At 39.8% G+C, this 64,037-nt stretch overlaps 7 protein-coding genes and 1 pseudogene across 7 annotated transcripts in view; 5 read left to right on the top strand and 3 right to left on the bottom strand.

Moving 5' to 3' along the window:
- The first annotated feature begins 8,497 nt into the window (after positions 1–8,497).
- Positions 8,498–13,683, top strand: LOC111336136 (uncharacterized). The gene is made up of 2 exons (XM_022942171.2): positions 8,498–8,629; positions 12,949–13,683. The coding sequence occupies exons 1-2, from the start codon at positions 8,578–8,580 to the stop codon at positions 13,296–13,298; spliced, it is 402 nt and encodes a 133-aa protein (XP_022797906.1). The 5' UTR covers positions 8,498–8,577; the 3' UTR covers positions 13,299–13,683.
- Positions 13,684–16,063: 2,380 nt separating this feature from the next.
- LOC148741412 (zinc finger MYM-type protein 1-like) lies at positions 16,064–17,140 on the bottom strand (annotated as a pseudogene).
- A 13,546-nt stretch (positions 17,141–30,686) lies between these two features.
- On the bottom strand, positions 30,687–33,626 carry LOC148741411 (uncharacterized). Its single transcript, XM_088740572.1, has one exon. It carries the CDS (start codon positions 33,314–33,316, stop codon positions 30,851–30,853), a length of 2,466 nt encoding a protein of 821 aa, XP_088596698.1. The 5' UTR covers positions 33,317–33,626; the 3' UTR covers positions 30,687–30,850.
- Positions 33,627–38,163: 4,537 nt separating this feature from the next.
- On the top strand, positions 38,164–44,756 carry LOC111336100 (ATP-binding cassette sub-family C member 4-like). The gene is made up of 4 exons (XM_088731492.1): positions 38,164–38,733; positions 40,483–40,544; positions 42,357–43,696; positions 44,140–44,756. Exons 1-4 carry the CDS (start codon positions 38,164–38,166, stop codon positions 44,754–44,756), a joined length of 2,589 nt encoding a protein of 862 aa, XP_088587618.1.
- Positions 44,757–44,941: 185 nt separating this feature from the next.
- On the top strand, positions 44,942–47,166 carry LOC148741410 (uncharacterized). The gene is made up of 2 exons (XM_088731448.1): positions 44,942–47,043; positions 47,151–47,166. The coding sequence occupies exons 1-2, from the start codon at positions 44,942–44,944 to the stop codon at positions 47,164–47,166; spliced, it is 2,118 nt and encodes a 705-aa protein (XP_088587574.1).
- A 2,589-nt stretch (positions 47,167–49,755) lies between these two features.
- Positions 49,756–54,920, top strand: LOC111336108 (ATP-binding cassette sub-family C member 4-like). The gene is made up of 3 exons (XM_088740448.1): positions 49,756–50,354; positions 52,440–52,502; positions 53,459–54,920. Exons 1-3 carry the CDS (start codon positions 49,820–49,822, stop codon positions 53,641–53,643), a joined length of 783 nt encoding a protein of 260 aa, XP_088596574.1. The 5' UTR covers positions 49,756–49,819; the 3' UTR covers positions 53,644–54,920.
- Positions 54,921–55,657: 737 nt separating this feature from the next.
- Positions 55,658–58,225, bottom strand: LOC111336129 (trypsin-3). The gene is made up of 4 exons (XM_022942163.2): positions 58,068–58,225; positions 57,554–57,610; positions 56,879–57,131; positions 55,658–56,328 (listed from the first exon to the last, which is right to left on the bottom strand). The coding sequence occupies exons 1-4, from the start codon at positions 58,117–58,119 to the stop codon at positions 55,785–55,787; spliced, it is 906 nt and encodes a 301-aa protein (XP_022797898.1). The 5' UTR covers positions 58,120–58,225; the 3' UTR covers positions 55,658–55,784.
- Positions 58,226–63,305: 5,080 nt separating this feature from the next.
- LOC111336099 (ornithine decarboxylase antizyme 1) overlaps positions 63,306–64,037 on the top strand; it is a 3,411-nt gene continuing 2,679 nt past the window's right edge. The window contains exons 1-2 of the mRNA XM_088731391.1: positions 63,306–63,327; positions 63,482–63,630. Coding sequence (XP_088587517.1) covers positions 63,306–63,327; positions 63,482–63,630 — 171 coding nt within the window. The remainder of the gene's footprint in view (positions 63,328–63,481; positions 63,631–64,037) is intronic.

The following is a 64,037-nucleotide window of genomic DNA, read 5'->3' as shown; positions in this document are numbered from 1 at the left end:
GAGCGTTAGCCCTTTGTCAGAGCGATCTAGTCGATCTTGACACGACAGCTACAAGTTCAGAAGACATCACTCATAGTACTAACATTAGCGATTGATATGGCATATTTCAAGGATTTAAATTTTGGATTTAGAATTAAGACTTTTTGTGTACTCTCAATTGGTGAATCGCTCAAAGAGAGCCCAGGACATCCCACTTTGAACATGGTTTCTGGCAGAAAAATATGGAACTGTAATTGCTTCCCATTGCTATTGCATAGCAGGGTTGTGTGAAGGGTTGTCTCATGCTGGGGCAGAGTCTTTTGCTGTGGAGCTGGTGTTAGAATTAGAGATTCTACCACATGCACACAGGAAAAGAACACATGGCTTCTCTCTAGTCATATGAAAGAAATCCCCATTATCTATAATTGAGATGGATTTTACCTCTGCCTGAAGGAAGCATGAATTGATGGTGGAGAAACACTGGTTAGTCCTATGGCTACTAGATCTAACCCTGGGATCTGAACAACCAGGACACCTGCCCCAACCCCAGAAGAGCAGAAAACTATTTTTAGAAGTATTTCTGGCTGTACAGTAAGTCCCGCAGTCTTGTCCCTTGTTGCACCTTTAAATGAGTAGTATACTTCTAAAAGAAATTGGTAATGTACCCAAGCCCTTGCCCAATAGCATTTTTTTCAGAGAAGAGTGTTTGCAGTTAGATTACCAGTACATAGAGTTGTTGCAGCAATGTCACCAAATATTGCTTGAGATTACACCTGATGAGTGTGGAGCAATAGAAGCTTCAACTAGAAAGCAGTCACAATATAAAGTTTGGTACCAAATGGCAGGCAGGCAGGTCGTATTACTGCTTACAATCTAAAAACTGCTTGCAAAACAAATACAGCTAAGCCTGCTAAGAGTCTTGTTAAGTCCATATGCTACCCTGATGCCCATAAGTTTTCAACTGCGCCCACGAGGTGGGGTTGTGAAAATGAGGGTAGGGCTCACAAAGCTTACCAGTCTGACAATTTCTGACCATGAGTCTTTGACAATTTCTGACAGTGGTCTCAATATTGATCTAAGGTGACCATACTTGGGAGCTTCTCCTGATGGGATTATTAACTGCAAATGCTGTGGGATGGGTGTGTGTGAATAAAATGTCCATATACACACAAGGATTCCACAATCACTGAGGCTGCTGGCCAAACCAACTTTTGTTTAAAGAAAGATGAGTTTGGTAAAGTTCATCTTGACAAAAGTGATGCCTACTACCAAGTTCAGGCCCAGATCTTTATCTGTGAAGTTGAATATTGTGATTTTGTGGTGTGAACAACAATAGATCTCTTTGTGCAGAAATTCTTCCTGACCAAGAGTTTTGGGAAAATGCACGCTCCGTTTCCTCTGATTTCTTATGCAAGTGCATTTTGCCTGAAATTGTAGGGAAGTAATATACATGCCCAGGGTGTGAAGCTCTAGTCATTCCATCTTCATCAACATCATCTGGTGATGAAGAAGAGGAAGGGCTGTGGTGCTACTGTCAACAAGATTTTGAGGGCAGCACATTAATTGGCTGTGACAATGATTTGTGCAAGATGATATGGTATCATATGTCATGTTTGAAGTTGAAAGAAGAGCCTTTAAGAAACTAGATCTGTCCAACTTTTTATAGAAAAAATTAACTGAGCAATCATGATTGAAATTTCAAGGTTATTCAATTGTACCACAACCACCAAAATATTACTTCGAAGGTGCTCCTTTCTTTGTCAAAATGCTAACTGAACTTTATGGTTGTTTGTCGTATAGGTATCTATTAACGACTAGCATCTGTGACACAAACTAAACAAATGTTCCTTGTCAGTGGTGTACCTTAAAGCTGTGTTTTTGTCAACTTGAGTATTACTGAAGTTCTTTAATGACAGATTGTGGCTAGCCTTAACTACAGCCTTTATATGAAAAATTGTACATGAAGTACCTGGAATCAAACTGGATGTAAGTTCACCTCGATCAAATGGTACAATGCATGGACTCTGATAAATTGGTGAGTGCATAACACACTATGGCAGCTTTGTCAATAGGAGCCAGAGACTTACCTGGTTTTGCCTTTACCAACGAAACAATACCGGCTTCCGCAAAGTATGTGCGTGGTTATACCCCAGCTTGTGTTGTTATTATTACTATTTAGAAAACACAGCATCAATCCCACAAGTATCAGTAATTAGCTGAATCTCAAACTAAACTATATGCGTATGTGCCAAGTTTGGAAAATTTTTATTACAAAAGAAACAAAGCTTAAACAATAATCAATTTTCAATTGCTTGCTTGTTCATACCTGTAACACAACCAAATTCAAAACAACCAAAGACAACACAGAGTTGTGGCATGATAAGAGGGGAAATTAAAACAGTACCGTAAAACGATCATACCGGCTTCCGCAAAGCACGTGGGCGGTGTAGTATCCAACAAAAAAAATTTACCGTTCACACAAAATAAAGGTATTACAATCCAAACTACAGCACAAGTCTTAAAATAGTCTACATTGGCATACCTAATTGCAAGTATTGACAGCTATTTAGAATGCATGACATTGACAAGTATTTGAGTAACACCTTCCACTTACACTTCAGACAGCTATGTCACAGGGATTGTAACCCGTGGTTATCCCCCAACATGGCTGACCCCGGTTTTTTAATTTATGCCGACGTCACGTGCAAACAAAGAATTTATTAATGTTTTCTTGTAATAGACCCATGTGTCTTTATAAGGATCAGACGTATCAAACTATTGTAAATTTCAACTGAGTTCAGATATAAAGAAAAACCCTGATCCTACTCCAATGTACATTGACCCCAGCAAAACAATAACGGCACCACATAGCCAAGCTAATGAGTTGGTATTTGGACAATATTCAGGACAACAATGTATTTCAATGAGTTTATGGTCTTTCATGTCATAGAGTTTCATAGAGTTGTAAAGTTGGTTTCTGAAGTAGCGTAGACAAACTCGAGGTATTAGAATCAAGCGTTAGTTCGTGCGCTTGATTCTTAAGTTTAACTAAGCATGGGATCATGAATCGTAAATTAATTTTGCTGTTTGTTTAGGCACGTACGTATTTTGAACGAGCTCTACGAGCTCCTTGACGCTACGTGGGTAAATAAAGTGTTGATTGATTGATGTACAATAACAAACAAGGAATTAATTCTGCTAATGATCTCTTGTCAATGATGAATATTGGAAATCCTTTGTATTCAAGTTTGTCTCAGTTAACCAGACAATCATTTTTAATCAGAGAAAATTACCCACACTTTTAAATGTGTTCGAGACTGACTAAGAACTTCAATACAGTGAGAGCTACACTGGTACTATTCATCACGAAGCTACAATAGAAGGGTATCAGTACTTTACCTCCTTAGATAGAGCCTTTCAATCACTTACATCAGAAAATTTAAACAATCTTGTCTTGACAATAGGATGTACTTCAGTTGGTAACTATTGTAAAGGTAATGTTTGCTTAAAAATATTTGATTCTCATGCAAGGGATATTTATGATAGAAGCCATCCTCAAGGTACATGTGTGCTGCTTGAAGTATCATCACTGAATAGCTTAGTACATTATTTTCAGAGTATACATAACAATGATATATTTGAGTTGAAAGGGGTTAAAATTAATAAAGTTCAAAATGCTCGGATGACTTATTCGCCCCAAGTGATGTTTTAAATGCAAGCATAAGAAAGGCAAATGTTGTCCGTCCAAATATTTTTTATGCAGAGATATATCCGTTGATAAGAGAAAAAAAAAGAGTAAATGCTGTGTACTGTGGGAATTCAGCTCACAACCTCTCGCTTTATGGGCTACCAGCTAGTTTTACAGTCAGGGGTCTTAAAATCAGGGGTTCTTACAGTCAGGGGTTCTTACAATCAGGGGTCTTACAGTCAGGGGTTCTTACAAACAGGGGCTCTTACAATCAGGGGTTCTTACAATCAGGGGTTCTTACAATCAGGGGTCTTACAATCAGGGGTCTTACAATCAGGGGTTCTTACAAACAGGGGTTCTTACAATCAGGGGTTCTTACAATCAGGGGTTCTTACAATCAGGGGTTCTTACAATCAGGGGTTCTTACAATCAGGGGTTCTTACAAACAGGGGTTCTTACAATCAGGGGTTCTTAAAATCAGGGGTTCTTACAATCAGGGGTTGTTACAATCAGGGGTTCTTAAAATCAGGGGTTCTTACAATCAGGGGTTCTTACAATCAGGGGTTGTTACAAACGGTTGTTACAATCAGGGGTTCTTAAAATCAGGGGTTCTTACAATCAGGGGTTCTTAAAATCAGGGGTTCTTACAATCAGGGGTTCTTACAAACAGGGGTTCTTACAATCAGGGGTTCTTACAATCAGGGGTTCTTGCAATCAGGGGTTCTTACAATCAGGGGTTCTTACAATCAGGGGTTCTTACAATCAGGGGTTCTTAAAATCAGGGGTTCTTACAATCAGGGGTTCTTAAAATCAGGGGTTCTTACAGTCAGGGGTTCTTACAATCAGGGGTTCTTACAATCAGGGGTTCCTCCAATCAGGGGTTCTTACAATCAGGGGTTCTTACAATCAGGAGTTCTTACAATCAGGGGTTCTTACATTCAGGGGTTCATATCAGTGTGTTTCATATGAAAGAATGTGCCCAGATGTTGATATTGATCGTTGCTCCTTACGTTCAGGGGTTTATCTCAATGTGTCTTATACGACGGGGCTGTGCCCAGACGTTGATAATGATCGTTGGTCCTTACGTTCAGGGGTTTATATCAGTGTGTCTTACACGTGGGAGCTGTGCCCAGATGTTGATATTGTTTGTTGTTTCTTACATCCATGGGTTTTAATCAATATGTCTAACATGATGGGCTGTAGGCAGATGTTGCTACTTGTCTTAGTATCTTACGGTTAGGGGTCTGTGTTGATCGTAACTCTTTACATACAGTGCGTATTCTCTGCCCAGATGTTGATATTGATTAATTGGCAAGTAATTCATGGCAGTCTCCATATAGACTCCCTGTTACCCAGTCTCCATATAGACTCCCTGTTACCCATTCTCCCTGTGTACCCTGTGTACCCTGTGTACTCTGTGTACCCTGTGTACCCTGTGCACCCTGTGTACCCGTGTGTACCCTATGTACCCTGTGTACCCTGTGTACCCGTGTGTACCCTGTATACCCGTGTGTACCCGTGTGTACCCTGTGTACCCTGTGTATCCTGTGTACCCTGTGTACCCTGTGTACACACGGGTACACACGGGTACACAGGGTACACAGAGTACACAGGGTACACACGGGTACACACGGGTACACAGGGTACACAGGGTACACAGGGTACACACGGGTACACACGGGTGCACAGGGTACACAGGGTACACACGGGTACACAGGGTACACAGGGTACACACGGGTACACAGGGTACACAGGGTACACACGGGTACACAGGGTACACACGGGTACACAGGGTACATAGGGTACACAGGGTACACATGGTACACAGGGAGAATGGGTAACGGGGAGTCTATATGGAGATTGGGTAACAGGGAGTCTACATGGAGACTGCCATGAATTACTTGCCGATTAATTGAACTTAAACTGTCACATCCATGTTAAACGTGTGTCCAGTTGTTTATTGCGATGGTAAAATGTTACATCTAGGGGTCTGCGCGCAGATGTTGATATCCATCGTCGATCGTCGATCATGAAGGTCAGAACCGTTCTTGACATCCAGGGGTTTTATATTTGCACCTCTATATTGTCGCTGTGTAACGATAATGATTTACAAAAGGGGGTTTTGAATAAAATGTCATGGTAGTTTTATATAAGGGTCTTTTCCCAGCTATTGATAATGATCCAAAAATTTTCTGTTCTGTGTCTCTTAAAGGCTCGAAATAATGAAGTGACAGGAACTATATCGCCGCTGGTAACATTTATCTAAGAAGCGCTAGATTTGTTTATGATCTGAGTCAGAGGCTTCTTACGCAGGAAGGCCATATGTCAAAATTGGTAAAACTTACAATAGATCGAAAGACATGGTCTATTTCTCGCTGACTATAACGTTCTTTCCTTAGACTTCGAAGAATGTGTAGACATTTGATTGTTTTTATTAGCTTCACCTTTGCGTGAATGCTAAATTTACGGCCACTCTGGAGCCGGGTGAGACCCAGCGAAAAAAGTTTATTACATTGAGTGATGTTGTGTACTGGCTGATAGTCTTGATTGTCGTTTGTATTATTAAAAACAAGCTATATACATTTGCTTGGGTTGCGCGGCATATTGTTGTTTTGTGACCACGTCAAAAACTGATCCACTAACAAAAGTAAAATTACAATGAATATATGAAAGTTCATATATTTTGAACTGCGGTTATAGATACGTATGTGCCCGATCCTTGCAGTAGAGAGCGCTATTTATGCAATAGCGAAAATCAGACCTGAAAAAAATCAGGCCTGTACGGGAATCGAACCACTGACCTCTGCGATACTAATGCAGCGCTCTACCAATTGAGCTAACAAGCCAACTGGGAGCAGGCCGTTAAGTTGATTCGTAATAAACCCGTGAAAGTGATAAATCAGATACAATGAAATATATGAAGTTCATATATTTTGAACTGCGGTATTAGATACATATGATGCACGATCCTCGCAGTGGATAGCGCTATTTAAGCAATAGCGAAAATCAGACCTGAAAAAAATCAGGCCTGTACGGGATTCGAACCACTGACCCCTGCGATACTAATGCAGCACTCTATCAATTGAGCTAACAAGCCAACTGGGAGCAGGCCGTACAGGCCTGATTTTTTTCAGGTCTGATTTTCGCTATTGCATAAATAGCGCCCTCTACTGCGAGGATCGTGCACATACGTATCTATAACCGCAGTTCAAAATATATAAACTTTCATACATTCATTGTATCTGATTTATCATCACGGGTTTATTACGAGTCAACTTAACGGCCTGCTCCCAGTTGGCTTGTTAGCTCAATTGGTAGAGCGCTGCATTAGTATCGCAGAGGTCAGTGGTTCGAATCCCGTACAGGCCTGATTTTTTTCAGGTCTGATTTTCGCTATTGCATAAATAGCGCTCTCTACTGCGAGGGTCGTGCACATACGTAAAAGTAAAAGTATTCAAATCCTACAACACATAGGCGACTACTGTGGAATTATTTTCGTATTTAACCAAAACGACACGTTTACAGCATTGCATTAGTACTATACTACACATTCCTCTTCAGGGCTATAGAAAACATGCTGCATCGTTCGCTATGTATTCTCCAAAGTACTCCGACTCTCTTATTGCTTAGTCATAAGCCTTCTTCTTAGGAGTTTGCCACCTTAAGGTGGCTCGTACCGGTTTTCATATTTTTGATGGTTTGTAACTTTGAAAGAATACAACAGAAAGACTGACCAAGGCCAGTTGAACACTTTTACGGGGTTGAATTACATAATCATTGGTTATCCAAAAATAAGTGTCATTTCGTCACTAGCAGTTTCCATGGCAACGCTTTCATAGGCTTATTAAGACGCATTTTTTAGATTGTGGCTTAAATAATTCGAAAACTAACCCGGTGACCCCCTGATTTTTCTCAGTGATTGCTTTTGGAACTTGAAAAGGAAAATGCACAAAGATTTTTTAAAAAATTCTACGGAGCGGAGTTTCAGAAAATCTACAAAAAGGACAATTTTCATACATCACAAATTTCCTTCCGTAGTTTTTTCTATTTTTTTTTCTGATGATTCCTTTCGACGTTATTTTCATATTGGAACAATAAAAAGAAGGGGTCACCGGACTTGTTTTCATGCAAGAGCTTTCGTGAGTTTAGCAATTTCCACGCGCGTTTTAAAAATCTGGATTCTATAAGATCGACATTTGCTCATGATCTGTTTTAGCTACCGCTGACAATTGCGTGTGCTCGCGCGAGCACCTACGATCTGATGTTTACAGACGTTTACTGCTAAGAAAATCATTAAACAGCCGTCAAAGACAGCCTCCCGAGCTCATCTTAAAAATCCTACACATGACTTCTGGCTATATCATATTATTTTCCTTTAAGTTTCAAAGTCTTCTTCCACTTCAGGTGGATTATCCTTCACTTGAGTTCTTCTTTTTCCGCCGTCGTAAGATTTCATATCGGTTGAATATTTCTTTTAAATGTGAAGTGAAGCAACCTTTACTTCTCCGAGAATCGTCTTCGTTATCTTAGTTTCTATCTCCTGCATTCATAGTGGCCGCTCAACACATCAAATACAAGCTCTTAGGTAAACTTCTCACAAAAGTAGAAAAAATTCCACGCGCCGCCATCTTTGTTTTGAATTTTCATCTTTTGATCTCGCGCTTCTTTCGCACGTTTCTCTCGCGCGCGTCACGCAAGAGTGACCTGTTCCCCGCGCGAGGAAACTGGAACGAGCCACCTTAAAAGGCATGTATTAACGTCACCTGTCAGCTACATCCTTTCTCATTGGTACACCTCCTCAGAAAAATCCTAGATCCGCCCCTGGATCCCTATGCATAAATTTGGCGGGGCAGCATATTTTCGGAAAAACACGAAAAGTTTAACTTCGACCCGAGAAAGGAGCCTCAAAAATGAATCGATTGCTGTTCACTCTGACTGTTCTTCTGCTGATGGCCTCTGCTGGTGAGTTCTGTACAACTTTAGAACTGAATGCACTGTTGAATTACCCCATAGACAGCTTCTTATGTTTTACACCCTCATTGCTGAACAACGCAATGCAGTTCATGCAGTTTTTAGGCGGCCAACCAAAACGACTACCTGCATGATTACAGTCTAGTACGGCGGTGATTTTTCGTCTTCACCACGAAAGGCCGGCTTGTGAGCCGCACAATAATCCTTGTACTCGATGTGTTCTCAGTAAAAAAAGTGATATTATCTTGAACCAGTGGAATAACAATCCAGTATGAGTCGTTTATAGATCTTTAGTGTTCTTTGTTTGTTAATAATCTCCGTGCAATGGATGGACCTCGATGTATGCTCGCCGGCTTGGATTTGTTCTCGAATGTAATTCAGTCCTACTGTTCTGTCGAGCTAACTTGGGAACAGAAATTGTCTTTCTTTGCAAACGATTCCCTTGTAATGAATAGAGCTTAAATTTAGGCTCAAGGTGGTTAGGTGTCGAACTGATGGTTCAATCCTATCGCCAAGTTTTTTTTCTGATAAATATAGGACTCAATATCTTTGAAGTTGCTAACGCAAGCTGGATCAGGGCAAGGAAAACTAAGTGAGAAAAGGGACAGGCAATCTAATGACTAAGGTCACACTGCAAAAGCGTTCAGCAATTGTTCTTTGAGATTAAGGTATGCAACCACGTATCGGCCCAAAATGACTAATATAAACAAGTTTAGGATTCTTAGTCCCACTCACGCAAAGGAAAAACTACATTTACCCACAGTTAAATAAGACGAAATCTAACCATTACGTTCCTAATGAATCAGGGAAGAAGTTGTTGGATACACCACTAAAAGGATACGATTTTAGGTGTGGGACAACGCTCGCTTAGAGCACAAATATTTTTCACGACAAGTGGAAATTTAGTCTGCAATTTTTATCACTCCCACCAAAGCTGTTACCACGTTTTAAGAACTGAGATAGAAGTCGCAGTTATCTTACAAAATTAGTTTGGAGCTGATTTCTTTGAAAATGCTGACAAACGTGGTGAAAACCGACCACATAGCTTTGTTTGCTCACAACCTCGGTTTAGTTAGAGCGATTTAAAGAAAGAGGAAAAACAAAACAAAAGACTCTGCCTACTTCATGTTTCTCGGCATCAAAACGTGGGTTAGAAAAGGGGGAAGTTAGGATTTCCTTTATTTTTTGGCGATACTCAGATATCTATCAAGGTCATCTCAAACACCGCGCGCGGTGTTGTGTTTAATTTCATAGAAAATGAAAGGGCAATATTTGCGTTGTCGTGGTTTCTTGCTCAGAAAACCCCAGTAAATCAATCGATCGCCTGTGGGATTAGCCCTTAATCCTCTTACCTACCAACCGCGCTCGACTGAAAAATATCCTGATGTGATTATGCAACAGTTCAGTTGACCTAAGGCTTTGCTCTTGTGAGCTCCTCTTCCCATTAAATGTATAGCTTTAAATATATACTTGGCCTCCACTCTTCCTTTCGCCTCCGATAATCGCACATCGCCCTTTTCACACTTTTCAGAATCACCCAATTTGCTAATGAGATTCCAAAGAAGGGTTCAAAGTTTATGGAAGACTTGAAATTTGCATATCAATGAATTAACATTAAACTTAGACGATCAGCAAATATTTAGTGCACCTTCGTGAGTTATTCATTTGGGCGTATCAGTCTGACTTAGCCCATATTTGGAACACCCAAAACAGAAACCTCTTTGTCTCACTTTGTCAATTGTGTAATCGCTTTTGTTTGTTTTGTTTTGTTTTTTTTAATCGTTCCAATTCATTTTAAAGAAATTGAGCCGAATTTTCTAGGATTATCTTCCTTTAATCCAGTGACAAAATTGTAAAACTTTTTGTTTAGAGACCGTATGCAAACTATGAATATTGTATTTGATGTGCATAGTCCCAGCTGTTAAAATCGCCATACTCGGTTTTTTTCTACAACATAATCGATAATACGGTGAATAATACGAGAAGATACGTTTGTTTTGATTATGGTTAGCAAAGGTGACTGCTGAGTCATCAAACCTGGCAAAAATCTAAGATGAAAAGAACGGTGCTGACTGCAATAATAGGTCATATATGCTTAGGGCGACTGGATAAATTGGCACATGGAGTTTCTTTTGGTCTACCAGTTAAGAACAATAGGAATCACTATTGAACGTTTTGCACTGTTCCGTACAAGCAAGAGAAAATAATGGGACTTCTGTTCTTTTGGTCCAAAAAATCTTATAGGTAAATAATGCCAGCCTATACGCCTAGTCAGTAAGGGCTTCAAGTTGAGTAAACCAAGTGTAATTAGTAAAGGGGGGGGGGGGGGGGAGCGCTTCACTTAAAGGGACGGTAGGGTGGAGTATGACCACCAGGGTTCCTACACTTTGGCCCAATTGAAGACAAAATATCTTCATATTCCTGCCCTGCTTGGCAGCAAGTACCCTTTTTGGCTAGATGAGGAAGTACTTTTCTATATGTCAATTGAACAAGTTTTTTTGACGTAGCATCCTCATTAGTCAGGCGACAGACGATAGGTTTACCCTCGTATTTCTCCTCAAAGCTCAGTCACGTGCAATGGGGAATACCACAGCCGGACACGTAATAACGGCGCAACCTTCTTTAATTTCCACGATGTCGAAGATGGCGGATATGTCGATTATGTTAACAAATGGTGTCATCTTTTCAACGCTCAAACATACAGAACCACACACAGTTCGCGGTAGACCCACTCTAAAAGATGGCGTGTGTAATGAGCATATATTTCGAAACGGGTCGTTCCGCGAATTCAAAATAGCAAAAGAATCAGTTGATTTAGCGACGGTCTCACTAGAATCAAACCAGAAATCAAATGAGTTAAATGTGGACAGAGTGACAGGAGAACATTTGCTGGATAGAACCAAGGTGCCTCGTGATCAAACTCTAGCAAACGAAAACAATGATGCTATGTTGGACTTTCATCAGAGGGAGGATAAACGCAATTGTTATATTTATGTGACCTTTATCATTATTGTTAAGCTTACATTTCTTGTTTTTCTGAAACAGAGTACATTATCAGCTGTTATTTTGTTATTTGTTCCATAGGTTTTGTCGCTTTTGTGCGTATATTATATTCGCATATTGTTGTGCAGGAATGTCTGTTTGGTACCAAATAACGGTGTCGGATATGATGATTTATTGGACAAAGTAGCGCCATGTATACAACAAAAATGTGTGACGAATCAGCGTTATGTGTAACAAAAACATTATGTTACAAAAGAAATAACATAATTATGCAAAATAATTCAGGTCTCGTTATGTGATGTTTGTTAATCGTTGTAATGTAAACGATGTTGATCGAGTACCATATGCGAAGACGATTCGATAGTGATTCTACTCTAACAATCAAGGCACCATATAGTCAAGGTGATATTATGTACTTTGGTGAAAATGCTGAAAAACAATTTGTTGCTATGAGTTTGATTGCTTTGATTTATAATAAGATAATAGGAATACATACCTGTAGTGACCTGGTACAAATTTTGGAGATGGGTAATCAATTGTATTCAACATTGACATAATGTACAAGGCAGATGTATTTCATGGAAACAGAATCACCGTCAATGATTGCTTTGTCTGACAAAAATTAACAGCTTTGTTATAGTGAAAGCTACACTGGTAATCTAATTCATTGTGATTCAATAATTGAGGCATATCAGTACAGTATGTCTATAGACAGGGCTTTTGAATCACTCTTGTCACAAAATTACTCTTCATTTATTCTGACAATAGAATGTATTGGTGTCGGTATTTATCATACCGATAATGGGAGTTATAAGATATTTTATTCTCATGCAAGGGACGAATATGGTAGATGCCATCCCTCAGGTACATGTGTACTGTTAGAAGTACCATCTATTCAGGGCTTGGCACAGTATTTCCAGACTATACACTCCCTCAGTGACAATTATCAACTCAGAGGAGTACATATTAGTACATATGAAATAAATGCGGTGAACATTTTGAGAGAAGAACACAACTGCTCTTGTAAACATTACTCTGCAGTAGGGCTTTATGCATGTGTTAGTTAGTTGCAAAGTCTTGTAGTTATTGGAATTCCAAAACCCTAAGTTACATAGCTGACCAAGGAAATAAATTCTATCGTAACAAGGCCTTCAACAGGCGTCTAAAAAGGGCAGATTTATACACGTCTTGATATTTGTGGAGTTGAGATATCAGTCCAACTTAACGCTTTTAAAAGCCTGTAGCCCGACTTACAATCTCAGATCGTCTTGTTTATGAAAAATGATTTCATTCTTCTTATTCGTCAGCTGTCGCTTTGAAATGTTACGTCTGCAATGGTTCTGAAGACGCCTGTAAGAAAAGCAAATTGGAGGACAACAAGGCCACCTATTTAAAGACGTGTTTGCTTGGCGATAAATGCTTCAGAGCCTGGGAAAAACCCAAAGATGACGATGCTAAAGTTTTGAGCGGATGCGGTTACCAATCAAACTGTGACGCCCTAAAAACAGCTTGTGACAAAGCGAAAGATACTCTGAAGGACTACCACTGCGCGATTGGCTGCTGTTCTAGTGACGGATGTAACGCAGGCACATCTTTGACATTCAACCTCATCCTGTTGGCCGTTTGCTTTCTTCTGAGCCTAGAACTTCTGAAGTAACCTGGAATCACTTTTACCAGGCTGCCATTTCTTATGGCTTATCACCTATGTCAAGACATTTTTTTCTTTTTTGCGTCAATTTTTTTGCTTTGTTTGTTTTGTTTTTTTCTTATAGGTTATGTTAAATGGCGGTCGAATACTCCATTCGCGCAGTCTTGAAGATTAAGTAGAGGTTTTGAGCTATAAGAATCTCTAGTGCACGTTTAACGCGCTGATAGACAATAGCATTTTCAGTAGCTTTTATACTTATGATATATTAGTTGCATATGGTGGCATTTTATACCTACATTAAAACTTTGTGAGCTAAGTTCTAATCATAGCGGTTTTCTAGTTGTTAGCTTCGCTTTCTCAGCTGGTGGTAGTCAATAAAGATTCTCTCAATGGGGTTAACCGTTAGCCGTAAAGTGACCAAAACATTTATCCCTTAGGCATACAAATTGACGAATCACCCGTAACCATGGTAAAAAATTTGGAAAGAAATTATATTAATCGTTAGCCGAAAAATGGTCGAAGTTTTAACCGTTAGTCGGAAACGCCATCTCCCATTGAGACCCCCAATCAAGTGATTTAAAACTGCGAAACAGAAAGAGTAGGAGTGATATTTCACGTTTGATCTAAAATTTCACACTAAAAACCACAAAAACAACTGTTTTGTTACAACCTTCTCAATTCTTCGCTTAAGGTGACCGATTCCGAGAACACCTTCGCGACGTAGAAAGGAATGACAAGGACGCATCAAACCCAGTCGCTAGACACTTCAATCTACCTAATCATTCTAAGCAGCATATGGCAATCTGGGGTCTTTCCTTACATTAAGGTATAGTAGCTCGGAAAGCCGCAAAACTCTTGAACAAGAGTTTATCATCTTTGAAATCGGCACTCTTAGCCCCATAGGTATCAACGAACGCTTTTCATTCTACTAATTTATCAGGGTTTTTCTCGTCACCATGTTCTCACCAATAGCGTAGCTCCACCTTCTGCATAAAACCCACACACAACCCACAATTACTCCATTCGCTCTTACGAAGGGCTAACGCTCGAAACGTCGGCTTTTTAACTCTTTACGGTGGCCGATTTACAATTTGAACTTAGTTGATATTACTAAATTACCTTGTTACCCCCACCGACACAGCACCACAGTTTCTTTAGAAATTTACCACCTTTAAATATGTCCTGTACTGTCATTAAACAATAAATCATTAGCTCCAGATTTCTTCTGTACTTATGGAGTTATGACGGTGAAGCGCAAATGAGCCATCATGCATCACGAGATTGTTCAGGTATAGATAGATCTGCACAAGTCGATTAAAACGTAACAATTGCACTGGTTCATGGTTTTTTTTTTTTTTTTTTCATTTTGTTTACAGCCGCACACTAGACTATTCACCGTTTTCAGTAACGATCATGAATATTTAACAAATCAATCACAATTTTCCATTGTCTATAACCTTCTTTATCATAGAAATGACGGCAATGCTATTCAAAACAAAAATGAAACCCCTAGGCGCAGCCTCGTGGTTACACTGCACGCAATAACATTGAATTTTTTTTATGCCAGCTCAATACGTCAAAGGATGATTTCACAAGGACTCTAGCTGGTTGAACCGGTTTTGTCATACACTGTACACAGGCCAATGACTCGCTAGCGCTTTGTTAAGGACCGGAAATCTACAAGACAGGAACCGGGGGGGGGGGGTTCATGAATTACAACCATACGCACAGTTCGTGGATCACTTCTGTGGAACACTTCTAATTTTTGAAGATGAGAAAATATATTTCACATCTGACTAAGATAACCGGGTGTATGATATTTTGTGTTCCTACTTAGCCATGTAAATCTCAAAAGTCACATAAAAACGCCAACAAAATTGAATGTAGTGTTTTGTGGACTATGTACATAGGGGAGGTTCTTATGCTCATGGCTGGATACAGTACAACTGTAGAATTTCATTTTTATATTCTATCTTAAGGCAATTTTTTGTCTTGTGAAACACATCGCTGAACAATGCGACTCTGAAATAGATCAAATGGTTAGAAAATACCGTTAATTTTTCTCTACGCTTTGGTCCCTAGCATGATAGGCTTTTTCCTATTTAACCGTACAGTAATCTTTGAAAATGTGGGTACTAACTTTCGTTGTGTGTTTTCAATTTATGCATTAAACCTGGATTAAACACTTTTTCCCCCCTCCCCGACAAGTTTATCTGTTCAAAGTCACGGTATACATATATTTTGGGGGGTGGTACAGAGGCGAGAATATGCCGAACTACTTGGACAGATTCAAAATGCCGTCCTGTCCCTTGAAGCGTGATGGTTTTTGATTCCAAACTTGATCTAAACATGCTTTTATGGAGCCAAAAATGGAAAGAAAACATGCTACAGAATACTCGACTGCAGAGAAATGGGCGTCTGAGTCGTAAAAGTGACGATAACATGAACGATTCGTACGTGAAGACCCAAACACCGCGAATATGAAGTGAGCTTAAGCTTACTGCAAATTGGTTAGCGTGAAACTTCGTTGATTTTATTTTGTTCCACCCACGACCACGAAAACTTCGCTATGGGGCCTCTCGAGACCTTTGGGAACAAAGTGGTGGTTGGATGGAGGTTTAGTGTTAATTTTGGTAAACCGTGAAGAGCCCAGTTAGGAGGACATCCTTGGACGACGGCAATTTTTCTCCATCAAAACGCTTACAAACACAATAATTGTGCCAGCATGTGTTTCCCACGATTAAAAAACTTTCCAAAGAAAGCCAGATCGCAGGTTACGTCAAGGGCGCAAAAAATTCATACCATGAGGTTGCTCTAAGGAGCCTTTGATTACTCTTGCTTACAACTGTGTCATAGAATGATTTGAAGCACTCGTTATTCCGTATCTTCTGCAGGACCTGTTTTGTAAGATTGGTGACTCGTTGTCCACTAACAGCGGACATCTCTGTCTTTTGCAATATTTTGGATAGGTTATCTGTATGCGAGAACAGCCGCTCACCCAAATGTAGCCTAGAGAAGAAGTCAAAGGTATTCATTTGGGCTTGACATCCAACAATCCTACTAAGTACATCTGCCTGGTCAAGACACACGATCTACTCCTGAAGAAGAGCTGAGTATTTATCTATGATGCGATGAAAGTAACTTGCTCGCATCGTCCATCTTGTAGGACAAAGGCTTATGACACCTCCGGTTGCAGGTTGTTCATCAAGGTCTTCCTTTATGTCCCCCAATAGACGTTCCCGTTTTGGAGAAAATTTTATGAGGGTTACGACTTCTTTTGTTGTTTCCATTGTATTTAGGAGCAACTTACAGTTTTTTACTGTGTCCTTTACGCTCAAACTTAATGAATGTCCATGACAGTGAGCCTTGGGCTGAACTTCCTACATTATCTTAGCTGCGCCAGTTTTATGTCCAAGCATGTTACTTGTGCCGTCGTAACACTTTCCTCTACAGTAAGTTAATGATGATTGTAGCTATAGTAACACATCTTTAATCACCGACACTATCGTTTCCGCACCTGTATCAGGTATGTTAAAAAAACCAAGAAAATCTTCAGAGACCTCCAGGTGTTTATCAATCCATCGGATACATATTGTTAACTGTTCTTTGTTACTTATATCCGTGTATTCGTCAGCGATAAGTGCGAAAAATCAACCACCGCGGATATCTGCCGTTAAATTGCGGATGACATTATTTGCCGTGATAGAAATAATTTCGTTTTGAACCTCGTGTGAAGTCTACTTATCTTCCTTCCTCTCTAACCATTTTAACAAGACAGGTTGATCCTTCTCTCTTAGTTTGAGCAGCTGAGTAAAGTTAGATTCTTCGTCGGTGTTTCCTTGCATTGGCATTGCTTGTCGAGCAAGGTACTGCAAACATTCTATAATTTTGAGCAGACAGAACCGGTTAGTCTCCATAGTTTTTTTGGCTGCATCGTTGGACATTTGGATGACGTTTCTGCAACTATTAGGAATGCTTATTTGAAACTCCTTGGCCAACTTGTGACACTCAGAAAGTTGATGTTCCTTGAATCGTACCAAAGCCTTCTTCCAGTTGGAAAATCCGCGCGAAATTAGAACCTATTCTTTATTTCTAGCAGCGCGCAGATTCAATTTTTCATTCTGTTGGACGCAAATGAAACACACCACAGAGTCGCTTTGCATATTATAATGAAGCGAGGGAAAGTCAGTGAACCATTTTTCTTGAAATGAGTGATTCTGTTTGCCAAATGTTTTCTTGGGAAAAGTAAAGTTTGTTGGTTGAAACGGTTCTGTTATATGGAAACGAATGTCTATTCAAGACTGACTCGTTGATGAGGAATGTTCTGCCTCTAGTGGCTGGGTGGGGACCGTGGGGTTATGCAGTTGTTCAGCAATGGATTTCGTAGCTTGAATATCAGTTAATAAATCTGCAATTGGTTGGCAAGATTTTTTGTACGCAGGTTCTAAAAAAAAAAGAATTAAACTAAACAAAAAGAATGATCATATACATGACATGTGATGCACAGACATAGCAGTAGGCTTTTATTTCACCATAAGTTAAATAAAACATCGAAAGCCTAAACTAACCTTCAAAAGGGCGCTGTTCAGTTTTGGAAAAAAAGTCGGAAATTTTCGACCTTTTCTTCTTGACAAGATCAGTAGCTTGTGAGGAGCCGGCTTCCTTGTTCATGTTACCATAAATCATATGCGCTTCTTTGTTCGTTATAACAGCAGGGTTCAATGATCCAGGATGACCATAGCTGTACATAATTCTCCGTTTCAGATATTTACTGCGATAAACAGCTCTAATAAAAAAATACGTTCTGCATAACCCCACTCAAGCTTATCCAGTGATGAATTTTTATCAATGGCGTCCAGAAACACCGATCCAAGAAGAACGAGTGAAAGTAGAGTTTAAATACCATTATTGCGCAGGCGAAAATCTAACCGTCTGTTCAGGAACAAACCTAACGACAAACTCCTTCATCTGGCCGTGTCTGTACGAGCAAACCCTCGAAAAACTAAATTGGATCGAAATAGACAAATCAGAATAAGGCTGTGTTTCCTAAGAGGTCCGCATATTTGACATAAAATAATGTAATGTACTTTTTTGGAAAAGACAGACCTGGTTTACTAAAGTAAAAAAGATAGCGGTCCCTGAGTGATCGCTGGCGAAGTTCAATGCACACGCAGAGAAGTGATCTGCCGAGGAGCTTTAGCGTATGTTCACCAGGCGGCTTAGGTATTCTCTGGAACCATACGAGAAAATATTTTGCTTGGCCTGTCATACGAAGAGTCAAAGTACACCAAAGTAATTAAAGCTTGTGCCCTGACCGACGACATCCAGCAGTTTCCTGACTCTGATGAAACACTTGTCGGCCAACTTGGTGTTGTTTTGAGCGGAGGCCAGCGGGCTCGGGTAAGTTTGGACGATCCTCTAAGCGCCATTGACTTCAAAGTTGTACAACGCATATTTGAAAAATGTATCAAAGAACTATTAAGCGATAAAACTCGGATGATGACCTCTCATCACGAAGACCACGAGAAAGACACTGATAAAGTGATCGTGTTGTGTAAGGGCCGTATGCTGGAAAGAGGAGGTTTCCTTGAGTTGCAAGACAAAAGAATCCTTAATAACACCATTGACCCGTTCTACAAGAAGATTTCAAAAGGAAGTGCAGATGAGGAATTTCCAAGAGAGATTGGGAATGAAAGCGTTGGAGCTGCTGCGAAAGAAAGCACGAGCCTTCTAATACCGCAAGAAGATCGCAAAATCGGAGTCATTTCTCCTAATTATAAGCTTTACCGGAACTATTTCAGAAGAGGAATGTCTACTTGGATGATTGTGACAATAACACTTTTTTTTCTATAACAGCCCCAGGTAAGACTTTAGAACGGCTTCTCAGGTAGAGCTCGCCATGATTGAGCAAATCAAAATTAATCGAGACTACGCTGAGTTTACTTAACTTCTCTCTGAAGTTTATTTAGAAAAATATTACCGACCTCTCAATGAAACAGGCTCAGGCCTTCTCACTTTATCGCATCATCTCTCTCGAAAACTTCAACATTCCTATCTAGTACTGACCTAGAGGTAAGCCTTGATGAAAAACGTTGAATTTTTTCTGATTTAAAATGAATTGGAAGAAAAATTAGTTTTTTAGTCTTTCCTTTCGAGCGTGTATGTGTGTATGCAATCGAAGTCTTCGTTCCGTTTTATAAGAATCAACACATGGAAAGTTGTAGCCTGGGTCCTACTTACTTTGTATTATCTTTCTCCCTAGGGATGTTGGTTGCTCCCGACGTGTGGCTCTCGTTCTTGACAAAAGAACCTCCTCAAGATAAAAAAGATCGATCAAACTTAGCTGTCTATGGATTTCTTGTCCTTGTATCCCTCATTTTCTTACTGGCACGAACATTTGTATTACTCTCCTGCTCTCCTGCGAAACTCTATTTTATATCCGTTCTTCGACAAAGTGACAATGTATTGGACGACGAGAAAGGTATCATATTTCGATGGCATTCACGTGAGTATAACAACATGGACTCTTTATTTGGTAGTTGTCTATCTGGACTTTGACCGGTACGTGCGGAATACGCCGATAAAATGCAGGTATAAGAACAAGTGATAAAATGCATGGTTGTCTACAAGGAATTGGCGCGTGATGGGGTGAAGTACGATTTTCCGGTCATATTCCGCCGAAACGTTCCAGCAAGAATGACAAACGAAAGTGTGACGGGAAATTATCATATCTGAAATATTTTTCCCGTGCCGTCCATCAAGCCTGTTGTACTTTTGTCGACTGATGCCCTTTAAATGAGATTGTACAGTCATTTATTTTCAGGGACGACCTGCTGGGAAAATAGAGCATTATGTAACTGTAATCTAATCACTGTATGGCAAAGCTATTATTCATTCTACCTGCCAGAGGACCATATTAGGCGTAGGAATGCAAAAATATGAAAAGTCCTCCGGCAGTAAATTTCCCCAACTATCCACCATCGGCCAAAGTAGGTGTAGGAGGACATAATAACTTGGAAATGGCCTTTATCATAAATGTAATTGGAAAACGCGAAGACGGCTTTAAAGTAGAAGAGCGAAGGCAGCAAGCAATGCGAGATGTTTTCCATATTGTGGTGAACAGCCCAGGCCATAAAGTGTTTTGTCTATGTCATTTTGCTGCGATATGAATGATCTAGAAAAAGCAAAACAAACTGATGTGGCCGAAAGAGGAATGGGACGATACTTTTTCTTGCTATTGGTAAAATGGCTTAAAATTTAACCATCGATACAAAAAAAATAAATTTTTACTGTCAACTGTCAAAAAAGCAGCTCAATTTCAGTCTTCTAACGGTTTAAGGAGGGTCCTCTTTGTAAAACTCAGTGACGTAAAAATATTTGGCCTCAGTTCACGCATCACGTATGATATGCAAAATTCTTTCAGGTTCACGCGAGACTCAAGAGGATCATATTTCACATGATAATAAAAACCGAGTTTGACTAATGGTCGTGGGTCGTGGGTACAAGTCGTGGGTCGTGGGTGTGGGTGTGGGTGTGGGTGTGGGTAAGAGTCGTGGGTGTGGTTAATACTTAATAATAAAAATAACCATTTAAAATATTAAATATAATAATACATAAATTTTATACAACCCTGTCATTCATTAATTTAACTGTTCTTTCTTCTAGTTATTTTATTTTGTTTATTCAATTTACCCTACTTTACGTCTATTTTATCTGTTATCTCACTGTCAATGAAATTAGTTTCAGTTTCGCGACGGGAAGAGAGATAAATCTTGTAATTACATTAAATTAGTTTCACAACACGATAATTCCGGATATGTCACCAGCGCGATCGCCGACGAGCGTCCATTGGTCGGCTACTCTGGGATTTGATTTTTCCCTTTTTCTGCTTTTTAGGGTTGTTGTCAAGGGAAATCCACAGGACATTCTTTTGTTCTCTTGCGGTTTTCAAGCCCCACACGATAAAACTTTCCCGCGGTAATTTACTTAGGGAAAAATCGGTCACACTTGCAAATTTGAGTTTCCCTAGGACAAAACCCTGTAGTGTGACAACAGCTGATATCGCGTTTACGATCCTCCACTGTCGAGTTACCAGTCTGGCAGAGGTTATGTGTGTGCCTTTTGAGTCAGTCGACCTGTGCACAATCAGTTTTCCTTTGTGTATATAGTGTGTAATTACCAGATTTATCTATCATTCTTTTGTTATTGATGTTGTCAGACGAGATCTCGGAATTTCTGTTCCTTGGCCCCTGACTTTAGCCGCAAATATAGAATTCACGAGCGCTGTCGCAATTTTAACGTTATAGTACTTCTACGCTATGAAATCATTTTTGGTACAATCGTACAAAGCAACTCAGGTGTCTCGTTAACACAGACCTCGAAAACGCAGAACGCAGACCGCACAGCTCGAAAAACGTGTACACAGTGTGTAATTACAAGATTTATCTCTCTTCCCTTTGTTATCAAACGAGATCTCGGAATGCGTCGCGAAACTGAAACTAATTTCATTGACAGTGAGATAACAGATAAAATAGACGTAAAGTAGGGTAAATTGAATAAACAAAGTAATATAACGAGAAGAAAGAACAGTTAAATTAATGAATGACAGGGTTGTATAAAATTTATGTATTATTATATTTAATATTTTAAATGGTTATTTTTATTATTAAGTATTAACCACACCCACGACTTTTACCCACACCCACACCCACACCCACGACCCACGACTTGAACCCACGACCCACGACCCACGACCATTAGTCAAACTCATAAAAACCAAGTTTGCGAATTCATATTTTACTTTTCTAGTCTCAACAAGTCTTACGCGACAGGACGTAATGTCTTATCTTATTTGTTCACGAATCATTTGTGGTTTATTTAATGACTTTTAACGAAAAAAAAAATTCGTTTGTGTGGACATGAAAAGATCTTATCATCTCAATCACGAACCACAGACACAAAAGAAATACAAACCACAAGTCACGAGAGTAAAACCGCCTAATCACACTTCACGTATAAAGTATATGGGATATCTTTTAAGTTCTTTTAAATTTCATTATTTTAGTAACTTGCCACAAACACTTCTAAATCTCAGCAGAGAGGGGACCTTGAGCGGTCAAGACAGCAATGCCGAGGAAGATATCGTTTTGAAAGCAAAATAGAAAACTTTTATTTAAGTTGGAATTTTGCTGAGGGATTACCGTCTCTTACGGCGCCACACTCCAACTTCAGCATAATTTATGTGAGATGCATTTAGTCCCAAAAGCCTAAATGATCTGCCGTCGGAGTTTACGTTCTCAGACCCCGCAAATCATTTAGTGATTTCACGTTGTTGTTTTGCAGAGGACGGCTAAGAAATGTACAAAGTTTTGAAACACACTTTATGACCTATTAGAGCCCGTTAGATCTTTTTTTTTTTTTGCCACGTCGTCATTGGCGTTGCCGTCGTGTTTTGCTGAATTTTCCTAATATTAGGTTCTACCCTTGGAAACCAGTCTTCAGGTTTCCAAATATTCTTGGTTTTGTGAAGACTTATCTTTTTTTACAAATTTTCAGTTTGATTGGGTTCTTGATAGGGTCTTGTGATACAGCAAGAATGAATTTCTAAAATGGCGGCCGAGAATGCCATCACGAAGGTTATAAAAAGTAACTTATCCGCTGAGATTATGCAACCTGAACAGTCTTCGTATGAGAATAAGTACTCATACGTATATGTTTATGAGCCCTCAGAAGACGACTACAAGAATTTTATGGCAAAACTCGATGACATATATATGTTGTTGATAGCTTCAGGCCGCCATATTTGTGCCAAGTCAGAGATACATAATCATGGTGCCTCCATACAAAGCCTTATAAATTTGAGTAAAACAATTCTTCAAATATCTTCTGCAAGAAATATTGCAGGACCTGAATCTTTGTTTGAATATTCTTTTCTTTCTATCTCTTTGATTCTTGGCTCTATTTCTTGAATGGCTTTGATGATGGTGTGACAGTGACAAACGGCAATACTCACATTATGGTGATTTTTAATAACTGACATTTGAAATATTCATATTTAACACTGAAAGACTTAAATATTTAAAATAGCCTCGTACGTGGAGAACTTGTTTCTGACCACATCACGCCCTGCCATTCCCGCCGCCCAACCAAACCAAAACAGCAAGTTCAGATCATTTCGAGAGTCGATAACTGAGACTTCGTTACCTTTTATTGAGCGATACAAGAAACGAATTTCTCTCGGGGAAACCAAAAGCCAGTTGGGAGTTTTAGCCAACATATTGATTTCTACGGTATCAACGACTTGATTTGGGCTCCGTTCATCTGCGCTCAAGCTGCAGCATCTGGTAAAATTATAAAAAGGAAAACTGAAAATAACAGTCTAACAACCCATTAATGAGTCGAGCTGGAGCTGCCACAAGAGCGAGTTAAACTGTAAGATGTTTCTTTCAATTTTTCTTTTAAGAGAGGAAGTGCGAAGCCAGCTTTTCTGTCACTGTTCCGTTAAATCCCTCGAGGCTGTAATTACCATACTATGCTGAGGAATAGAATAAGCAGGTCTGCAAATTTCTGTAAATTTTGTTTACTCCGTATATTATAGGAAAATTCATTACTCGACGAGGGAATTCCGCATAAAATTGCACCCGAAAACTGATATTGCAAAATCAGAGAGATTGTGGCGAATTTCTGGTCTGAAAGATTCTTACTTCTTTGTAACTTAAAACCTTTGATAATCTTACAACAAACCTTTGAGGAGCCTATAGTTGACGCTCTGGGCTCTGACTTTACGTTCTCCTTCTGATGTTATGTTGCAGTGTTAGATTTTCATTTTAATCTGGAAATGACAAGGCACGGGTACAACAAGATCTCCAAGACGACGAAAAAGCTCTGCAAAAAGTCGGCTTTGTTTCCTGTGTTCTCTTTCGATGGACGAACAGTCTCTTCAAGATAGGAAAACAACAAGCGTTGGAGCAGAGTGATTTTCTATCTCTTTCAAAACAAAATCGTACTTCTTTCGTAGATGAAAATCTTCTAGAGGACTGGAGGAAGGAAAACATAAAACGCCATGAAACTCGGAGACGTCCAAAGCTTTGGAAAAGTGTCATGAGAACAATCTTTTCTAGGGAAGTTATGATCCTCATTTGCATGGGTATTTTTCGCTCATCCTTCTTTAGTCCCCTCCCTTTTTTTCTTGGATATCTACTTTCAGCGCTAATGTTGCCTGACTCACAGGAAGAACTTCTCTACGGATACGCGCTTGCTCTTTGTTTCAGCACTTTGATGGAGAGAGTCACAGCTCAAATGCTTATGTACAGATGTGAATTATTGGCAATAAGACTTAGCAGTGCTCTAAAAGCTTTAGTCTATCATAAGGTAGGTACATTTATTCCGATAGAAAGTAGAGGGTGAAATAATTTAGTCGATATTCCATTTATAAGCATGATTACCCTAGCTTTATCCCGAAAGAATGGCTAAATTCTGAAATCACAAGAGGCCTTATTTCATTTATGGTCAACGTCCTATACTGTTAAAGGCAATTCCAATTTCCAGAATCCAACCTTCTTTTTAGCTATTACTAAGGAACACTTAGCATGAATATAACTGACATTTATAAATTACCGTGGTCTTGATATCTCATGAAGCAAGTAAAGAGGGCACAAGAAACTCACTCTCGTCCTAATCTTTCTTGCCCCAAAACTCTCGCTTTATATCGACAGAAAAAGCGATTCCTGTTTAAGAAATTCACCGGCGTGGCTCTAACAACAAGCTTAGTTAACTCTTCTGTAAGAACAGTATAACGTTTTTCCACCGTAGATTCATACCGCTGACGGAAAGAATTGAAATTTAGGAAGTACAACCAGTTTAAGTAAACTATAGTGAATGTCGTAGATCTATAATTTTTATCTATCTCTTTCTTCAAAGAAAACTATTATACACATTTTCCTCAGTTTTTTGGTTGGGTTCAGTCACGTGTTATGTTAGATCAATCGCGCCCAAACAAAGTTTGATGATGAATGTAAAAGGAGTTATTTCTCCCTTCCAGACCCAGACCCTACTCGGCAAGGACACATTGTTCGAGTGCTCAACAGATAAAGTGATTGACCTGGCAGGGGCGTAGCCAGGATTTTTCAAAGGGGAGGGGGGGGGGCACAGAGGCTACTCACCAGATTGTCATGTCGACCTCCCCGCCGTGCATGTTTTACTTCATGTTACAGTTTCGGGATGAGTAGTGAGAGTATAGTGGGCAGGCCAAGATATTGTTATGGCGTTTTCACCACCTGAATATTGTAGGTTGTTTTCTCAAAAGGCCTACCAAGGGGGGTCACGGGCACCCCAGGACCCCCCCCCCTGGCTACGCCCTTACCTGGTTTCAAACGATGTTCAGCGATTGGAAAGAGCAATCAAATGGATCTTTCTTGGTTTCAGTGCATTCACTGAGCTCCTCAATTTACAGTTTTTGATCGTGTATTTGATTGGCTGGCAGTCTCTTCTGGGAGTACTTTTTTTGTACCTTCTTCCTCCATGTTTTGCTTCAGTGGCCCAAAGAGGTGCTGTTTGGCGCTTGCGTACAGCAGCGGTCTCCGACCAACGCATCTTTCTGATGAGCCAGGTGGCTTCTGGGATAGTTCTATCAAAATGCATGCTTGGGAAGATGAACACCGGCAAAAAATCAGAAAAAACGCGAAGGTATTATTGTGGAACTAGAAGTTTTGCCCTTAGACCAAGTTCAATGCAGGCTGTTAAAAAGGTTCTTTGACGAACTATTTTGGCCAAATAGCACCATGCCCATTTCCACATTACGCTTCACGATGAAAGGAGTCACCGAAACACACCTAAATTTTATGTCTTATGGTTCTAGTTTCACGGCTGATGAAACCATACTGCCTTTTTAAATTTTTTTGGAAACCATGCACAAAATTGAAGAGAACGTTAGACGGAAACCACTTTAGATGCATTGCAAGTTTTCTCTGTATTCAGAAGAATCATAATGCGATGTGGGAAAACCTCGTCAGAAATTTAGAAATTTCAGTTATCCATAATATTAATCACACAATATCTACACGGTAGGGAGTAGGTTTGTTGATTGGAAATGAAATCATCATTATCCGAAAGATGTGTGCACTTCGCACAGGTGTTTTAGCCCTAAGATACCCTGCAATAACCATTGCAACACTCCTGTCAGTCATTACCCTTGTGCTGACTGAAGAAGCTCTTACACCACTCAACGTTTTTATACTGATTTCATTTAACAAAATTCTCGGGACATTTATTTGCTCTTACCTTGGACCCGCCTTGTTAGAGGGTTTCGAAGCTTATGTCTAGCTCGGTAGAATTGAAGAATTTCTCCTTCTGAAAAATTTGCGAGTGATTTCAACTGATCGTTCCAACCAAAAAGAAACAGAAATTGAAATGAGGAACTCAACAGAGATGAAGAGGTATTCAGTAGATCGCCAACAAAAACTGGGTGATTTTTCGATTGTGAATGAAGTACAAGATCAAACGACATTCAACGACAGGAGTCTCCCTACGCCACAGGAAGATTGCGAAATCGGAGTAATTTCTTCCAAGCTTTACTTGAAATATTTCGGAAGCGCCGGGAATGTCTACTTGGATGATTGTGGCAATAACTCTTTTCTCCATAACAGCTCAAGGTAAGACTCTCAATGAAACAGCTGTAAAAGCGGGCTAAGCGCTTCTCACCTTATCGCATCGTGTCCCTTGAAAACTCAACACTCTGCCATCTAATCTTGAACTACAAGCAAAGCGAAAAAAATATCAGATTTGTTCTGATTTGAAATACTGAATTGGAAGCAATTTGGTTTCTTCGTCTGTCCTAACGAGTGTATGTGTGTGTCTAAGGAACGTCAAGTCAGGAAGCAAGATCCTTTTCCTTTCGTTTTACATGAATGAGAATCAGCCCATGGAAAGTTGTAGCCTGGATCTTTTTAAAATTACTTTGCATTCTCTTTCCACGCAGGGATGTTGGTTGCTCCCGACGTGGGGCTCGCGTTCTTGACAAAACAACCTCCTCAAGATCAAAAAGATCAATCAAACTTAGCTTTCTATGGATGTCTTGTTGGTGTATCCTCATGTTTATATTGCCACGAACATATGTAATACTCTCCTGCTTTTTACGATGCTCAGAACGTCTTCATGACAAGATGGTCGTTGCTACTTTACTAGCTCCAGTAGTGTTCTATGATCCGAATCCCGTGGGAAGAATCCTTAATCGGTTTTCTAAAGATATCGGCTGTTTGGACGAACATTTACCAAGAACATTTTTATCAAGCGATGAAGTTACTCTTAGTTTTGCTTGCATCAATAATTGTCCCGACTGTCACGATTCCCTGGCTTCTAGATCTTTTCATAATCATACCGTTGACTGCGGTTGCCATATACCTCTCCACGTATTATTTGAAGACATCTCGGGAGCTTATGAGCTTAGCGTCCATATGTCGTGGTCCAGTGTTCTCCCACATTTCGGAGACCCTTGATGGGCTAGAGACGATACGTACCAGAGGGCGACAAAGCGATTTTGTTGATCAGTTTTACAGGTGGGTTTGCCTCGTCTTTTATTATCAAACACATACAACATATCCTGTAATTAGGAGGATACGGTCCACACCAAAGGGCAAGGAGTTTAATCGCAACCAAGGCTCGGACTGCTTATTTTGAGGGAAGGAAGTGCGTTGCACCGATGATTGGCACGTTAGGCCCCAGATTGACGCCTTAGCCGGCGTCAATGTGTTGTGTTCTTAGGCAGAAGAGCTGTCATGGAGGCCTGACAGGGGTAGTTTGAGACAATCTATAACTCCTTAAATGGGAGGGTAGCAATTTTCCCCATAAGAAACCGTTAATTGTCCATTACAAGAAATCAGTTGTCATCACCAATTTTACGAGATGATGAAGCAGGAGTTCACAACCGAAATAATTCACCTAGACAATAAGGCAAGCGTTTAACTGGCACCCAGAGGTAGCCAAAATGTTTTTTCAGAAATGAACTACTTCACTAAAGATAAAAGAGAGACGTCATAACGTCATTTTCATTAATAAGTTGCGGCAAAGTAAATGCAATTCCCTCAGAACGAAAAAGGCACCCGTCATCTCAAATAGACGTTTTTTCAAATGAAAGCAGAAAGTAATGAATGCCCCTTTAATTTTGTTCTATTCCCTTGTTTTCTCAAAGACACCAAGATGTTTTGAATCAAGCAAACATCCTGGTAATGGCCAGTGGGAAATGGATCAGTGTGCGATTTGAAATTCTTGCATCACTATTTGTTGGTACAGTGCCTTTCACAGCTGTTTATGTATCTCATGATGCCGGTGAGTACCGTTAAACTAATTCCTAATTCGATTGAGTTCTGTTCAGCGGATCACTGCGGAAAAATCTCGATCTTATTGAGCAGTTTATAGATGCAGATTTGTGGCAAGTTCTAGAAGATGTACAACTGAAAGAGTTTGTGAAGAGTCTTCACGGGCAACTTGATCATGAATTGTTGGAAACTAGTGCAAATATCAGTGTACGAGAACAACAGTTGATTTGTTTGACTCGTGTGCTGTTGCAGCGAAACAAGATCATCGTCTTAGATGAACCCACGGCCAATGTAGAACGAGAAACAGAACAAATAATCTGGGGCGCGGTACGTGAAAAACTGAGGGATTCCACGGTCATCACGATAGCTCGTCAATTGAACACCCCATCAAAGACTGTGATAAAATTTTAGTTTTGAAACATGGAATAGTAGCAGATTTCGACAAGTTGGACACTGGACACTAATAGTTTGAACTGGATGGATTTCTTTGATTCCTTAAATTTGAGCAAAATATCAGACTGCCGGTCATCAGTTCAGTTACCGCGAAGATCGCTGTCATACTCGTTCTTTAACCGCAGTTCAAATATGTGACTTTCACATATTCACAAACGTTAAACTTCACGTTATTTGCATATTTTATTTACATCTTGCACTTAACAAAATTCACGCGCAGAAGCTCTTTACTCCTGAAGAATCTTTGCTCGTGGAAAATCAAAAGCAGAACAAAGTCCTTGGGTAAAGAAAAGAAAAAGAAAAAAAAAAGGCCCAAAGAAGAAAGAAAGAGTACCATTCTTTCAAGGAAAGAACAAACACAGGCATGCCATGCATGCAAGTATCATTTTTTTCGATGGGTGATTTGAGATGGACACTTTGTAACTGATGTTTGCACTTTTGTAAAAGAAAAAGATCTAATTTCAAAAGATATCAGTGGAAATAAAGTTCATACACATGTATTTTATGGTCTATTGCCACTGTTGTCTGAATAATTCTTAGCAATTACAACGGTAGCATTTTGTTCCCTTGCCAAAATGGTTTTCGGTGAGGTAGAATTATGTCAGAAAATTTACGTTGTTCACTGGAAAATGGCACTTCATATGAGAAAGTCTAGTCCATACTGGCGAGTAAAAAGTAAACACGTAATTGTAGCGGGAGAGCACTGTATAAAACAAAGAAACGGATATTTAACATGGCAGTCGACGCAGAAAGTAAACATAACTTGGTGGTCTTTTAAACCTTTGCAAAAAGAGCATTCACATGCAAGGAAAAAAACAAGACTATCAATCAAATATGCTTTATGCAAATGCTTTACGCAAGTTTTACTTGAGTCAACAAAACAAACTTCCAAAAGAAAAAATCTCTAGTGATAACTTCAGTTCTCAGTACAGGCAACTTTGCCCATTATTGTGACGTTCTCCTCAACGCTCCACTGAGTGATGGAGTTAAAAGAACGTGCCTGTAATGCATTATTTTTCCCGGAAAATCTTGATCCATCGTCATTTACCCCAGGAGGTCCCGTTGTCCCATTGCATAGCGGTTTCAGGAGGCGGAATAATTTCCCCAACTATCCCCCGCGCCGGTTAAAGTAGGTGTAGGAGGACATAATAACTTATAAATTTTCTTTTGAAATGAAAGTGATCAACCTTCATTAACATTTGGCGTTTTAAGGATTCACTTGATCATAATAAGGGAATGACGACAAAAAGGCCTTTATTATAAAAGTAATTGGAAAAACGCGAAGTCAGCTTTAAGTAGAAAAGCGAAGGCAGCAAGCAATGCTTGATGTTTTTCATATAGTGGTGAACAGTCCGGGTCATAAACAGTTTTGTCTTTATCATTTTGCCGCGATATAATTGGTCTAGACAAAACCAAAACAAATTTATGTGGCCGAAAGAGGATGGGACGATACTTTTTCTTGCTGGTGATCAAAGGCCGTCAAACGGCTTAAAAATTTAACCGTCGAGAAAAAAAGGATAAATTTTTATTGTCGACCTCCGACAAGAGGGCTGCTCAATTTTATTCTTCTAACGGTTTCGGGAGGGTCCCCTTTAAAAAACTCAGTCACTTAAAAATATTTGGCCTTTTCACGTATACTTGATCAGCAGGGATTTGCTAAAGCAAAGGCATAGAAAAAACCAGGAAAGATTTATTACTCGACGTTTCGGGGTCATCGTGACTCCATTATCAAGAGACTAGTTTAAAAACATGCAAATAAGGAAAGGTACAAGAATAGCATAAATTAGACTGAACGGCTTAAACAAACACCTTGGCGCGGATGGAATCCGTTTGCACGTTCAGTGTTGGCTTACGCATGCGAATATACAACATTTCATTAACAAGGCAATCAAATTTGCCGTTACATTTCGTGATGACGTTGAATTGCTCGATCAAGCGTTCAGGCATTTCACTATTGTGCTGGAGGTGGTAGTGTTTGTAGATAGAAGATGATTTCCTTGTGTGCCCTTCTACGCGCTCGTGTAAGTGACCACGAGTATAGCCCACATACCCTGCATCACACAGGTTACATTTAAATTCATAAACGACACATTGTTGGTTAACAATAGGGGGCTTAATTTCGTGTTGCTTAAGCTGTTGATCGAGCTTAGGGCTAACGAACACTGGTTGGACAGTCACGCTTAACTTCGAGCTTAGACTGTTCAGTTGTTGTTTAACATGATTAGCTGACGACTGGTCCTTGAAGGGTAACACTAATCTCACAGTCTCCGATGGTACGTCTGGTGATGGACAGGGTTCTGCAGATGAAATCCTTCTCTCAACGAACCGCTTGATTGTAGTTTCAACCAGTGGCTTTGGGTATTTCAAGTTATGAAAAACCCCTCTAAGGCGGTCACATTCCTCGGAGAAGAAAGACCAGTTAGAAGATAATCGATAAGCGCGATCCACCATGGTGTTAACTAGGCTGCGCTTGTACTTAATGTCAACATGACTCTGGAAATGCAGAAGGAGACCCGTGTTGGTTCTTTTGATGTAGACCTTACTCTCAATCTTTGGTGCACGGTTAAGTGGTTCAATTCCTAGAAAGGGAAGGGTTCCTTCCCGTTCGACTTCCATGGTAAACTGGAGGGAGGGATGGGTAGAGTTAAGGGTGTCTAGAAACTGGCCAGCGGTCACCCTATCAGGCATTACGGTCAGGGTGTCATCGACGTACCTCCGGTAATAGCGCGGAAGTTGACCGTGTCGTTCGAGGTTTTCCTCAATCGAGCACATGAAGACGTTAGCCAGCAACGGTCCAAGGGGAGAACCCATAGCGACTCCATCTGTCTGCTCATATAAAGCACCGTCAAACTGGAAAAGCTGGTTTTTCGTAGCTGCTCGGAGGAGGTCGATTAGGTCCGCTTTAGAGATGTTCAAGCTGTGCGTCTCGTTGAACCAATCCTGGGCAAAGGCTTTTTCAGCTAAGATCTGTATTGTTTCCTCCAATGGTACATTTGTAAACAATGAGATGACGTCATAGGAAACTAAAATTTCGCCGTTCCTGATCTCGAAGCCTCGTACTTCATCAGCAAAGCGGAATGTGTCTGTCACTGTATATTGGTTGCACGACAGGGGTTTCAATTTGTCGTCAAGCCATTTCGCTAGCGAGTGATTGTAGGTGTTAGTAGCAGAGAGTATTGGCCGCACGGCCAACTGTTCTTTATGTGTCTTCGGCAAGCCATACAAGTGTGCGAGTCTGGACCCTTTCGGGCGGAGAGCGTCAGCAATGGATTTCGGTAGAATCTTTCGAACGAGAGTTTCCAACTCCCTTTCTTTCTGAAGGAGAGGGTGGTAATACTTAGGAGGTCGTCCTCTGGTTCTCGGTCTCTCCGAGTCGACGAATCGGAATTTGCTGGTATCGTTTATTGACGCTTCGGATAGTAGGCGAAGATATTCTGATTTATCCATAACAACAACACCAGACCCTTTATCCGGTTTTGTGACAACGATGTCATCGCGTTTTTTCAGATCTTCAATAGCTTGCAAGAGGGCTTTAGGAGGTTTTGGGCTACTCTTATTAATATACTCTAGCGCAACAGATCGTAAGGATGCGGCTGCTAGTTCGCGTAAATTCTCGTTTGGTAGATGCCGTTCAAGGTTCCAATATGCTTTCTCGAAGCTTGCCTTGATCTCAACTGGAGACACTCTTTGTGGGATCGCAAATTTCAGGCCACGACAGAGAACCAATTTTTGGAAGAACGATAGTTCGTAAGAGGAAATATTCAGGATGTGTTCGTCGACGTCAGTTTCTCTGTAGAGAAGCCTTGAGATCTTTCGAGTGTGAGTGTTCGTAACTTCAAGTTGAAGTTTATTCCGAAGCATAGTGATGGTTCGTAAGATGCACATATAGCGGAATAGTGAACAGGTCTGACGGATTTCATCATAGATGCCATTGATTTCCTCACGAAGTACCATACTCTCATGTATTCTTACTCTGAGCTCCTCCGCGATCACGTTCTTTGTAAAGGAAGCAGATGATTTCTTCCACTTAGCACGCCTATCTTTGTCGATCTTGGCGAAAGTAGGTGTGAGTTCGAAGCTCTGGCATAGTCGTAGAAAGTTGATTGATCCCTCGCAGTTGATTTGCTTTTTGCTACAGCGTTCGAGTTTCCGAAACAGATGTAGCTGATTATCTCTTTTCAAACACTTGATCAGCAGGGATTTGCTAAAGCAAAGGCATAGAAAAAACCAGGAAAGATTTATTACTCGACGTTTCGGGGTCATCGTGACTCCATTATCAAGAGACTAGTTTAAAAACATGCAAATAAGGAAAGGTACAAGAATAGCATAAATTAGACTGAACGGCTTAAACAAACACCTTGGCGCGGATGGAATCCGTTTGCACGTTCAGTGTTGGCTTACGCATGCGAATATACAACATTTCATTAACAAGGCAATCAAATTTGCCGTTACATTTCGTGATGACGTTGAATTGCTCGATCAAGCGTTCAGGCATTTCACTATTGTGCTGGAGGTGGTAGTGTTTGTAGATAGAAGATGATTTCCTTGTGTGCCCTTCTACGCGCTCGTGTACCTTTCCTTATTTGCATGTTTTTAAACTAGTCTCTTGATAATGGAGTCACGATGACCCCGAAACGTCGAGTAATAAATCTTTCCTGGTTTTTTCACGTATAATATCCAAAAATCTTTCAGGTTCACGCGAGACTCAAGACGATCACGCTTCACCTAATAACAGAAAAACCAAGTTCACGAATTATGATTTTATTTTTCTTGTCTTTAAAATTAATTCCCACCTTCGCGAGTGTCCCTCGGGAAAAAATTCTTATGCGCGCTAGTTTCAAGAAAACCATAACAAACTATACATCAAAAGAAAGCTTATTAAATGTAGTTTACGATAAAAATACAATTTAGGCGATATTTTTCATTTAGGGAGTATCAGGAGCCGGTAAGGCGTGAAACGACCGAGGGTCCTTCTACATAATTTATCGGGTATCGGATCCCGCAGCACGAGCAAAATGGCTGCACAGTCTTATTCACAAGGCATCAGTCAACAAAAGTGTGTCAGGCTTTTCCGATATTCTGATTGGTTGTCAAGATATCCGCATCTAAAGTTAAAGTAGCGTAAAATATGCGAAACGTGTTGCGTAAATGGACACAACGTGAAAAATATTTCAAATATCACAATTTCCTGACACACTATTGTTCGTCTCTATCCCGTGAATGTTTTGGCGAAATTTCACGAAAATCGGTCAAATCTACAAAATAAAATGCGAGATTTTAGCTCCTAAACGTTTTTAGACAACTAGCGCCACACCAAGAGATTATGTCGCCTCTTGAAGCCGCGAACCAATGGGAAGATGGGACCTCCTGGCGTCAATGAATGACAATGCATCAAGATTTTCCCGGGAAAAGTATCGCATAGCAGTCACGTGTTTTTTTTATCTCGCTCTGTTAAACGTTGTATAATGGGCAAAAATTGGCAAAGAAAAACCCGCGGCAAATAAGGTAAAGCTGGAAAAACTTCTGAAAGGCAAAACAGCGAATCTCCTAAGTAATACCCTTATCGATGAAATGAGTTCCCTCAGGTAGGTTTATTCATGATTTCATATATACGATTCGAGTGATAACCGATGTTTTGTATCAAAATAATTTGGATATTTCAACAAAGTTGAAGTAGTAAATTGGCCACCGTAACGATTACAAAAGCTGACGTTTCGAGCGTTAGCCCTTCGTCGGAGCTAACGCTAGAAGCGTCAGTTTTTGTAATCGTTACGGTGGCCAATTTACCATTTCAACTTTGTTGATATATCCAAATTATTTCGTTACCCCCACCGACGCAGCCCCAAACAGTTTCTTTCGAAACTATCAGCCCTTAATCTTTTGTATCAAAGCCGGTACTTGCTTATTGAAAGGAAACTTCGTTTTTAACCTTATGTGCGAAAAATGTAGATTTGATGGCGACTTCTTTGTCCGGAATTCGGATGCCAGCGTGGAGAGGTTTGCTAGGACTGTTTTTCTTCCCTGATAACATAGTGCCATTTCTCTCTTCTTTGGGCCTGTCTTTTTCTTTTTCTTTGCCCAGGATCTCCTCTCTAATTTTGATTTCTGTTTTTGATCCATGAGAACAGATTTTCCAAATACATTTTTCTTTAATAAGTCGGACGCTTTTTGAGATTTCAAAATTTTTCTTTTTGCAAACGTTATTTAAAATGTCTAACTTCAATCTAGTCCAATAAAGAAAAAACGATTTTTTCGACCTCTGAAGGTGGGAAGTAACCTTAAACCAGTCTTACGCGACAGGAGAGGACAAAATGTCTTATCTTATTTGTTCTAGAATCACTTTTAAATTATAAAAAAATTCGTTCGCGTGGACATGAATAAAAATATATATACAAAGTACGATTCACGAGAAAGAAAAAAAACACCCAATCACACTCCACGTAAAAAGTACATGGTATGATCTTTTAAGAGAGACTTTCTATAAATACCACGGATAGGTGTGCAAGATGGAAAAATCGAAATCTCCCAAACTTTGTCACATTAAAGCCCTTATGAAACTATTTTAGAAAATGTAAGATTCAGTTTCTTGCGATTGATATTTTCCACAAAAATCATTTTTTTGAATTTTCACCTCCGAGAGGGCTTAAACCACAGAAAAATGTGCTTCGCATCATCGCGTGGTGAAAAGAAACGGAATCAAATACCATGACTATTACGATATAATATGATTTTATGACCCTTCCTTTGTATGAAAATGTTGTTGTAATTTCAAAAGATTCTAATCTGAATTTTTAATTTTTTTTCAAAATTACCCTCTAAAACAGTTGCATCGCGACTATCAATTTTGCCATTTTTCAACGGCAACAAAACCCTTCCTGGTACATGGCTTTCGTTGTGCAAATGCTATCCCAGAGAAAGAGCAATCCTTTTTCTTTCAATTTATGAAATAAAATTTCGGGGCAATTCAAACGGCAAGTTTTGAGAACTGAAAACATCAACGGTACTTGCGTGAAATTTACAACTTTTGAACTTGCGGTTGCAATGACGAATCAAGCAGTACAAGAGTGAACTTGGACAGCAGTTTAAATACCTCGGGAATTCGATCCTTTTCCACTAGTTCAAAAACTAAACAAACGATTATGACTTCGTAGTGGCAATTATCTGAAAGAAAAAGCATTTTTATCGCGCGAAATTGAGCTGTAAACCTCTTGACAACACTTTCCGTACCTGCGCATTTGTTTACTTTGAAGCCTGACTTGTACCAATTATCTAAATATCAAAAGTATTCATCAAAATGTTCGCATTTAGTCTGAAAGAAATCGTACAAGCAATGATGGAAGAATAGGACAAACATCTACTCACCTCATAGACATATATTGTTGAAAAAAGACCAAAATCCCTCAGCTAAACTAGATTTCGTGACATCCTCTTTGACTAAACCTAGGTAGGAGGGTAGGGGTGGAGGGGTTGGGTTTGGGCTTTGGTCCAAAGCAGACAAAAATATTCCCTAGTAAACCCCGTAAGCGCTAAAAAAAAAAAAAGAAAAAAAAGAAAAGAAAAGGTGTGTAATGTTTTCGAAAAAAGAAAAACAAACAAAATCAATCTTGGGACAGGAGCCGATCTCCTGTTGGGAATAAAAACAGTGACGCTGATTCATCTTAACGCAGCCCTCGTGCGAACAAGAAAACATAGCGCTAAGGTCTCGGTCCTTTTCCTTCTCATGGGTTTTGGCTTATCGACCGTCTGAGGTACTTCTGTGAAGTCCCCTGAGGAAAACTGGCACTCAAAGCTGAGCGGCCGTAAATAATCTGAAACTGAAAAAATAAAATGTAATAAAATGACACAAGTTTCGGCTCCGCAAATGGATAGTTTTTTTTTTTTTTTTGGTTGTTGTTTTTGTTGTTTAGGGTTAATTCACACGAAGGATAGGTAATAGGTGGTAAACTAGACTGTAGAGCATGAGTATAACTTCAATAAGAGAAAAAGAGTTTCTTTTCCTGTCCACTGTTTTTCTTTTCTTTTAAAGAAATTTCATGCCGTGGACACAGCGTGACGGCAGCATAGAACCGTGTACTCACTGACATTTTTAAAGCGTCACTATTCTTTGGAAAATCGCTTATTGTATGGGCAATGTGAGTTTCTACCGGTCACAGAAAGTCATATGGACAATGTCAAAGTATTATACCATTATAAACTACTTTGTGAGGCGAAAAACCAGCCATCCTGAAGGCTGTGTCAAGTCGGTGCCCGGTAGAAAGGCAACGAGGTTTGGTGATTCCCAGCGACAGTACTTAGACGCGAAATTTAAAGTAGGACAAGAACAGGAGTGAAACTTTATCCAGTGGATGTTGCACGTGACATGCGTTACGCGCGAAACCAGGAAGGGGAAAAACTGTTCACAGTAAGTGAATTTCTGACCGAGCAGGAAATTCCGTCATACTTTTCAAGAAGAGCCTCTAAACTCCGGCATTCTCATTCCGACGATCCAAAATCTGATCAAGACGAAGATATTATGGCCGCTGAAGAGGAAATCGCGTAGGAATTAGAAAATGTTCGCGCAGTTGTGTTAGAGGAGGTGGGACTAAGGCACCCAATTGTTTTTTACACTTTCAATTTATGTGACACGCACAAGGCAGGTAAACTGCGACAGCTAAGTGTTTCCATGCTGCATTCCATTTGCAAACATTTTGATATTGAGGTGATGAACAAAGAAGAACAAATTTGCTTTTCAATATACTAATAAAACCCAAGTGGAAGCATTGTTACTCAAAATCAACTCCCGCAAAACCGGTGGTCATGACAGAATACCACCGCGACTGGTAAAAGAGTCTGCCAACGCGATTGCTGGTCCTATTGCTGCAATAATGAATCACTCGATCAGGACAGGACAGTATCCGTCGCGCTGGAAATTAGGTCAAGTTACTCCTATATTTAAAAAGGACAACGAACTGAATAAAAGCAATTACCGACCAGTGACCGTTCTACCTGCGCTTAATAATGTTTTCGAGAGGTTGCTTTCAGCTCAAATGCGCGACTTTTACCAAAACATATTGTCTGAACACGTATCTGCGTACAGAAGGCACCATAGCTGTGAGACATCTTTGCTTAGGATGACTGAGGACTGGAGGCGTAGTCTAGATAATAAAGAGATCGTGGCGGTTATATCAATGGATTTGTCAAAAGCTTTCGACACTGTACCTCATGCTTTGCTACTGGCGAAACTGAAAGTGTATGGTATGCATGAATCCAGCTGTGCCCTTATTGGTGACTACTTGACAGATAGAATGCAGCGAGTGAAAATTGGCGATACTTATTCGGATTGGATGAGCGTGAAGCGTGGTGTGCCCCAAGGCAGCGTCCTGGGACCCATGTTTTTCAACATGTTCCTCAATGACCTCATCTTTCACATAAAGTCTGTAAAACTAAACACATATGCTGATGACTGCCAACTGCACACATCTAACGTAGACCCAGTAGCCTTGGAACAGCGGATCAATCATGATGTACAAATAGCAAACAAATGGTTCGAAGACAATGGGATGAAAGCCAACCCCGCTAAACACCAAGGGATGGTTCTTGGCAAAACCGATTACCCTTTCTCCTTCTCAACCACAAGATGCCTAACACTTTTTGGAATAATTCTTGATAATGAACTTAACTTCAAGGAACACATATCCTCTGTATGTAAAAAAAAAAAATAATCAGTTCAGTGTCCTCAAAAGATTTGGCAAACTTATTTCTACCGAAATTATGCTTCGCCTTTATAAAACGTTTATGTTACCCCATTTTCACTACTGTTCAATGATATGACACTTTTGTAACTCAGAGGACTCTGTTAAACTGGACACCTTAAATAGACGTATTTTAAGATTTGTTTTAAAGGACTGGGACTCGAACTAAGATGATCTTTTAGACAAGGCAGGTGTGTGTGGTTTAGCCAACAGGAGGATACAAAATATGATGATTTGTATATTCAACTGTCTCCATCTTGGTAAATATCCGTGCTATCTGAAACAACTAATCAAGCTAAGATCCACTGCTTACTCCCTAAGGGGCACGAATATTTTATCACTTCCTAAGCCGTTTACAACCACATACGGTCTAAATTCTTTTAGCTATTCATCTGTTAAGTATTGGAACTCCCTCCCTGACCACTTTAGAAAAACTGTAGACTATAGCGAATTTAAGAGCAAACTGTCAGCGCACAATTTCTGTTAATATTACATTTATATCACATATTATTATATTAACGATTATTATATTATTATATTATGAATTATTTTTATCTTTTAACCTGTTCTTGCTGTAATTTTAAAGTAGTAATTAGGATCGGAGATACTAGCTTATAAGCTAATCTAAAATCCGAGGATAAATAAAGTTTATGTATGTATGTATGTATGTATGTATGAACATCAAAGGACGGCGCAAAGCTCCTTACTTGTCCCTGCTGGAGAACGTCTGGTAGCATGCAGTTGTAGTAACAGTTAGGGTCTATACCGACTAATTAAATGAACATTCCAACATCAACATTCTTTGATTTTACGTTTGGAAGCAAAAAACTTATAATTGGGTTGGAAATACGGCTTTAATGAGGGAAATCAGGACTTCAACTTTTATCAACCATGTATATTCTCACTAACGTATAGAACATTATGCCTGATGCCAAAATTGTAGATGCCAGGCCGGCAAAATCCTTCAGATCCTAGGCTGTCTGGTTTTTAACTATAAATATTTTTTATTTCATCACGGAGGCTTAAGGTTTTCTTCTCGGGTAATAAGCATCTGATGGGAGGGAGGTTTGGGATTTGGTGAGATGGAAGGATTCTCATTTTTCTTTTTTTTATTCCCAACGGGAGATCGGCTCCTGTCCCAAGATTGATCTTGTTTGTTTGTTTTTATTTTTCGAAAAGTCTACATAGCTTATTATGGGAATTACCTGGGAATCTTTTTGTCTACTTTGGACCCAAGTCCAAGCCCAAGCCTAAGACCAAAATCCCTCAGTTAAACTGAATTGCCTGACATCCTCTTTGACTAGACCCAGGTAAGGGGGTGGGGTTGGGGGTGGGGGATTTGGGCTTTCTCAGACCGGTAGAAACTCACATTGCCCATACAATAAGTGATTTTCCAAAGAATAGTGACGCTTTAAAATGTTGAGTACACGGGTCTATGCTGCCGTCACGCTGTGTCCACGGTATGGAATTTCTTTAAAAGAAAAGAAAAACAGTGGACATCAAGAAAAGAAACTCTTTTTCTCTTATTGAAGTTATACTCATGCTCTACAGTCTAGTTTACCGTCTATTACTTATCATTCGTGTGAATTAACCCTAAATAACAAAAACAACGACCAAAACAAACAAACAAAAAAAACACTATCCATTTGCGGAGCCGAAACTTGAGTCATTTTATTACATTTTCATTTGGTCTTTTAGTTCCAGATTATTCCCAGCCGCTTAGCTTTGAGTGCCAGTTTTCCTCAGGGGACTTCACAGAAGTATCTCAGACAGTCGATAAACCAAAACCCATGAGAAGGAAAAGGACCGAGATTTTAGCGCTGTTTTCTTGTTCGCACGAGGGTTGCATTAAGATGAATTAGCGTCACTGTTTTAATTCCCAACAGTAGATCGGCTCCTGTCCCAAGATTGATTTTATTTGTTTGTGTTTTTTCGAAAAGCCTACACAGCTTTTTTTTTTTTTTTTTTTTTAGCGCTTACGGGATTTACTAGGGAATGTTTATGTCTGCTTTGGACCCAGACCCAAGCCCAACCCCCACCCCTACCCTCCTACCTAGGTTTAGTCAAAGAGGATGTCACGAAATCTAGTTTAGCTGAGGGATTTTGGTCTTTTTTCAACAATATATGTGTATGAGGTGAGTAAATGTTTGTCCTATTCTTCCATCATTGCTTGTACGATTTCTTTCAGACTAAATGCGAACATTTTGATAAATACTTTTCATATTTAGATAACTGGTACAAGTCAGGCTTCAAAGTAAACAAATGCGCAGGTACGGAAAGTGTTGTCAAGAGGTTTACAGCTCAATTTCGCGCGATAAAAATGCTTTTTCTTTCAGATAATTGCCACTACGAAGTCATAATCGTTTGTTTAGTTTTTGAACTAGTGGAAAAGGATCGAATTCCCGAGGTATTTAAACTGCTGTCCAAGTTCACTCTTGTACTGCTTGATTCGTCATTGCAACCGCAAGTTCAAAAGTTGTAAATTTCACGCAAGTACCGTTGATGTTTTCAGTTCTCAAAACTTGCCGTTCGAATTACCCCAAAATTTTATTTCATAAATTGAAAGAAAAAGGATTGCTCTTTCTCTGGGATAGCATTTGCACAACGAAAGCCATGTACCAGGAAGGGTTTTTGCCGTTGAAAAATGGAAAAATTGATAGTCGCGATGCAACTGTTTTAGAGGGTAATTTTGAAAAAAAATTAAAAATTCAGATTAGAATCTTTTGAAATTATAACAACGTTTTCATACAAAGGAAGGGTCATAAAATCATCTTATATCGTAATAGTTATGGTATTTGATTCCGTTTCTTTTCACCACGCGAGGATGCGAAGCAAATTTTTCGGTGGTTTAAGCCAGCAAACTAAATGTAATCGATCGCGCCACCAAGACGTGTTACCTTGCCATCAAATTTTTAACTAAATATACGTTTGCTTGAGCTCTAACTTAATGCTCATTGTTGTTACAGAGCAAAAAGTTAACAGGATCTCCTTGTGATCTTTCGAAACACATGCAGGTGATCAATAACATTTCTTTTCGGCATTGCCGTTCGTTCGATTAAAAAGCTAGTCACTTTAGTTTACTTTTCTTTGTTAAACATTCCAAACATTTACAGCCTAGACTTCGTCGTTCGATAGCCTGTTTGATATCTTCTTTGATCTGATCAAATTGGTGACTTTCGATCGTTACCCGCACTTGACTCACCTTCCGCCATCTTGGAAAAACTATTGAGCCTTCAGCACGGCTCTGTGGTATTGCCCATTCTAACGCGATGCTCGCGAGACTCAAGATCAAACTTAAGAGTTGCCAAAAGCTTTGAATTTATACAAAATTAGCTAGCGTTGTTGGCGAGTTAACTGATGGCGACTTAGAGGTGGCGAGTCTTCCTGGTGGCGAGGTGACTGTAAACCTCCTACATCATCTACACAGTTGGGACTGAGCAGATTTTAATGATTGCACAAGCTTTAAGTGGCGAACGAATGAGATTGCCTAGAACGCTAAGACCACTAAGTATGTAAGTCAAGGTTTGATTTGTTTCCAGATTATCCCAATTATACGTCTATTTTATTTTCAGAAATGAAATCTCCTGTATCCGAAAGATGTGCGCTCTTCGCGCAGGTGTTTTGGCCCTTAGATGCTCTTCAGTTACCATTGCAACACTGCTATCAGTCATTGCTCTTGTGCTGACTGAAGAAACTCTTACACCAGTCAACGTTTTTATGATGATTTTATTTAACAACATGCTCTCGATATGTATTTGCACATTCCTTGCGTTTGCTTTACTAGAGGGATACGAAGCTCATGCATCGTTCGGTAGAATTGAAGAATTTCTCCTCGTGAGAAATTTACGAGTGACTTCAAGTGATCGTTCAAGCCGAAAAGAAACAGAAATTGAAGCGAAGAACTCATGTGATAAGAAGAGGAGTTCAGTGGATATTCAGAAAAAACTGGGCGATTTTTCCATTGTGAATGAATTACAAGATGAAACAATATTGCGTGTGAGAAGTTTGACGTACAAGCAAATGGAGCGACGAGACTCCTACATTCTTCAGGATATCGAGCTTTGCACAACTACAAGTAGTTTGACAGTCATCACCAGGCCAGTTGGTAGTGGAAAATCTACTCTTCTCTCAGTGATCGCTGGCGAAGTTTCATTCACACAAGGAGAAGTATCCTGCCAAGGAACTGTAGCGTATGTTCCTCAGACGACTTGGGTATTTACTGGAACTATACAAGACAACATTTTGTTTGGTTTGTCACACGAAGAGGCAAAGTACACCAGAGTAATTGAAGCTTGCGCCCTGACTGACGACATCCAGCAGTTTCCTGACTCTGATCAAACACTTGTTGGCCAGCGTGGAGTTGCTTTGAGCGGAGGCCAGCGGGCTAGGGTAAGTTTAGCACGTGCAGTGTACGCTAATGCAGATGTGTACCTTTTGGACAATCCTCTGAGTGCCGTTGACTTCAAAGTTGCACAACATATATTTGACAAATGTATCAAAGAACTGTTAAGCGGTAAAACTCGGATGATGGTCTCTCATCACGAAGACCACATGAAAGACGCTGATGAAGTGATCGTATTGTGTAAGGGCCGTGTGATGGAAAGAGGAAGTTTTCTTGAGTTGCAAGACAAAGGAATCTTTCATAAAACCACTGACCCACAATACAAGAAGATTTCGACCGAAGGCAATTCAGGTGGGAAGTTTGTAAGAGAGAATGAAAATGAAAGTGTTCGATCTGCTGGCTGCTTGGTTGGAATAGAATCTCCGTCAAAAGAAACCAGGAGTCTTCTTACGCCACAAGAAGATCGCGAAATTGGAGTAATTTCTTCCAAGCTTTACTGGAACTATTTCAGAAGTGGAATGTACACTTGGATGATTGTGGCAACAACCCTTTTCTCTGTAACAGCTCAAGGTACGACTTTAAAACGGCCTCTCAGAAAGAGCTTGCCATGATTGAGCAAATTGTTTTTAGAGTCAAAAGAAATCCAAGACTGCATTGAATTTGCTTTACTTCTCTCTGTAATTAGTTCAGAAAAATACTTCCAATTTCGCAATGAAACAGCTGTAAAAGCGGGCCTAAGACTTCGCCATTTATTGCATCGTGTCCCTCGAAAATCTCAACATTCCCATTTAATATTGACCTACAGGAAAGGATAAAATACATTAAATTTGTTCTGATTTAATATAAATTGGACACACAATTAAAAAGTGTCTTTGTCTTTCCTGTCGAGTACGTGTGTCTGAGGTATATCAGGTCAGGAGTCAAAATCTTCTTTTCGTTTTATATGAATTAAAATCAACACATGGAAAGTGTTTGCCTGAGTCTTACTAATTTTGCATTCTCTTTCCACTCAGGGATGTTGGTTGCTCCAGATGTGTGGCTCTCTTTCGCGACAAAGAAACCTCTTCAAGATCAAAAAGATCAATCAAACTTAGCTATGTATGGATGTCTTGTTGGTGTATCCCTCATGTTTATATTGGCACGAACATTTGTTTTACTCTCCTGCTTTTTACTATGCTCTGAACGTCTTCATGACAACATGGTCTTTGCTATTTTACAAGCTCCCGTCGTGTTCTTTGATTCGAATCCCGTGGGAAGAATCCTTAATCGATTTTCTAAAGATATCGGCTGTTTGGACGAGCAGTTACCAAGAACATTTCAGCTAGCAATTGACGCTCTCTTAATCGTGCTTGCATCAACAATTGTTCCAACTATTATAAATCCTTGGCTTACTTTCGTTCTCATACCATTGATTGTGGTTGCCATATACCTCTCCACGTATTATTTGAAGACATCTCGGGAGCTTATGAGGCTAGCGTCCATATGTCGTAGTCCAGTGTTCTCTCACATTTCGGAGACCCTTGATGGACTAGAGACGATTCGGACCAGAGGCCGACAAAGTGATTTTGTTGGACTTTTGCGCAGGCGCCGAGTATGGCGGCCACGAGGATATTGGCTCCTCTTCTATTAGCTATTTTAATCAATTTTAAGCTTCAATTTTATTACAATATATACTTGGATGAAGACTTTGACTCTCTCAAGCCTATTTGGAGAGGAAAAAGTTCGGTTGGTTGCGACGTCTTTGGAATTTCCTTCTCAGCTCGTAAGTGCTACTCAACAAGAGTGCACCGCCATGATAGACTTCGAAGGCCTATCATGAAATGGGTTAAACATGGTTATATACTGCTTGCGGCGACGGATTGCTCCCTGTTAACGATAGACATTACAGTTTTTATGGATGTGGAGACGAACCCTGGTCCTATTTCTTCAGAGAAGAGCTATGATCTACGAAAGCAAACCTGGTCGGACGAAAGTAAGATTCCATGTTATGGAAGAAACTATTTACTCGGTTTGAGAAAGAAATCTGGTAAACCTTCGAGCCCTGTCTTAGAGACGCTTAAGAAACTACAGCTGCTCAGGTTTCGTGGTAATCGGGGAGGTTTGAGAAAAAATGTTCAGCATGTGAAGGAGAGATCTATTCAGAATATTTCTGTCGTCATTGGACGAAGGGCGGAAAGTGGGTTTGCTATTCCCCGACTGCGGGTTGAAAAACGACGAAACCCTAGCAATCTCGTCAGTGTACCAAAACAAGTGGTGTCCCGCGAACACACCTCTGTTAGTTCTGGTCAGCTTGCTGTCCCTAAACTTTTGTTTATTAACATCTGTAGTTTGGGGAAAACAACTAGTCGGGTGCGAGCGGTTGTGGCTCTGGAGGCCGACTTAAGAAATAATGACATCGATGCTTGTGTTGTGTCGGAAACTCATTTAAAAATTGAGGTACCCGATACGGTGGTCAATATCTCGGGTTATAATATCTTCAGAAGGGATAGGAATTGGTCTGGATGCGATCTAAGGAATGGGGGAGGTGTTGCTATCTATACAAGGAGTAATCTTTCAGTTATTGATGTTTATCGTTCTAATTTATACGAGTTTATTTGCCTGACTGTGTTGCTGCCAAGTGGGAATTACATTCTTTTATCTGGTCTTTATCACCCCCCGAAGACATCATACCAGCAATGCGATTTAATGGATTATCTTCTTAATGTCTTTGACACAATGCTGGATAATCACCCAAACGCTACTATTGTTTGCGGTGGCGATCTTAATCACCTTGATCTCACGAGACTTAAACGCATTACTGGTTGGACTGCTTTAGTGGATTTTCCAACACGAGGGGATTCATTTTTGGATAATTGTCTTACAGATAGGCCAGAGCTCTTCGGAAAAGCTTTATCTATAAAGATGCTGATTAAGACGGATCACATTGGATTTATAGTTCCAGCGGGCAAGAAACTCAAGCCTATTCGTAAGAAAGTGCAATTTAGGGATTGTCGTGAGCATAGGAAGCAAGCTCTTTACCTTGCCCTCGCATCAGAATGCTGGGATGATGTTTTGGAGGCGGATAGTATCGAAACAGCTGTGAACATCTTAGAATTGAAGATCCTGGCAAATATTAACTGGTGCATGCCTTTACGAACGGTTTCCCTTTCGTCCCGTGATCCAAGTTGGATGACACCGCTAGTTAAATACATGCTACGTAGCAAGTCTCGCATCTCTGTTTTACGTACTAATAAGCATAGAGAGCTTAGTAGAAATGTGTTGAAGGTTATTGGCGAAAACAGAAGGATGCTTCTGGAGGGCAAAATGGGGAGCAGAGAATGGTGGAAAAACGTAGACTTGATATCTCAACGCCGGCGGTCCACAAACGTTTCGCTGGATAGAGAGACCGCTCAAGATTTGAACGAGTATTTCGGCGACCTGTGTACGGATGGCGATTACGTTGAGCCCGCGTTACTTGAAATTGGTCCTGAGGTGAAAGTCCCGGAAATTAGTGAACGATATGTATGGAACTCACTGAGTACTCTAAAGAAGACTGCAACTGGTCCTGACCAAATTCCGTATTGGGTGTGGAAAGACCATGCGGAGATCCTCACTCCAATCATTACTAAGCTATGGAATTTGTCTCTCGCTACGCACCAATGGCCTAGATCGTGGAAAAGGGCAAGTATAAACCCACTGCCAAAAGTTGATGTTCCAGTGGCAAGAGGGGACTTCCGGGGGATCAACGTAACCCCTGTAATAGCAAGAGCCCTGGAAAAGGCAGTCTATAAGATTCACGCCCAAAGGCCGGTAGAAGAACAGTTGTTGAATAGTCAATTCGCGTATAGAGAAGGAGGGAGCTGCACAGATGCTCTGCTACTTATACAGAATAAGATCTGCAAGTTTCTTGATGATCCCAAGTGCAAGGCAGTGCGGATGTTCGCGATGGATTTCAGTAAGGCCTTTGACTCTGTGAGCCATCAACTCCTTGCTGAGAAACTTAAGAGTCTACCACTTAACCCGTATATCATAAACTGGTGGTTAGGTTTTTTGCGAGATAGAAAACAAAGAGTTATTTTCGGGAATCATGTCTGTAATTGGAAAACAGTTAACAAGGGCACAACCCAGGGTAGTGTTTCAGGACCTTATTTGTTCAATATATTTCTTAACGATCTGGAAATTAAATTAGGGAACGAGACACTTGGTTTCAAATACGCTGATGACTGTACGATTATTGCTCCGGTATATTATTATAAAGATCACTCTGTAGACTTAATAAATCAGTTTTTACAGTGGGCAAGCCAAAATAGAATGAATTCAAATTCTACTAAATGTAAAGAGCTTATTATGTATAAAAAAGGTCACACTGCCGAGGCCTACAAAAGTATTTTTGGCATACCTCAGACTAGTACAATAACCATTCTTGGTCTCACGTTTCAGCCGAACTGCAAATTCAGTACTCACCTAAAAGAAAAGTTAGGTAAAGCTAATAAAGGGTTATACGTTATCAGATGCCTCCGCAAGGAAGGATGTAGCCAAGCAGAAGTAGATGTTTTATTTAATTCCATTGTCCTACCTAATATCACGTATGCTCTATCTGTGCATGGGGCCTCTGAGTCAGAGCTAACTATAGCCCAGCAGTTTTTAGATCGTTGTTTTAAACGTAAATACATATCTAAGAAATTAGTGATAGGTGACTTACTTAAAACGCAAGATCACAAAATTTGTCGCAAGGTTTCAACTATCCTGAGCCATCCTCTTAGAGCCTACTTCCCTGAGACCAAGATCACGAGGTATAATTTGAGAAATAAATCCCCTGTCATGCCCGCTATTCGCACAAACCGTTTTAAGAATACATTTTTTAATAGAATTGTTTTTAAGTATAATGTAGCTTTGTGAAAGTGTACTTCCTGTATTAGATGTAACATAAGATATGTAATTTTATCTTTTGAACAATAAAGACACACAGACACACAGATCAGTTTTACAGGTGGGTTTGCCTCGTCTTTATTTTATCAAATGCATACAACATATCATTAGAATTGGGAGGATACGTCCCATACTCGATAGAATGGTAATGAATTAAGTTCACCCAAGGCTCTGACCGTTTTTCTCCTCTGCCTATTTTGGGAGAGGGAAGCGCCCTAGACCCCAGATTGAAAGATGAGGGCCTCAGCCTCAGCCGGCGCCTATGTTCTGTGTACCTTGCCAGGAAAATTGACATCGACGAGCTGGCATGAAGACCTGACTGAGGCAATCTTAGAAGATCTAAAACTCCATGACAATTTAGGGTAATGAAACACCCGGGATCAATCGTCATCACAAATTTTTATAACCTGTTTTATCGAGAGTCAATCCATGTATTGCCAAAATACCCCAATAATTCTCTCTTCTTCACTTGTTTTCGTAAAGACATCAAGATCTGCTGAATCAAGCTAACATTTTGGTACTAGCCAGTGGGAAATGGATCAGTGTGCGATTTGAAATTCTTGCATCACTATTTGTTGGTGCAGTGGCTTTATTAGCTGTTTATGTATCTCAGGATGCCGGTGAGTATGTATTAATAAAACACTTATCCGTCATCATAAGCACTTTGTGATCGAGTGAGCAAAAGCTCAATAAAATCCAATTACTTACATGGGCTCATCAGAATTAAGGTGATCAGTAAAAATAAAAAAAATTATGCATTCGCTCGGAATTGAGGGAAATTAGGGATAAACATTATGCGTACTTTTTAAGTCAGTTTTCAAATTAATCGAGTTGAGAAGTGGAATATATCCTTAATTACCATCTAGGTACTATTTTGACTACCTTCTTAAGAGGTGAATTCCGCTAGGCGGGCTTTAGATATGAAATTAACTCACTCCTAACCAATTTTGTCCCTTGTGCCTGGATTCAGTATGTGTTACGTCAGTGAAGCACCTGCTCATTGTAAGTTCTCAGTTAAGACCTTTCCTGCGCTATGCATTTACCAGAAAATTCCACGGCCATGTCAATGGCTTCTTAAATTCCTTCGGTTCTCGACGATTATCAGAAGTCTTCTGTGTGTGATCAACGCACTGATGATGTGTCGGTGAACACTTGACACATCATCATTATTATCATTATCTTTAACAATAGTTGAAAAAATTCCCTCTTTTTGGGCGATTGGCGGTGCACCCAGTTTTTTCACAACCTCGTTGAACAGCACAGACAGGCGTCCATCATGGCAAATGCAGTTGTTCGCATTAATGAATCTTCTCATGATAACATCCTGTATTGCCTTATTTAACCTTCAACGGTAAGGGCGTGATAGGATTACTCCTTTCACTGTTCGGTGTGGAATATCAATTAGACATCTTATTTGGTTCATTCTCAATTACAGTTTTTCCCTTATTAGCGTTTGCTGGACTTGCCTTGGCTTATGTCGTTCAAAGATTTGGACGGACTCATTACGCCGTCCAAAAAACCTCCGAGGTTGAGAATTTGATGACGGCTGTTGAACGAGTTTTTACGAATACCAAGCTTGGGTGTGAGCCTGGATATGTGATAGAACGACGACCCCCGGAAAACTGGCCAAATAAAGGAAATATCATATTCAAAGACGTATCACTGACATATTATCAAGGAAGATCACAAGTGTTGAAGAACATCAAAGTCAATATTAAAGGGGGTGCAAAGATCGGTGTTGCCGGCCGGACGGGTGCTGGAAAGTCATCTTTTGTGGCAGCTCTAATGCGCATGCCTGAATCATCTGGCGAAATAATCATTGACGGTATTCCAATAAAGCAAATCAACCTCCAGGAAACTCGACGATGTATATCCGTTCTTGGCCAGAGTCCAGTTCTGTTCAGTGGATCACTGCGGAAAAATCTCGATATTATTGAACAGTTTACAGATGCAGATTTGTGGCAAGTTCTAAAAGATGTACAACTAAAAGAGTTTGTGAAAAGTGTTCATGGGAACCTTGATCATGAACAGTTGGAAAATGGTGCAAATATCAGTGTAGGAGAACGACAGTTGATTTGTTTGGCTCGTGTGCTGTTGCAGCGAAACAAGATCGTCGTCTTGGATGAACCCACGGCCAATGTAGATCCAAAAACAGAACAAACAATTTGGGGCGTGGTGCGTGAAAAACTGAGGGATTCCACGGTCATCACGATAGCTCATCGATTGAACACTATCAAAGACTGTGATAAAGTTTTGGTTTTGAAACATGGAATGGTAGCAGAGTTCGATGAGCTGGACACATTGGTCAACACAGAAGAAAGTCAGTTGGGCGAGACTGCACGAGTTGCCACTTCCAAAACAAAGTAACCTCAATTAGCCGGTGAACTTTTTCTCAGCTGCTATCTGTAATTCCTTTATTTGCTAACTTTGGTAATCACAATTTGTTCACTGTTAACCGAGCTTCGCTTCTTATGGGGAAGACCCTTAGCTGATTTTATCTACCGAGCTTCGCTTCTTATGGGGAACACCCTTAACTGATATTATTTACCGAGCTTCGCTTCTTATGGGGAAGACCCTTAGCTGAGTTTATTTACCGAGCTTTGCTTCTTATGGGGAAGACCCTTAGCTGATTTTTATGTTGTTATTATTTGTAGCTCGTGCCGTTCTATCTTGAGGAAGTTCCTCCTCACTGTTAGTTAAATTTGCATCAAAGGACCGCAGATTGTGTATACTTGTCGATCAGTATCAGAGGAGCTGTGGTAGCTGATGGAATATTTCTTCGGAAATGTTTTCGTCCTTATCAATATGTTTTCCTCATCGTAGTTTATGGGCAAGAATGATGTTTAGAGCTTTCTGAATTTTTCCGATTATGATCTCGAATTTCGTAGGAAGAAACCGGTAATTTTTGAAGTCCAGTTGTGATGTGACGGTAGAATATCATATTTCAAAGCAGATTACAACCAAAAGGAAGTTCTTGGATATACTGGAGCTTTTCGCGTACAGGTCCACAGGATTCGCTGCCGGGAGGATAGAGAATTAAACAACTGTAAATTAATTATTACATGGCAAAGCCATTGTTCGTTCTACCTGCCAATGGACCATGTTAGGCGTAGGAGCGCAAAAATGCGAAAAATCCCTACAACGCAAAGTAGATGTAGGAGGTCATCGTAACTGGATGTTTTAATTCTTTTGAAAGCCAAAGAGACCAAAACTTCATTGATATTTCACTTTTATGGAGTCACTTGATCGTACTGAGGGAATGACAATAAAAAAGGCCTTTATTGTAAATGTTATTGGAAAAATGTGAAGAAGACTTTAAGTTACAGAGCGAAGTCAGCAAGTAATGCTAGAAGTTTTTTTATAAATTGGTGAACGCTCCATTGGGTAGAAATAATCTAGGAACATACAATATTCCACAATCATAAGTTAAACATTGAAAACCAGCCCCCATTTTACTTTTCTACTGGCTGAAGCGTAGGAGAGCATAATGGTGTATATTAGCCAAAGTCATACTCCAAACGCGCGAAATTTTTTATAAGTCGAAAGGTTGAACCCCTCTGGGGAACTTACCAGTCAACAGGAGTTTGGATACACCAAACGAGTTTAATGTTTAGTCATTTCTAGACGTTATAGACCTTTTAATCCAGACCGCCTTCATTTTCATGGTCCGAAGGTGCCTGTGTTAACATGGTGACTTTTACATTAATAATTGAAGAACACACCATGAAAAATTTTCACCGGTGATGCATAGAGTTTTAAGAGCGCTTGACCTGATCCACCGACGTACCGGTGGACGCTTCATCAGTAAAAGATAATGAAGAACCCGTCCCTTTTAAACAGCTTGAGCTTAAAAGGGATTCGAAAACGCAAAGGAAAGCAAAACTTCTGATTTACGAGCCAACTGAAGCAGAAAACTTGGGCATCAACATGAGGACAACCCTAGCGATTATTTTCCTTTTAGTTGGGATTGACTACATAGCCGCTAAGAAACACAAAGGTGACCTGGAGATATTTAGCCATAAATGTTGACAATTATGGAAGGCTATTCGTCATGACAGGACAGAAAAAGCGTGCACTGTAAGTACCCTCCCGTTGTCCCATACAAAGCCTTAGAAAACTTTTCCAAGGCTTCGTGTGGAACAACGGGAGGGTACTGACAGTGCACGCATTTTCCGTTCTGTCATGAAATTTGTGTTTAGCTTGGACCTCAATGCCTGTTGTAGCTTGACACTGAAGTATCTAACATGTCTCATCTTTATTGCGCTAAAGGAAATCTGAATGAATAATGTAATGCGTTTGTGGAAATCATTCTAAACGCTATGAAAAAGATTGCTCATAATTTTCTGTTTCTTTTCTTTCTTTATTTCGTCTTCCTTTCTTCCCTGTCCCCTATTTTCTGCAACAGTAGCTGCTCCCCCTGAAGAAGATGAAGATGAAGTTATTGAGAGTAGTGGTTTGCCAGGCCGTGGTATGTAGGAAGAAAAACGCGCAAACGTTTCTGTTAATTTCATTTTCTACCTTAATATTTTTTTCATGACGTGAGCTTCATACTAGACTTTGTCTCATTATGTTCAACTCTCTTTCTTACGGACACCTTAATGACTTCCGGCTATTTTGTCTCTCAAAGACACAAAAAAGGGTTTTTTGTTAAAAAGTGTGCTGTCGATCGTACACTCCTGTAATTAATGTTTAAATATTTCTCCTCTCTCAAGTTTTAATACATTCTACTTTGCGCAAATATTATTTCGCTTTTAGCAACACTCAGGCTGCAGCCGACGTGTTTCCGATGTGCTTTTCCTTTAAAACCCCCTTAGTTCTTGCAGGGGAGAAAATTTATTAAGGGTTCTTGTTCAATTTGTTACACATGGATACAAACTTTTCCACAACCATACTCCTTGGTTCTTAATCCGTTGATCGATTCTTTAAAAACTGGGATTTCAAAACTATTATTTAAGCAGGAGCTATTTTTTAAAATAATTGTTCTACTCTCTCTCTCTCTCTCTCTCTGTCTCTCTCTGTCTCTCTCTCTCTCTCTCTCTCTCTCTGTCTCTCTCTCTCTCTCTCTCTGTCTCTCTCTATCTCTCTCTCTCTGTCTCTCTCTCTCTCTCTCTCTGTCTCTCTCTGTCTCTCTCTGTCTCTGTCTCTCTCTGTCTCTCTCTCTCTGTCTCTCTCTCTCTCTCTCTGTCTCTCTCTCTCTCTTTCTCTCTTTCTCTCTCTCTCTCTCTCTCTCTCTCTCCTTCTTTATTTATCTTTTTAGCCTTTTTACTGCGGCTAGTCTAAATGGACTTAACGATTACATCGAGAGTAAGAGGTACACACAATCGAAGAGAGTTGCTCTCATAGTTACATCCAGGATTCTCAAGCTTTATCATTTCCACAATGTTTTCATACTAAAGGTTCCTTTACTTTACCTTCTTTTTGCAGAATGTGACCCACCGCTCAGGGACACGTATTGCCTAAATGGTGGGACATGTTTTAGAATTCCAGGCCCTGAGAAGGCCCCTCACACAGGTCCCCATTGCGTTTGCCAGACGGGTTTTATAGGGAATAGATGTCAGGATGTTGATATTGACTTAGGGAACTTTCTTGACAATTTCAACCGTGTGTGAACTTTTTAATGTAGCATGTAATGCCGAATTAAATTATATCAAATTCTATCTTAGGTTTTCCTGTTTCGTGTAATGCATACTCTTCCTTCCATATATGTGATAAAGCTATGGTTGGTGCGCATGATTTTAGATTTAGAGATAAAACTTTGACTCCTGACTAGGAATATTGCGTTGTGATTTCCAGCAAGACGCTGCTCTCACCGTTTCTTCTCTTCCCCCTTAATTAAATAGCGAAGAAATGGACCCTAGCCATGGATAATTTCTGAGGGAACCTTACCTAAAACAGTGACCAGAAAAAGGGAGCTGTTGAAAATCCGAGGGAGGCCAATTTTTCTGGTTTCCCTGAAATAGACACTGATGATGGCTTACGAATGCTACAGAGGGTTGTTGTCACTGTTTTTTCAAGATAGTGATAAAAAAAATCGCGATAATCCCTACCGCTAATTTCGCGCATGCCCTGATAATTTTTACCAAATGTGTCATGGATGAGCCATTCACAGCCCCCTCAGGAGATAGATAGATAGATAGATAGATAGATAGATAGATACTTTATTATAAACACCTTGCAGCCATGGGCTGAATTACGGAATATTTACAAGTACAGATGATAAAAAGGACGTGTAAAATATTACAACTTCGTCGTTAAGAAAGAAGGAAAATTATCTACATCTTATAAATATGGCTAAAAATAAAACTATTCTTCAAGCGCTTGGTTTTGCATATGGGGAGAGTGAAATCACTTTTGCGCCTCAGTGCGTATCTACAACTCTTCCTTTGGGGGAGGAGGCTGTGGAGTCTATGGGTGGGGTTACGGACTATCTCGTCAAACAGGTTGGTTGAGATTTTTTCCCTCCTCTCGTGAAGTTTCGGTAGGCCAGCCGTTTCTAGTGCCGCACAATATGACAGGTTAGGATAGATGATTCTGAGTGCCCTTCTTTGGATCCGTTCCAAATCTTCACTGATGTAGTTTGGTAGAGAACGGTGGAATACAGGACTTGCGTATTCCAAGACGGGTCTAATACATGTCACATAGAATTGCACAAGTTCGCTTGGTGCAACTCCGGATCTCTTGAGTTGTCTCAAAAAGTAGAGACGAGAGGAACATTTTCTACTTAGTTCAGAGGTGTGCATGTTCCACTTTAAATCGTGGCTAATGGTCACGCCTAGCAATTTGGCACTGGTGACTAGTTCAAGGGGTTTGCCATTTATGACTAGGGGTTCAAAATCGTGGTTGCTGTTAGAGAATCCAATTCGTAGTTCTTTGCACTTGGCCTCATTCAGTTGGAACCCATCGATACTAGCTTGTCTTGAAAGGACATCCACAGCTTCTTGGAGTTTGCTCTCACTGCCCTTAGTAATTATTTCGGAACAAGGTGTGTCATCCACGTATTTCCACAAGTCGGCTGGGGAGTCTAAACCGTTAATCATGATGAGAAATAACCAGGGACCTAATTTTGTTCCCTGGGGGACGCCGGATGGTACAGAGCGCCATTCAGAGTGACAATCTTGGGCAAGTTTGACTCTTTGTTACCGGTTCATCAAAAAATCGACAATCCAGCTTTTGGTTTGACTCGGAATATCATATGTTGCTAGTTTTTGAACGAGAACACTATGGTCGATAAGGTCAAAAGCCTTACGGAAGTCAAGTAGGGCTACTCTTGCCGTGGCACCATTTCCGTCGGTGTTAAAAAGCCAATTATGCGTCATGTTGACCAGAGCATGTGTGGTAGACGAGTTAGGAAACCTCAAAAAGGCAGAAAAGTGTTTATTTTGAGAAAAAAACTTGCACTATCTCGAACTTTTTAAAATTTTCACTGAGTCATGTATGATTTCCCATTTCCGTAAGGTGAATCCAAACCCTCTGTCCATATGCTTTGATCGGGATTAAGTTTGTATAAAACTGTTATTGGGAGTGTTTTGAAGAATCTTAATCACGATATCATATTGTATTCTCAGGTTGCCATCACTCTCGATTTACTGTATTTCAAGTTTGAGTCAAAAAAGTTGGTCAGCATTTTTTTGCACATTGCTCAATTTATTGATGTTAACCCTTGTTATCCCCTATGTGTTGTGAACTACAATTTTGGTTTTTTTTCCTTTTCCAACAACGATCTAGACTTTTCAGTGTCGAGACTGCTCCATTACTGATTCATATTGAGGGTTATCCATTGCTTGAGCTCACGTATTTTAGCGTACACGCCATACTTTCCAGCAAGGGCGCAGCCCTCCCCCCAGCTGGTAGCCCCCTCGAGGTGGTATTTCCCATTATATTGGCACACCAATGGCCCGCCGCTGTCACCCTGGCAGCTGTCTTTGCCACCTTCCTTGAAACCGGCACAAAGCATGGAGGCGTGAAGATTGCCATAGGCACTTCGACACACATTTGGTGACACTAAGGGAAGGGTCACTTCTTGCAATTTATTTGGCTGGCCGCCTCCGCTTTCCAGAGTTCCCCATCCGCTTATCAGACACTGGTTATTGAGGTCATCTAGGGGAAGATGATAAGCATCGTCTCCCAGACATACGAGCCCCACACCAATTCCGAGAACTGCTTCTCTATCAAGTTTGATCAGCGCAACGTCGTTTTGGTTGTTGCTCTCACTGTACTGAGGATGTTGTACAATTGCAATAACATTAAATTCTTGAGTGGTGTCCTCTTTAAATTCCTTGCGATGTGCACCCAACCTAGCAAACAGAAAATTGGATATGAGACCAAAGCTCAACTGAGTGTGTCAAAACAGGGCTTAAAATAGTAATGCAGAATGTTTCGAAATGGCCAATAGATATAGAGGTAATAGGTCACAGTGAAAACCTCTAATATCGATGCATTTTGGTTTTAAAATTTTTTTCCAAAAGAAAAAACTGATAAAAAACAAATTCTTTTGTAGCAATTAAAAAATGTTCCCTTCGAATTGATATTAAGTCATAGTTTACTTCCGTCTTTTATAATGAAAATTTTAACTAACAACTTTGTTTTGGTCTTAAGATGTTATGCATTTGTCAAAAACGCGGGAAAAAAAATTTAAAAAAAATTCACTTGATGACTCGAACCCTATTCAATTCTGATTCTGCCACTGTATTTTCTGTCAACTAAGCTATGGCGAAATCGGATTCAGTGTTATTAGAATTTTAATCACTATTTAGAAATATTTTGTATTGACCGTGCATTTACGGTCGCATCTGAAAAAAAAGAAATCGGTGCTGAAGTGCGTCAAAGAAACGAACTTTTAATTACCAAATTTTAAATTGTCCGGGCTGCGAGCCAGTAACACAGTGAGCTGCGGTCAGGACCCACTGCTTATGGATCAGAGAACCACCACAGAACTGCCCTCCATTGTTTCCGCGTAACATTGCCTGCCATGGAATGCTGTTCTTAATTGTTTCTCTCCCGCCAACAATTCGTGCACTGGAAGTAGGACGATCACCGCAGGAGGAGGGGGAAGGTGGAGGTGGAGGCTGGGGACTAGAAGTTCCAGCTGGGGGTGCGGCTTAAAACAAGATTAGGTCAGCGGCAAGATCAATCGATCAGTATGAGTCACGAGTCTTACTGGATCATGGTAATGTCAACCTACTCTGAAGCCGTCAACTGCCAGTTTTTTGGCACGGATTTTTTTTGTCTGGTCAAGGCGAGATCAACCGCAAATTATCTGCAGACGGTCTTAAGGCTCCTCAAGGAAAAGGTGTTGTCTTACAACATTATTTGAAATAGGCTAGTTTTTGTTTTTATTTTAGCGCTATCTCAGCGTCTATGACTGATCAGTAGAAAAAGTAACCCTGATGAAACATTATGAATGCTACAACTAAAAATACGAGGGGAAATATTGTCAGCTGTTTCAGAGCCCAGTTACTGGGCTTCTTAACCTAAACCACGAATGATATACGATTTTGCACTCTACATGACACAACTTACGGGTACAGTCTCCAGATCCTTCGGAACAGTCTGCATCAAAGTCAGGAACAGGATTACCTTTAAGAGGAAAACACAACTACCATGAGTATGCCTCGCTATCGCGCAACACTCTCCCAAACGGAGACAGCACGCGTGAATGATCAGTCCAAATCATGTCCATTATCTTTGCATCGGCCAAAACTTCAGCCAACTTGACTTAAGCTATAAGAAATAGCATCCCTCAAGTCTATCTTTATTCAAGTGCCCATGACAAATCAAGTTGAAATTGCTATTAAGTCCCTCATGATCAAGGGGGATAAAAAGAGGATGGCAACCGTCATCATGAGATTCGCGGGTTGGTAGACTTTTAAGAGGGCGACACGATCGTTCCATAGAGTAGCAAAAGCAAAAAACTCGGTTATCGCAAACTAATCACCCTTTACTCTGTCCTTCGACTAGTTTGCAAGAATCCTAATTACCTATAAAGTATAAAGAAGACGTGAAAGAAAAATAGAATGACTACCATGTTACTAACCGTAAATTCCAACAAAGAATGTCAACAAGGCGAAAAGCGCAAACCTCGTCATTTTGAACAAAATGTCCGGGAGTTCTAGGCTTTCTGAAAGGTCAGAATGTAAGGGAGCCTTCTCCACCTGCTCACATTTATAGTAAAAGTAGATTAAACATTGCTTTTCACGCTCTGCCTTGTTTTTACAGATGTTCCATTTTCCTATGCGGGCCTACTATATAAGTGAACAATTGCTAGAATTTTTTTTTTTTATTAATGAATACTTTGTTACACATTACTTTGACTTCAAAACGTTTTAAAAGTTCCTCGTATGCTTTTCTGTCAGCAGCTTGTTGCAATAGGTGTACAGCTATTTGCATTAACTCTCTGTGTTTGAACGAAGGCCAATTGCAACTCGATATATGAACGCAAGATCCTAAAAGCACGGCAAACAATTGATTAAAGGATCAACACATTTCTCGCTTGTGACGCCTGAGATCAAACAATGAATGGCAACTTGAGCATTAAAACTGCAACAATATTTGTTTTACAAAATATTAATGGTTTTTTAATCCTTTGTTTGACATTCTTGTCGGTTCTTTTAAGGATCTAAGACAAGGTAATGGTGATTGGAAGGCCCACTCAATCATGTAGAGGGTTAGAAGTTCAAACATTTCATTACTTTTGAATGAAGTTTAAACACATTGTTTGAAATCATTTAGCTGTGAACCCTTTTCGTACGTATCGAGAATGTTATTCTCTGGACCCATTTTATTTACCATAACGACATAGTTTTCGGGTTGGAAAAATAATCCATTCTACCATGCATTCCATTCCGGGATGTGATTCCTTGTTCTAAATAGACCTGAGATGCCAGAAAATTTTGTTTGAAAAAGTCCGATCTAAATAAACACCTTGATTATCTGTTCCCTGAGTTAGCACAACCACAAGCTGTTCCTTCCAGCGCCATTTAGGTTGCTACAGTCCGTTTCAAACTGTATTGATAGAACGTTTGCTGACAACCCGAAAAAATAAAGAAGCTTCGTGCTTCTTTGTTCGCCCTTAAAACTTGCAAAAACCACCCAAAAAACGAATAATACTGAATTTCAATTCCTTTGACTGTCTTTTAATTTACGTATTAAGCAATTGATGTTCCCTTTGTTAAATTCACAGGTTATTTCATCATAGTTTGAGAGGAGAGACTGGTTCGCAAAGATTTCTTAGGTAAAAGAAGAGGCGTCAGTTTCTCTTCAGCTATCAATATTATTATTATGACATAGACTTGATCTATGCACACATCCTTATACCAGTGTATGTATGTAGATACAATGAATATATGAAGTTCATATATTTTGAACTGCGGTATTAAATACGTATGATGCACGATCCTTCGCAGTAGATAGCGCTATTTATGCAATAGCGAAAATCAGGCCTGTACAGGATTCGAACCACTGACCTCTGCGATACTAGTGCAGCGCTCTACCAATTGAGCTAACAAGCCATCTGGGAGCAGGCCGTTAAGTTGATTCGTAATAAACCCGTGATGATAAATCAGATACAATGAATATATTGTATCTGATTTATCATCACGGGTTTATTAAGAATCAACTTAATGGCTTGCTCCCAGATGGCTTGTTAGCTCAATTGGTAGAGCGCTGCACTAGTATCGCAGAGGTCAGTGGTTCGAATCCCGTACAGGCCTAATTTTTTTTCAGGTCTGATTTTCGCTATTGCATAAATAGCGCTATCTACTGCGAAGGATCGTGCATCAGACATATGTATGTATGTAATAACTAACTAGATAATAGGACAACTTTTCTTCTTGTTCATAGCGCCATAACAAGGGGATTTTAAACTTTTGTTTCCTTTGTTTTTGTTGTGTTGGATTCTAATCTCCTAAGTTGAACGGAGTAGAGTTTTCGAAGTTCGCAAATTAGAATGTTTTTCCATTAATTTATTAGTTCAATGATTGTACGTGTCAGCGTCATGAGAAGAATTCCCTCAAATATTCCCTGAAATAAGCCCGATTTCATAGATAAAAACTATATATCGTAGAGTACAAATAACGCGCGAAACGAGTACAAATATCACGCGATATTTGTATTCCAGAAATATCCGCTAAATTCGCCCGCACTGAACTAACAGTTTGGCGTGTTGGATAAGAAAATCTCTTATTAGACGTTTTGCTGTGTAGTATCGCTGAGTATTTTTACTCATTGTTTGTATTTTGACGAGCCCTACGGGCTCGTCAAAATACAGCACAACTCGTAAAAATACTCAGCGATACTACACAACCAAACGTCTAATAAGATATATATACGACGCCTTTTTTAAGATTTGCAGAGGCCAAACTTGCGTTTGTACACATATGGCCGAGGCTAGGCCACTATTTTTCTTTTTTCACAGATAATTGTCAGCGATTTTACATTGTACTATCAAATACGATCAGTTTCAGAGGCAAAGGAAAAATTTTTTATAGGGAAAAGTTTTATTTTGGTTACCTATTTCGCTCTCCTTACACGCCATAGTTATTCGCGCGACAAAAGAGACCTTTAACGTAACTGAACATGTTCGTAACTTGGTTGAATAGCTGAGTGGCTCCTCTCAGCGCTGCTTACGTGTCACTGTCGGGGGTTAAATCGATAAGTAAGTTCATAATCTTCAAGTGAACAGTCGCTGTTTTTAATTGTTGACTTTTGAAGTTCGGCAAAATTGTCTACATCCATTATCGCCATTTCCAAAGTAACACTGTCTACTTGAGTCCATAAAGCTGTGTGTATCTTTCCGAGTGGCTGTTCCTTCAATTGAACGAGCATGGTATTAACTGTATTGTAGCAGTAACATCTAACTGCAACAATTTTGACATAGAAAAAGGAAGAAAAGGAAATGCTAAAAAAAATCATGGTGCATTTAGTCATTGTCATGGAACCCATAAACGACAAAAATGTGTTGCTGTCGTCTCTGTTGCATTTTCACTAAACGATTTAACTATACATTTTATAGTTAGGGACTGCTTGGATGCTTGTGGGTGTATGTGATATATATTCCCTGCTTTTCTCTTTTTTAGGGCTGAAAAAGTTTTTAATCAGTAACAGGTTCTTACTTAACATAAAGCTCTGGATAAATGGTATCAAAAGATGATTAAAAAATGACGTTGTCTGTGTATGGGGTATATTGATCATGAATTTCCTCGAAAAGTTTCTAATCCAGACCTGGAAAAGCATATCCCTGATTGTGGAAAAATAAAATGCTGCTGGCAAGAGCATTAGCAAATTGGATACTCATTTATGCTTTTAGAACAAACAGCCAAACGTTTTAGGGATTATTTGGTTGTATCAACTAAGTTGAAATTGTAAATTGGCCATCGTAAAGAGTTAAAAAGCTGACGTTTCGAGCGTTTGCCTTTTGTCGGAGCGAATGGAATACGCTCTGACGAAGAGCTAATACTCGAAAGGTCAGCTTTTTAACCCTTTACAATGGACAATTTACAATTTCAACTTAGCTGATAAAACCAAACTACCTTGTCACCCGCCACCGACGCAGCACCACAGTATCTTTAGAAACTTACCCCCTTTATTCATTAGTTTAATGGATTACTTCTGAGCCCTATAACTCTGAGTACTTAAACTTTCACGGTTGTGGATTTCAGCCGTCCAACTGAGAAATCTGTATAGGCTAATGACCAAACGCACAACTTCACTTTGATTGTAGGCCATTGTTCCACTTCGTCAATGAAGCAGAAACCATGAGACCGATGAGAGCCTAATTAACAATTATTCCACGAGCGCGCGTTGGATATGAGATGATAGATAGCCAACGAGGCGCGTACCGCCGAGTTGGCTATAATCATCTCATATCCAACAAGCACGAGTGGAATAATTGTTTTATTAAAAACGTTGAATTAAATTATAAAATTTTATTAAATTTTTAGTTCCCTTTTAATTTTAAGGTGACACGTACGCTTACCATATTTGTAGATTATGGTATATTGGCTGATATACCATAATGGCTAAGCCAATAAAAAGTCTTGAATTACATTATCCAATGATCTAGTTTTTAATAATTACCATTATTCTTTGGCTTGTCTAAATTTAGAGAATCACAATCAGCGGAGATCTCGAAAGAAAAAATTTTTGAATGCTTTGGGAATTCGGCTATTTGTTTTCATTCCAACTATTTCTAAAATCATTTACGTTATGGTGACTGAACAACCAATTTTTTTTTTTTAATCAACCAACAAGCTTACAGAGCTGAGGTCATTATTGGTGACCATGCCGGCGACAAGGAGCCAAAATGACTCTGGGCTCGAAACTGGCTTACAGCTAAAAAAACCGATGTAAGTTGAATCCCGACCTTACAACGTGCTTAAAATATTTGCAGTTGGTTCTTTTTTTTTTTTTTTTTTTAATCGGAGAGGCCTGGATTTTTTTTTTGGACATGCACCGGAAAGAGCCTGGGAACAAAGCTGACAAGTTTCCAAAGGCATTGTGGTCTTAATCTTCGTCTTCCATGTTCTGTTGGGCCTTTGATGTTCCTGTGGATCGTCTTTTCAGTTTTTCGCTCAAACGTTTGATTATTGCTGTTGTCGTCAGTAGTCTGCCTCGGCAGCGACTTGTCAACAATTTCGCCGCACAAGAAGAAAGAAAACCAACATCCTAATCAAAAGCATCCAGGGAAGTTCGCCAAACAGCCCTGTAAGTAGGAAAGATTTCGTCATTATTTTTCTCAATCATAAAGTCACGGAGCTCTGATAACACTGCGTGCTACTTGCCTACTCGTGCACGATATTTTTTTCAGGAACACCGTAAGTCTTTTACTGCCGAGTAATTTCAGCATTCAAGTGCGTGTGTTTATCGCAGCTGCAAGTGATAACAAGCGATCGATGCTCATTAATTACATTTATAATAAAATTTTCTTGCTTGTGATTTGTAAGCACTGCAGCTGCAGTTGATGAAAGCGGATTCATTGGTGTCGCTGGCAAATTGCCTTTTTTTCAAACCGATGGGTGTGTGATGTTTGAGATCTTTGTCGTATTTAGTGAGGAATCAAAAACGTTTTAGCCTATAGACACAAAAATTGTTTATTCAGGGTTTGCACCGAATCTTTAACTAAAAGAGGAAATAATATTCAAAACCTGGGTAAAGTGTTATCAAGTCTCAAACCAAACATTGGAAGAAGCCTGAATTTTTTTCATAGCAGAAAAAAAAATTTAATTAGCTTTCAAAATACTTATGCACAAACTAAAATTTACTTTTATGAACTTATATGAAGAATATTCACCTTGAGGGTAAACCGTTGAAAACTCTCTTTCAGGTTAAGTCATCAGATTTGACTCCGTAACTTAAGTCTGGAATTCAAAAGTAATTGTTTTGAAAAAGTGTTGATTCTTGTTCATAAAAATTTGTTTATTTGTAATACTATTACTTGATAAATTTGACCAGGGAGTCAGCAGTGTATTGTAACTATAAGCTGCGACAGTGGATGGACTGGTATACCTGATGTCCGCTATGATGAGGCAGGAAGTTCAGCAGATGGTGGTGGAGGGGGCGATGATGACGAGGACGGTATATCCTTCCTCAAACTTTTTTATGTAAGTGATATTTGTCCCAGCCAAATTAGTTATAGTTTTAGATAATTTCAGGTCATATTCAAAACTATATCAAACATCTCTAACTTGATTGGTTATTTCCAGCCTGATGCAAGCACTAATAGGAAAGTGTACAGATCAGCTTGTAATTAGATAAGGGAATTAGATGCACTGTGCTTGAGTAAGTGGACAGAACGCATCATGTGCATGCACTGTTGTGGTGCACTTCATGGAGTAAGGTGTTTTTTTTTATGAAAAGGTATAGCTGATGGCTAGTTTGTCTCTGAAATTTTGTCATAGTTTCTATTAACTAGTATTACGACTTCTAATTATTCATTCAATTCTGTCTGTAACCTTACTTGTAATTCACAAATTGGACTCCTGCTATGTCATCTGATTTTGTTAATCAC

The sequence above is a fragment of the Stylophora pistillata genome, chromosome 1 (genome assembly GCF_964205215.1).
Source record: "Stylophora pistillata chromosome 1, jaStyPist1.2, whole genome shotgun sequence".
NCBI lineage: Eukaryota > Metazoa > Cnidaria > Anthozoa > Scleractinia > Pocilloporidae > Stylophora > Stylophora pistillata.
This window is presented reverse-complemented; position numbering and strand designations above follow the sequence as displayed.

What these genes read in the sequence shown, in the direction of transcription:
- LOC111336129 (XM_022942163.2), bottom strand. Translation starts at nt 58,119, where the DNA reads ATGACGAGGTTTGCGCTTTTCGCCTTGTTGACATTCTTTGTTGGAATT. An exon ending in ATTCTTTGTTGGAATTTACG is followed by an intron (nt 57,611 to 58,067) that starts GTTAGTAACATG and finishes TTCCTCTTAAAG; the next exon opens with GTAATCCTGTTCCTGACTTT. An exon ending in AGGATCTGGAGACTGTACCC is followed by an intron (nt 57,132 to 57,553) that starts GTAAGTTGTGTC and finishes TCTTGTTTTAAG; the next exon opens with CCGCACCCCCAGCTGGAACT.
- LOC111336108 (XM_088740448.1), top strand. Translation starts at nt 49,820, where the DNA reads ATGCGCATGCCTGAATCATCTGGCGAAATAATCATTGACGGTATTCCA. An exon ending in ATTGGTCAACACAGAAGAAA is followed by an intron (nt 50,355 to 52,439) that starts GTCAGTTGGGCG and finishes TTTCTGCAACAG; the next exon opens with TAGCTGCTCCCCCTGAAGAA. An exon ending in TAGTGGTTTGCCAGGCCGTG is followed by an intron (nt 52,503 to 53,458) that starts GTATGTAGGAAG and finishes TTCTTTTTGCAG; the next exon opens with AATGTGACCCACCGCTCAGG.
- LOC148741411 (XM_088740572.1), bottom strand. Translation starts at nt 33,316, where the DNA reads ATGACCCCGAAACGTCGAGTAATAAATCTTTCCTGGTTTTTTCTATGC.
- LOC148741410 (XM_088731448.1), top strand. Translation starts at nt 44,942, where the DNA reads ATGAAATGGGTTAAACATGGTTATATACTGCTTGCGGCGACGGATTGC.
- LOC111336100 (XM_088731492.1), top strand. Translation starts at nt 38,164, where the DNA reads ATGACTGAGGACTGGAGGCGTAGTCTAGATAATAAAGAGATCGTGGCG. An exon ending in TCAAGGAACACATATCCTCT is followed by an intron (nt 38,734 to 40,482) that starts GTATGTAAAAAA and finishes TTGGTCTTTTAG; the next exon opens with TTCCAGATTATTCCCAGCCG. An exon ending in CCTCAGGGGACTTCACAGAA is followed by an intron (nt 40,545 to 42,356) that starts GTATCTCAGACA and finishes TTTTATTTTCAG; the next exon opens with AAATGAAATCTCCTGTATCC.
- LOC111336136 (XM_022942171.2), top strand. Translation starts at nt 8,578, where the DNA reads ATGAATCGATTGCTGTTCACTCTGACTGTTCTTCTGCTGATGGCCTCT. An exon ending in TCTGCTGATGGCCTCTGCTG is followed by an intron (nt 8,630 to 12,948) that starts GTGAGTTCTGTA and finishes CTTATTCGTCAG; the next exon opens with CTGTCGCTTTGAAATGTTAC.